The 70,482-nt window shown below is 42.7% G+C and overlaps 4 protein-coding genes across 7 annotated transcripts; 3 read left to right on the top strand and 1 right to left on the bottom strand.

Moving 5' to 3' along the window:
• Positions 1 to 1,449: 1,449 nt before the first annotated feature.
• trim24 (tripartite motif containing 24) lies at positions 1,450 to 14,868 on the bottom strand. Of its 3 annotated transcripts, none has more exons than XM_078282146.1 (19): positions 14,205 to 14,868; positions 13,567 to 13,682; positions 13,269 to 13,416; positions 12,301 to 12,433; positions 11,695 to 11,811; positions 11,343 to 11,457; positions 11,055 to 11,201; positions 10,736 to 10,850; positions 10,394 to 10,566; positions 9,210 to 9,464; positions 8,426 to 8,548; positions 8,132 to 8,258; positions 7,937 to 7,994; positions 7,016 to 7,142; positions 5,810 to 6,111; positions 5,385 to 5,508; positions 4,510 to 4,584; positions 3,933 to 4,094; positions 1,450 to 3,311 (listed from the first exon to the last, which is right to left on the bottom strand). In XM_078282146.1, exons 1-19 carry the CDS (start codon positions 14,452 to 14,454, stop codon positions 2,751 to 2,753), a joined length of 3,228 nt encoding a protein of 1,075 aa, XP_078138272.1. In that variant the 5' UTR covers positions 14,455 to 14,868; the 3' UTR covers positions 1,450 to 2,750. The 3 variants fall into 3 exon arrangements, with proteins under 3 accessions (XP_078138272.1, XP_078138273.1, XP_071780559.2); XM_078282147.1 differs by having other exon boundaries at positions 10,427 to 10,566; positions 13,567 to 13,685; positions 14,181 to 14,868; XM_071924458.2 differs by having other exon boundaries at positions 13,567 to 13,685; positions 14,181 to 14,868.
• Positions 14,869 to 19,817: 4,949 nt separating this feature from the next.
• On the top strand, positions 19,818 to 28,434 carry LOC139931050 (aldo-keto reductase family 1 member D1-like). The gene is made up of 9 exons (XM_071924432.2): positions 19,818 to 20,023; positions 20,179 to 20,346; positions 21,016 to 21,132; positions 21,312 to 21,389; positions 21,728 to 21,850; positions 22,051 to 22,160; positions 22,607 to 22,772; positions 27,978 to 28,060; positions 28,152 to 28,434. Exons 1-9 carry the CDS (start codon positions 19,931 to 19,933, stop codon positions 28,192 to 28,194), a joined length of 981 nt encoding a protein of 326 aa, XP_071780533.2. The 5' UTR covers positions 19,818 to 19,930; the 3' UTR covers positions 28,195 to 28,434.
• A 1,403-nt stretch (positions 28,435 to 29,837) lies between these two features.
• Positions 29,838 to 55,837, top strand: kdm5a (lysine demethylase 5A). Of its 2 annotated transcripts, none has more exons than XM_071924429.2 (29): positions 29,838 to 31,114; positions 31,932 to 32,009; positions 32,402 to 32,524; positions 32,824 to 32,994; positions 33,930 to 34,121; positions 35,096 to 35,174; positions 35,334 to 35,425; positions 35,762 to 35,929; positions 36,460 to 36,579; positions 37,325 to 37,483; positions 38,462 to 38,643; positions 39,956 to 40,118; positions 41,111 to 41,230; positions 42,073 to 42,267; positions 42,635 to 42,816; positions 43,436 to 43,560; positions 43,717 to 43,867; positions 44,074 to 44,194; positions 44,463 to 44,639; positions 44,987 to 45,165; positions 45,500 to 45,638; positions 45,851 to 46,030; positions 46,560 to 47,120; positions 47,274 to 47,432; positions 47,859 to 47,987; positions 48,822 to 48,969; positions 49,275 to 49,495; positions 50,289 to 50,762; positions 54,880 to 55,837. In XM_071924429.2, exons 1-29 carry the CDS (start codon positions 30,968 to 30,970, stop codon positions 55,231 to 55,233), a joined length of 5,289 nt encoding a protein of 1,762 aa, XP_071780530.2. In that variant the 5' UTR covers positions 29,838 to 30,967; the 3' UTR covers positions 55,234 to 55,837. The 2 variants fall into 2 exon arrangements, with proteins under 2 accessions (XP_071780530.2, XP_071780531.2); XM_071924430.2 differs by having other exon boundaries at positions 35,771 to 35,929.
• A 3,781-nt stretch (positions 55,838 to 59,618) lies between these two features.
• On the top strand, positions 59,619 to 70,339 carry LOC139931051 (sodium- and chloride-dependent GABA transporter 2-like). The gene is made up of 14 exons (XM_071924434.2): positions 59,619 to 59,751; positions 61,283 to 61,417; positions 62,008 to 62,148; positions 62,640 to 62,727; positions 62,856 to 62,988; positions 63,188 to 63,322; positions 65,103 to 65,206; positions 66,210 to 66,334; positions 66,533 to 66,645; positions 67,326 to 67,463; positions 68,202 to 68,304; positions 68,470 to 68,570; positions 68,827 to 68,997; positions 70,190 to 70,339. The coding sequence occupies exons 1-14, from the start codon at positions 59,634 to 59,636 to the stop codon at positions 70,337 to 70,339; spliced, it is 1,755 nt and encodes a 584-aa protein (XP_071780535.1). The 5' UTR covers positions 59,619 to 59,633.
• Positions 70,340 to 70,482: the final 143 nt, after the last annotated feature.

Genomic DNA, 70,482 nt, shown 5'->3' on the forward strand with positions numbered 1-70,482 from the left:
GACACACACCAGGGGAGAGAGATAGAGACAGACAGACACACCAGGGGAGAGAGAGAGACACCAGGGGAGAGAGAGAGACACACCAGGGGAGAGAGACACACACACACACACCAGGGAAGACACACCAAGGAAGAGAGAGACACGCACCAGCAGAGAGAGACGAACACCAGGAGAGAGAGAGAGAGAGACACACCAGTGGAGAGAGAGACACGCACCAGGAGAGAGAGAGAGAGAGAGAGAGACACACCAGTGGAGAGAGAGACACGCACCAGCACAGAGAGACGAACACCAGGAGAGAGAGACAAACGCCTCAATAACACTTGTTTGAATTTGCAACTTATAGTTTTCATGTGTCTTATTTTATCATTTGCTATCAGAGGTGGACAGAGTTGTGAGTACTGCTAATTAGTTAAATTTTACTCAAGTCACAGTAAGAGTTCTTCTAGTCTAGAAAATAAGTGAAGGTAAAGGAGTCGGTCACTAGTCTGTCTCCAGCAAATCTGAAAAATTTAGCTGGACTCAGAGTTACACACACACACACACAAGCATAGATAGACACCTGTGAATTTAGGAGCCAGTTTCATGGAACTGGTTTAAGCAAAGTCCTAGACTAAGACGATTGTCTCACTGGAGATTTTGACAGAAAGTAATATTGTAGTCTATTGTAAAGTAATATTGTAGTGTTTCAGTTTTCTCCAATTGCTTTGACTCCGTTTTCACAACAGTGTTTCAAAGTGCAGAACTCTTAACGCAAAGTTTGATGCTTGTAATTGTAGTCTCAAAATCACATATTGCATGCAAAATGCATCACAATTAGGTTTAAAATGATGCTCAAAACAGAGTATGAAATGGTCAATTTGTAATATTTAGATTATCAAGACAGAGATGAGCAAAAGCTTTTCAACCTCAGAAATAACCATTTCAGCATATTTCAGAAGCTGAGGTTCACTTTGTTGCCTGGTACAGGCAGCGTTGCCCACCTATACTGCCTCGAAAATTGCCTGATATGTAGTTTTTCACAATTGCTTTGGCCCACTTTTCTCAATGTCCAAAATTCTTAATGCAGCATAAAGCTGTTAGAAAGCCTGTATGACTGTTTCTGACAACATGCAGCAAGTCAATACAGCTGGATTGAAAGCTTACATTAACTTAACTATTGATACTATATTTTATAACATATCTTATATTATACTATATGTGTATATGTACCTGCCAATAAATCTGATTATGATATTCTGATTCTGATTCTGGTCACGGTTCCTGTAACATAGTAATTTTGGTTACTATTATTGTACTATTTTTACTTTTGGTTTCTTTAGGTTACTGTTAATGAAGCATAGCCTGTGAAGCTGTTCAGGCAGACAACTTGCGGTAGATACAGCCCTTTACACTTATTATTTTTGATCTTTAATAATAGCACCACCAGCTGGTCGACTGAGGTGACTTGTGGGCCTCAAGTGCAAAGTTTCATGTCTATAGCCTTTACCATCTCATGGGACATTGAGGCGATGGAGAATATTCATTACTCTATATTTCATATACAAGTGATTATAATATGTGTTTTCAGATAGCTAACTGAATCCACAGAATTTATAAAACAAGATGACAATTTGAAAGTTTAAAAAAATGTTTAACACTCATCAGATACTGTGTGTAATTGCGCGCATTCCACATTATCTCCGGTCAGGGAAAACTTGTGATAGATAGGTCGGTAATCAATAAGGCTTTGGCCCGAGCGTGGAAAAGAGTAATCATAATACAGACAGGGAGAGGAAACCACAACAGTTCAGTAGAAATAATGTAGTTAGGGGCTGGTGGTGACAAACTGATTATCATGTGTCTCGGTATTATCTGTTCCGATAACGGCAATGATGTTTTGTTAAGGTCTGGAAGAAATGTTGCCATGATGAAACAGCAAGCCTACCGGGATAAAATGTTGTTCAGATATTGGGAGACTAAAGACCGAGAGTAAAATTCACAACACAGAGACAGGAACAGGACAGAGGCGATCATTTCTGTTCTCTTACTGAATGTCACATTTGAGCAGGGCCATTTTTCATAACTGTGAGATTGTTTAAATCAATGTAGAATTGATAGATATGGCACTTCATTCTATACACAAACTACAGTATGTACAGTTGCTCTATTTGTTACATAGCATTCAACTAAAATGACACAATTGCAATAAAACATAAATATAACAGTCTGTTTATAACCCAAATAGATAGTACAGGTGAGCTAAATTCTATAAACACAATAGAACGGAGGCATGATTAATTATATTATTTAGGTTTCTTGCATGCAGTAACTAATGAATGTCAGTTATTTTCATGATTTAAATGCTGCACTTGTGCCTTCAGTACATGGCAATGCTATGTACAAGTCAACTCATAAGTAAGGTAATTGATAATAACTTACAGGGCTTCCTATCCACAAACAATATCACTTGTGTGCTTTTCAGTGTCATCACAGAAAATAATCTCCTATGTTACAGTACAATTGTAACGTCTGTCCAGCCAAAACAACACAAAAAGAGTTTGTATACTGCTTTCAATGTGCATCTACAGCATGACCACCACTAAATAAGTCAATTTAGTATAGCAGTATCCTTTTTTCCTACTGCAAATTACAAAGTACAAAACAAAGTGTCTGATTGCAGCAAATAATGGGTCCCTGCTGGGGCCACTTCTGTGGAAGACTGAAATCATCCATCTTTTCTACAGTTTCTCTCCCTCTCTTTTTTGATCCGTCTATGCCTCCTGCTCTTTGGCTGTGTTTGCAGCAGCTGGCTCCTCCTGGGTTTCAGGAGGCTCTGGCTCAGCAGCGTCCGTAGGGAGCTGAGGAAGCTCCTCTTTCGGGGAGCTGGAGGGTGCTGGCTCTCCCTGTTCACCCTCAGCGGCTGGACTGTCTTTCACAGGAGTCGTCTCCTCCTGCTTTACTTCTTCTGCGGGAGGCGTGCCTCCCTCCGCGGCTACTGCCTTTTCATCCGTCCCTTCCTCGCTTGTAAGAATCACCTTCTCCTCCGTGTTTTCCTTCTCTTCTTCCACTGGGGCTTTCCCCTCTTCCGGAGGAGCCAAGTCCTCCTCCACAGGTGGGATTCCTTTTCCTGTGGGACTCGCCGGTGCGTCATCCTCGATGGGAGCCATACCTCCCTCCATCATCTCTTCCTCTTCATCTATCTCGTCCTCCAAGGGAGGAATCATCCGTTCTTCCCTCCCTCCGGGGAAGATCTTGTCTGGGTAAAGGAGCTTCAGCTGTTCCTCAAAGTAGTCCTCTAGGTACAAGCCAGCGCTCCCCACTTCAGAGGTTGCCTGGTAAAAATTTCAGTGCACAGAAATGTCAGTGAATATTAAAATGTTTGTACCTGCAAACAATGTAAACAATGGCTCTTCAGTAATACTCAATCTAACATTCAAGAAAACAACAGCTATTAATAAATGCTAATAAATGTGAGGCAACTAGCAGTTTGGTTTGCTTTTATGTCACATATCAAGGAAGTTTACAAAATGCTAATTTTTATCCAATTACCAGCTATGAACTGTGTCAGATAATGATAGCGATCGTTTGACAGATTGATACTTCATTAATTCCAGGGACAATTTGGGGGTGCTGTCAGCAGCAAAGTAACATGAACAGAAAGCAATAACAAGCAATAGAAAACAATGAAGTTATGGATAAAGAATTAAGATCAAAATAAGACAAAGATTGGTAGAAAAAAACAATGAAGATGCAAAAATGAGACATGAGTGCAAAAAACAAGGTTTAAAAATTATACAGATAATAAAAAAAATACTAAAATTATAAAATGGCAATAAGAAGCAATAAAAATGCTATATTGGTATTGTTATTTACAGATTTACAGATCATTGGAAGATTTTCCACAAATAAATATAGTTTTCCAGACGGTATGTTGTATGGAAACCAGGTCTTACTTTGTAGTACTTTGCGCAGTTCAAGAATATAAGCCTGACGTCTGCCACAAACCCCTCGGGATTGACATAGCGTTCATCGTCCTTCGACTTTGTCTCCAGCTTCCTCTTCACCATCGACAGGTCCATCGGAGTCTTAATCAGCTCTTTGTACCTCCGTGTCTCCTACGGCAGAAACACAACAAGGGGGTGCAACTGTATTAGGAGCCGGACGGGACACTTGGGTTTTCTGTCCAACAGCCCTGATGACTGGTACCTCTCCAAAATCACCAGCCACTTTCACTATTTCACCAGCCAACTCGATTTTTAGAATAAAATGCAACTACTACTAGTACTTCTACTACTACTCATGATAATATAAGTGAAATTCAAGCTGATGAAAATTAACTTGACGGCGTGTCTTCAAAGATGCGGATTGACTCATCATTATTACCTATTTATTTGGATACTTGCCAAAGTGGCTGGTACAGTTGACTAACTTATCAGCCACAGCCAGAATTTACCAGAATTTGGCTGAATAATAATATGTGAAGTAAAATGTGGGGAAAAAACAGACATTGGTACAGTGTTATTTCCTTACCGATGGAGAAGCAGCCTGCTGGAAGTCGGTGCTGAAGTCGTTACAGAACATGCGCAGCAGCAGCCTCTCGCACTTCTACATGTTCAAAGAAGAAAAAGAGGAAAAATTAGATTATTTCAGACATTTAATTGATGCTCTTATCCAGAACAACTTCCATTGAGTGAGCAGGTAGGGGTTCAGTGTCTTGATTGAAGACTCTTCCGACATGAAATTTGATTGCTGGGAGACACCGACCGAGTCAAACCTATGACTTTCTAGCAGGTTCCCACACCTTTTCACTGATGATGGTCCAAAACTATTCAGTGACTTCATTTTCATTCAGTGACCCCTTTTGAAATGGCCATGGCCAAATTTTAATGAGACTAAATTAAATTATAACCATCAATTTAAGCATTAAGTTGTTTTTTTTTCCCACTTTGAAATATTATTTTAAAAACCACAGGTTTAGACTGTTTCAGAGCCAGTCACAGCTTTTTATGACATTTGACAGTAATATTCAAGAAAAAAAACATCATTACTTTCACAAATAAAATTTCATGGCTTTTCCCAAAACTTTTCTCCCTTTTATCTATCTTTTATTTTTCATAACTTCTCCAGGCCTGGAAAATACCATTTTAAATTTCCCTGATTTTTCCAGGTTTTCTCAAACCACTAATTCACCCTTCTGTCCCGGCAAGATGTGTGTAAAGCTGAAATGTGTGTTGCTGTACAGCATTGATCAGATTTGAAAATATCTAAATCTGGATGGCAAGGAAAGGCACATTTGAGCAGAACCTTCTTCTCAAACGTGAATTATGACGCGAAGAGGACAGGCTGCTTTAGATGCCGAAGAATATCATGCACAGAAAAAGCAAATGATGATGGAGTGACTGTACCCTTCTATCAACAGGTGGGAATCTCTCGGAGTCGGGCTCGTCCTTTGCGGGCTCCTTGTCGTCACAGTCGTACTGCATCTCAGGAGAGGCGAGGTCACGGCAGAACGAACAGAACCACTCGCCGCTGAGGAGAGACGCATCAGTTAGGGAAGATGTACACACTTCACATTTTACTGAACCAATGTTGCTGTTCCACACTGATTTTCAAGATTTACAGAGTTAACGGGGCTGGAGCCTAACACAGATAGACAGATCACTCACACTCTCATTCATAGTCATTCACAGTGAGTTTAGAGTCTCCAATCCACCTGACTTGCATGTCTTTGGACTGTGGGAGGAAACCAGGCGAACACGGGGAGAACGTGCAAACTCAGACTGTTCAAACACAGAAAGGAATGTTTGATATGTGAGTATTTGAGTCTCACCTGGGGGACTCATTCAGCGTGGGGATGTGGCAGGACAGATGGAAAACTTTGGGACACTTGTCGCAGCAGAGCAGCTCCCCTCCGTTCTGACAGACGGCGCACCAGTCCTCGTTGGGATCTTCCTCTGGCTCCGCTCTCTTCTCCGGCTGCGGCTGCGCTGGGGGCTGAGGCTGCTGCTCCGGCCCAGGGTTGGAGTCCGATCCTGGGGCCGGGGCTGGGGGAGACTCCCTCTGCTGCTGCCGGGGCTTGGACTGCGCCCCGGTGCTGCTGTCCGGCAGGCTTGCCCCTACGCTGGACTGCACCTGGAGCCAGAGAGCAAGCGGGACAGATGCAGTTAGATATAGGTATGACAATGGACTCAAAGCAGCAACATACAGACAAGACATTAAAGCCATTGGAAAGTGAGTTTTTTTTGTTTATTCATGTTCCATTTATCAGTTGAGAAATATAAATCCTGATATTTCCCTGAAACGTCCTCAAAATGATTCACTGGGTTTTGGATGAGAGGTTTAATGAAGATGTGGCGAAGGACGCTTCCAGTCACCATTACATGAATTTATCTGGTTTTAATTTAACTGTTTGAATTCCACCAAATCATACCATCAATGTTTTACACGGCTTTGTTGAATACTCGATTCTGATTGGTCAATTACGGCATACTACGGTCTGTTATTTCTGAATAGCAGACCGCTGCTATCAGTTGTGATCATAGACTCTGGAGGACCACGTCCAATCATATCAATCTGCAGAAAGAAGTCCGGTAAATTTAGATTTAACAACGTCAGCATTCATTCGCGACACCCTGTTGCTAACAATTGTGTTTCCAGGTGTGTGGGACCCCTGTCGGGGTTTATTTCGCAATAATGACCCGCTCGCTGTACATTATCCCTTACATAACATCTGAATGGCAGAGCTGGTACTAATCTGTTAATCACTTTACATGACTGTTGCCACACCCACTCAGTCCCAAATGTCTGAATTTGGTCTATAAATAAAAAAAAAAGAATACGCCTATAACTTAAATTCAGTCATTTTGAGGGAGAACTTAAAACATGAATAAATAAACTTTCTTACAAACACAACAATGGCAAGCAAGCCTCATTCTGCACCGACAGCCAATCGCCTACTTGCTCTAGTTGCGGGAAAAAAATGACAACTGCACCAAAGCGAAAATTCCAAGTTTTTTAATCAAAGTCATTGTCTTACAAAGTGAACTTCATCCTCATCCTCTGGCTCGTCCTTGATGACGATGATGGGGCCGGGCGACGACCGTCTTCGTCGCTTGGCTGGCGGGGCGGCCGGCGGCTCGGAGCTCTGCTTCCAGGAGGTCGTCCTTCAACACACAGCCACACGGATAAGACTGTGACCATGACACACTTAAAAAGGAGAAGTTGCATTTCTTACAGTTATTGGGTTTTGAGGGTTATCGAGAGTTTGTTTTTATCTTCAGAGTCGTTTGAAGGACACTTGTTGCATATAGTGAAAAATACAACTTAGTGAACGGATGACAATGAACAAAGGCATGGATACGGCAGCAACTAACGATTATTTTCATTATTAATCAATCATTATTCATAAATAATCAAAAAAATTTCAATAATGACAAATGCCAACTTACCAGAGCCCAAAGTAAAATTGCTTTCTTAGTCTGACCAGTAACAAGTATTAATTTTATTATGATAAGAAACAGAGAAAAGCAAGTAGCATTTGTGAAGCTGCAACCAGCAAATGTTGGGTATTTTTACTTATATGACTAAAACGATTAATACTCGTATCAATAATCGTATATCAAAATTATAATAAGAATAGATTAATTTTCTGTCAATTGACTAATCAATTAATTGACTAATCATGTCAGCACTCAGCATGGCCTGAAGCATCACAGAGGAATATCTATTACTATTAATAGTTTCAAGTTAGTTATTTCATAGTGTAGTGAGAAGGGATTTTTAAGGATTCAAAACAAAAAAAAGCATTACAGCCAAATATCTGATGCAAAAAAGTGTTGTTGAAAAAAGTGGTACTTGGTGGGCACAGAGGGTGAATCCTTCAACACTCAGCCATGCAGATGAACCATGGGAGGAGGGAGGAACTGTGACAGACTTTAGGATCAGTGCCTCTACTCACCCTGTGCTTCTTTCTGAAGAGGACGGTTTGGCCATTGGGGAATTCTGTCTTCCTTGTGCTTCAGAGAGAGGAGAAAGATGATTGGATGTCACGTTAAAAAGCTTATTCTAACATTGATTCTCACATAGGAATGGATTTTCAGGGCTGTTGATTAATCGGAGCAGGGGTAATGGTCTATCATGTGGTTACGCCTACTTGTTTTGTCTGCAGTGGCTGAAGCTAGACTCGGAGCAAAGCTGGGTTTGGGGATAGAGATGGTAATGGAGGGGACAGAACTGCCAGCCTCACTCCTCTTCAGGAAGGAGGACTCCATTAGGCCCCGCTGAAGGAAAACAAAAACAAAACACGGTGCCATTAATACATCCTCACAATTATACAAAACAGACCCAAGCAGCACTCCCGCTCTTTGCCATACAATGCCATACAAAAAGGTGCTCAGGTGAGATTAAAGAACTCCTTGATCCTTTTCCGTTCTCGTCTTCTACCGACCTGGTGTAGTGATGTTTGTGTGGCTGCTCCAGCGGAGAGAGGGTGCGGGTAGCGGGACGCACCCTGCAACACTTCCATGGGTTTAGGAGGGAAGCTGGAGCTATGGATCAGCTCTCTCAGAGACTACATGTAGAAAAGAAAAAAAAGTTTAAAAAAGTTAAAATACTAGCTCAGGTTTTTAAGAAGCCGTTTTGTCATCAACTGGGGGTTATTTCAGCCCACTGAAAAAGCCAATTGCTCCTCTGTTTTGGTTATTGAGGTACTGGAAATTGTTAGTGATGCAAGACATAGCATACAGCACATTCTAAACTTCTAAGCTTTAAAATGTTTTCACTATTTACTATTTACTGTATTGTAGGACTTGCATTTCTAATGAAGTGAAAACAAATGCCTAAAATTTCTGCTTCAATCACTGCTGGAATTTCTCAAAAACCCCCTGGTACAAGTGATTTCTCAAGGAGCTGAAAGTGAAAGATAATTGAGGCTTATCAGAGCACTTAAAAACCACATTTATGTAACTGAAACCAGATGTGATAAAAAAGCAGGCTGCAGAGAACCACAGTGCTAGGAACATGATCATCACATTATTGTTTTTAAATGTTGTTTCCATAACGTTTTGTATTGTTTTTAGTTTTACCAGGACAGTAAAAACTGGCTGTCATTTTTATCAGAATGGAAAAAACTGCCTTTCGGCTTTTCACAACACTAAACACTGCCTTTTTGTTCTCATTGATAAACAACATCTAAAAAACTTCCTATGTGACAAACAATTCAGAACACTTACCTGAGCAGGAGGGAACCCCGTGTTGTGAAGCATGGAGGAGGTGGGGCTTCTAGTGTTGGGGTGGGAGCTCCCATACCTGCGGCCCGGCTGTCCCAAGCTGGGGGGGCCTTGGGAGGGGGACGACCCCCCCTGGATGGGCCTGGTCGGGGGCGGGGGGCCGGGGGGGCCGGGCGGGCCTGGGAGTCTGACGTTCTGGTACCAGGACCAGTGGTTGGGAGGGGGCTGCCTGTTGGGCTGCTGGGCAAGCTTCTCCACCTGGGACAGAAGAGGTTGAGGCGTGAATCAAGGGATCAGATTTGGGGAAGTAGCTTCAAAGTTATTAAAAAAACTTTCTCCATGCTGCACTTCAGTGTCACATCCATATTCTGTATCTGCTCGTTCCAACGCTTCATTGAAGCTATAGCTGCTTATACTGAGTGAAATATTCATACCCAAGACACTGCTCCATTACATCAAATGGAAAAATCTAGATGTTGTTGCGGATCATTTTATACACATTTCTCTGTAATTCAGCATGACATGTTTGGTGTCTTTGGAAACCTTGGGATCTTGACTAGAATTTAAAATAAAATAAAGTTCTGTGGGCTTGAACGAAGCTTGGCTGCACAACGTGTTTGTAATGATGAACCCACATGTGGGACCGGCGGTTATAAGTGGATTTATTAAGAAGTGGCTGTTCTTAAAAGGTTTCTTATGTCCAATCCATCAAACAAACTGAAAAATAATAATGCTCAGTATTTGTGACTCTTAACAGCATCAATGAAGCGAGTGAAAAGAAGACAGTAAAGGCCCATTCATATATGTAGCGATAACTATAAAGATAGCTATAAACTATAATGATACATTGTTCTTCAAGTATTCACACTACAACAACAATCTGTGATAAGTTCCTCAGCAAACGAAGCATCACTGCTGTGAGCTACTGAATTCTTCGCCCACTTCTTTCTTCAAAACATGAATTTGATTGAGAGATAAAACCAAAAATATAGTTATTGTTTTGGATGTTTTTACAGACATTCTACTTACGTGGAACAATTTTAATCTTTTCATACTCATGGTCCTCTTTATAGTTATCGTTCTAAATGTGAATGGGCCTTAAGAGTGGAGATTTGATAAATACGACAGGAGCGTCGTTCTGGTTCTTGTGCTGCGGTGTCTCAAGATAAGCTAACTTGTCTGCGTACCAAAGCTCCTGACTGTGCCGAACGTCTGTCTACCTGCATCTGCAGCTGGGCCAGGGTGCTCTGCCGCTGCTGGGCCGAGGCCGAGAGGGTCCCAGCAGGCGCCTCTCCCCTGGGACCCGCCTGGTGGTTGGCGAGGGGCTGCCGGCCCGGAGCCCTTTCTACCACCAGAGAACCTGGAACACACAGACATAAACAATGAAAAGCTATACCTACTGTAAATGTAGTTCAGTATGTAATTTCGCTTTTTAAAAAAAATCTAAACCTAAATTGACCAGATCACAAAGTCTTTTCTAGCTCGCACTTGCAGACAGAGACACTAACTAAAGGTGGCGCCAGTCTTACCAAGGTCTACATTCGTGGCCCAGAAACCGGAGCGACACTGGAAGCGAACAGAGCTTTGAGGGACGATGGAGGGACTGCAGCTTGCCCTCATCAGGTAATGGATCTGGAAAAGAATCTAAGAAAGAGAAAGAAGGGGAATTTCAAAAGAGTCACAAAGATTATAGTCATATTCTTGAATTTTGTCAGTCAAGTATTGTAAAAAAAAAAAAAAAAGAAGGTATTTCTACAATGACATACAAATAAATGTGCATCTGCCAAATCTATCATGCAATAGCTCTCTTAAGCAACGCAAATCGCTATGTGGCGTTTTGCCACTCACCAGTCTCTTGCAGTACAGCAGGGCTGTGCCGCTGTGGCTGGCGGTGGCCCATTTGGTGAAGCTGATGACGTGGTCGAGGTGCCGGGTCAGAGAGTTGACGTCCTCCTGCTGCTTTTTCAGCCCCGTCTCATGGTCCTTAGTCAGAGCCTGGGGATGAAGAACACAGATTATCTACGGTATAAAGACAAATACAGTCATGGGATATTATGTATGAAGTGATCTATAGTTTATGGACACATCAACAGATTTACATTTAAGGCAGTTTTATAGAATGCAAGCTAAACGTACTTCAAGCTGGTTGACCAGAATCTTTCCCTTCCTGTTGATTTCCATAATCAAGTTGCAGATGGACTTCTTGATTTCGTTGGTGACAGTCTTACGGTTTTCGTCAACTTGCTGAAGTCTGTGAGAAACAACAAACAGTAGGTTGTAAATCAATTTTATATCTTGCCGCACATTAATCCAGTGTCAATATCAAAACCAAATGATGAAATTTGCTAACAACCAAAGTTATGAAAATACAGGAGCCTCAGCTTTCCATGGGAACCACTTTGTCCAATTATAGCCCATGCAAATCATACCATAACTGAAATGCAAACAAGACAGAAAGTGCCAGCTGCACTGTGGAGGACGGCTTTACCCGGTGCTGATGCAGCTGGAAACCTCCTCGATGGCTTTTCTCTTCTCTTGCAACTGCTGCGTCATGTTCTCCAGATATTGCCTGTGGTTCCTGTAGGCATCCTCCAAAAACTGGTAGCTGGACACAAAGAACAATATGATAAAGAATATGATATGTGTGACTGAATGAATCAAAGCTCATTTTCACGACAATGTTAGACTTTCTTCAGTTTACTTCAGTCATCTTTTGGTAATACCCATTAGCCAATTACCTTTTGAAAAATAAAACTATTATTATTATTATTATTATTATTATATTATATTTTTGTCCTTTTCCAATACTGAACCTGTCTTGACATCAATGCACTGGACCACGTGAAACAGTGCAGCCGTTATCATCAAAAGTCACATCACAAAAATCTCCCTTTTTGCTTAAATTAGTAGCAGGCTTGATCATTAACAATACTCTATTTCTTACAGCAAAGTAATATGTAAAAGCAAAGTTTCCATAAATGTTGCATTACAATTATCAGCCATAAAGGAATGAACAAAACGTATTTCTATTACCAATATTTACGCACACGACAAAGAAACATTACAGTACAATATCTTTATGGTCGCTGCCTACTTGTGGTCTTTGTGTTTGAGCAGCTGACAGTCTCGACAGGTGAGTCGGTCGCACGTCTCACAGAACAGCTTCAGCGGCTCCTGCTTGTGGATTTCACAAAACACGGGCCTCTGCGTGGACATACCTACTGCTTCTGGAATACAGACATACAGAAAAGTAGAATCATGTCATCATGCAAGGTTGTAGGACTGTCACATTAAATATTTGCTTAGCTTTTTGAAATGTCTGCAGTGTCAAGTGTTACGGCTCAAATCTTAGCAATCTTGTCAAATAAACAAAGTTGTTAACTGAATAATTTTTGAGTAACACCAGCATAGAGAGTCGCTGATGAAGATACTTCAACAAGTGGCGCATACAGTTTGCCTTCTCTACTGGCCAACTTTGGCAGATATCAAACCATCATTTGGGGGTCGCCCCACTCATCACTTAGTCACAGCAAGCGATGTGGAGACTGTGCCTTGCTCATCTCCTCAGCCAGTGGTCCATCCTTATTCTCCCTACTTGGTGAAACAGTTAAAAGCAGTGTACTGCAGCCTGGAAGACCTATTGTTGGCATGATTGTCATATTTGGATATTTAACAGTGGTAGAATATTACTTAAGCATGTTGCATGCATAATCACTACAGTGAGGAATACAACATGGAAATTGTTTTGGAATAAATGTAATTGATCCCTTTTTTCAAACATTTAGCTGCCCAGCAAGAGCTACCAACTAATTAGGCCACATTTAACATGTTCAAATACAGTTATCTTTAGTTTGTGGATATGAAGTTCACTAACATAAAACAAAAAGACAAAATGTGCAGCTCTTTCACCAAGCGAGGGCTTGATCATTAGCTGCGGAGATGAGAAAGACACAGTGGCACATGGCTTGTGGTTGGCTAAGTAAAGAATTGGCAGCCATGAAGCAGGCGGCTGCCTTCCAGTCGACACTCAGCTACTTTCCTGCCCCGGCTGACACACAGTACCTGGAGACATCTCCTCCTTCTGCCGTATGGTGTGATCCCTGGTGAACTTCACCCTCTGATGGGCCTCAATACACGTCACACACAGAAACTCCACACACTCCACGCAGTAGCCTGTCGCCTCCGTGTTGTCATCGCAGCTCATGCACACCTAGCAATGAGGAAGAGAAAGAGCAAATAGATGGAAGACTGAGGAAATGAAACATCACCGCTGTGGTTTGAAGAAAGCGTTGTGATAAAACTATCCAAACTGTTGTGAAAACAGAACACGTTCTCTCAGGATAGTCAGGGGAAGACCAACCTGGCTGGTTTTCTCCACTGTGCTGCTCGGCACCTCAGCAGAGTCCTTGACAAAGAAATTATCCAACACGTCCATCTCCCAGCATTCCTGTCTGCATACTGGGCATCGAATGGCACCTACTGGAGCAGAGAGACCACAACAAATATTCAAGGCTTCAGCTACCAACCACCGACTTCACGTTTCATAACGAACACAACGTCCAAAAAGTTGCACCACACTAAGCTGCAACATGGAACAAGTCATTTGTTTGCTGCTGGTTAGTCAAAATACTGCTTCAGCTCTAGCATGGCATTAACCAAAGAGCTTTAATAATGTGAGTTAGCCGGTATTGTCATAAATAGCAGGTGACTGTCATTACAAGCTCAAGTCAAGTCATGTTTATCACACGCATGTCTCAAAGGGCTTTATATTACATCATATACTACATCATATATACATACTAAATATACATCATCATATACCATACTGTACACACACACACACACACACCCACGCCTATGGCCAATTTAGAGTCTTCAATTCACCTGACCTGCATGTCTTTGGACAAGCTAGTGTGGTTTATATCAATCCCTACTTCATCAGTGAGTTTTTATCAATAAAGACACTATTCTCACGTGGCTTGTTGTTGTCAACTTGACCTTGTGGGTCCCGCCTGGGGTCGGCACTCCTGAAGGGGGGAGGCAGACACCTCTTGCAGAAGGAGTGGAGGCAGGGCAGCAGCTTGGGCTCCCTGTTGTGGAAGCTCAACTTGCAGATGGGACAAGTGTCCATGAGCCCGAAGGTGCCTTGTTGCTTCAGTCTCTCTTCTTCGGCAGGCAAACTTTCTGCCTCGTTCTCAACGATAATGACAATGTCATCATTGTCAACGTTTTCGGGACTTTCTTCCATTTTTGTTTCCAGTCAAACAGCCAATCAATATTGCGTTTAGGAACAAAGGCTAGGCTATAATTCCCCTGACTTAGCAAGCCAGATAGGAAATATGAATGCTAATATTATGCATTACAACATTCAAGATAGGACGCTTTCATCTGACAAGCTGGTTTATGTAACTCTATAATAATAGCATTAGTTGAAGGGAAATTCTCCCCGTTTTAGATGCTAAATTAGCAACGTAGCCTACTTTAACTTGCACATCTGCCAGAAGCAATAAATAATCAATTCCCCGGTTTGTGGAAGTTCTTCCTATTAGAAGAGGCGAAAGATAATAGCGCAAGGCTACTTATAAATGAAAAATACGATAAATACATTGTATTATGAACCTCATAAATCCATGGAAAATGCGACCATCTGTGCATTCTTTCTCAAAACACACACCGTAATTACCCAGAAAGCATTGCGGGGCATTTAAAGCTACAGTATCCGGTTGAGGCCAAACTAGATGGCATGGAGGGCGAACGTGAGATAGTTTGACCCCAGCACCTTAAACCTACAACAATGGTTGTATTTGAAAGTATTATACTTTAGGCCTCGGCTGCTTTGTAATACTTTTAATAGCCCTGTAAATAACACATGAATCCCCCCCACCTTATCCTTATAGGCTACATCAAGTAGTCACATTATGCGACTATGCAAATCAACAGAACCTGTCATTGTTTTACCTAAAACGTAAATGTTGATTTAAAGCACTTATTTGTGGTTTCCATAACATTTGGAAATAAGTGTTTATTATCAAGGATGGTAACCAGTCAGTAACTGTGTCCACTTGGACACGAGACACTTTTTTAATAGTTTTATATTGTTTATCTTCATAGTTTTTATAGTGTGTTATATTGATCTATATTGCCTTCATCTTTTCTGCACCATTTTTATTCTTATTTACCTTATTATTTTACTGTATTATATACCTTATTTCCTGTACTTTGTTCTGTCATTGTACTGTACACCCCTGCTGTGACACCCGAATTTCCCCTAGGGGATCAATAAAGTGCAATCTTATCTTATCTTATCTTAGCTGCTGCTAACCATACATAGTTTCATCATCCCCACCTCCACCCCAGCATCCACCTGTAGGCTCTGATTCTAGGTCTCCCCCGGATTGTCACTCCCTGCTCTCTTTGGCTAGCTAGGTGCAGGGAGTAGGGCTGGGTATCGGTACTCAATACCTTTAAGGTATCGACCGAAATAACCCAGTACCAAGTAGTATCGAAACTTCTCCAGTCAAACGATACCTGCATTCGATACTTTTTGTACACAGATCTTTTGCTCGCAGCCAATCACCGCAAGCGTTCTTCGATTTAATGCGACGTGTGATTGGCCCACTACCGCAGCAGCTACAACCCATACAGTCTGTGGTGAAGTCGAGCGCGGTGCATGTGACGGAGTTGGCAGTTCAGCGTGCCGAGATGCCACCAAAACGTTAAAAAAAAAAGGTATCGAATGAAGTACTCTATTGGTATCGGTATCACTTTAAGGGTACTGGTATTGGTACTGGTATCGTAATTTTTTAAACGATACCCAGCCCTAGCAGGGAGTGACAGGATCAGAGCCTAGACGCCATACTAAACTCTGTATATATATTTTCATTCATTCTTAATCATCTGTTTACGTGATTTGGCAGACTGAATTATGTTCAGGGTCAATATGATAGAAAGAAATGCCAGCACTCATAATGTCCTTTCGTCTTTTTAATACATGGGCAGCTAGATAAAAACTCACTGATGAAGTAGGAATTGATATAAACCACACTAGCTTGTGAAAAGACATGCATGTCAGGTGAATTGAGTGTGTGTGTGTGTGTGTGTGTGTGTGTGTGTGCAGTATGGTATATTATGTATGATGTAGTATGATATGTAGTATGTATATGATGGTATGTAAAGCCCTTTGAGACATGCTTGTGATAAAAGGCTATAAAAATAAATATGACTTGAGCTTGTAATGACAATAGACAATTCTATCAATCTATTATCTATTACTTTTTATTGTCTACTATGACTATTGTAAATGTTTGACTTTTTGTTTGTTTTACCTGTGGTCAAACTGACCTTGTCCAAACTTCACCAAGTGCGAGCAGAACTAGGTTAAATAAACCTCATCAGGTGCACGGTCCAAACTGATTGGACTGGACTTTGGACAGGGTCAATGTGACCCCAGGTAAAACAACCAAAAAGTCAAACATTCACAATAGTCAATAAGGAAAATAAATAAATAAATAAATAAAAAGTTATAGATTAATAGAATTGTCTATTGGAATACAGTCCACTCTGGACGAAAGATGTCACTTCAACGTCACACTTTGATTGACATTTTGTTTAGAATAACCGTTTCTACTGATGGTGATAAGAAGAGTTCAAATGCAGATAACATATGCACATTTGCTCTTTAATCTCTCACTCAATGGACCTGTAGACCTCCCTCTGTTTCCTGCCCCTTTTACTGCTCCATACTTACCTAACTCATAAAATGTTGATGCACTAATCAGTGACCTTAATATTGATGTTTCTGATGTTTGATTTGTTTGCTAGAATGCTTAGTTGATGGCTGCCCTTGGTGTGTTGGTTTGAAACCCCAGGTCACAACGGATGTCCTGTATAATTGAGTGTAGGCTATATTTGTCCCTCACAGGGCAAAAGGGGGGAATGTTGAGACAAACCTGTAAATACATATTGCTTTAGCTTATAGTCTGTACTCAGTAGTTTTCCATGTCCACTGTCCATTTACTGTTTTTAGGTATTGCACTATGGCCCCGGGGGCACTATATTTCGTTCCTGCTTTTTGCATAACCTGTAAGGAGAGGAATGACAATAAATTGAACTTGACTTGATCCAGTAATTTTCCATATCCACTGTCTATCCAGTAATTTTCCACTGTTTACTCTGTATTTTGATTCATAGCAACATTCGTTAATTGCCAGTCCCTATCACACAGCTTCTAATTAGCAGTAGCTCACTATCTTATCAGGATCTTCCCAAGGACTGTTCAGCCTACTCAGACAGACTTGTTCTATCTCTGTACGCTGTTCATTATATATACAGTATATATATCTATATAAAATAAAACTTGAATGCTGACCAACACCCAACCACAGCGAGGACAGCTTGTTTTCCTCAACAGCACCTATAACAGCACTTCAGAGTGTTCAGCATAGTATTATGTGTGGGAGTATGGGGTGGTTGGTGCTGTGAGCCTTGTGGTCCCTGTACACTAGAAGCAACAGCTATGTTCACATTAAGTGCATGTGTTCTTGGCATTAGGTGAAGCACATCCAAGGTGGCCGTTGCACTCCGACAAGGGTGCACCTTGCCCCCTCTCCTGTTGATGATATTCATGGCAGGATATCAAGGTGCAGCTGAGGTCTGGAAAGTGTCCAGTTCGGTGACATTAGGGTGGCATTGCTGCTGTTTGCTGTTTGCTTGGACTGTAATTTTCAGTGTGCACTGGAGCGGTTTGCAGCTGACTGTGTTACAGTCTGGATGAGGATCGGCACCTCTGAGTCTGAGGCCATGGTTCTCTTTGAGGGGGGAGCAGCTGCCCCAAGAGGAGGAGTTCAGGTATCTTGGGGTGTTAGTCATGAGTGAGGGTAAGAAGGATCCTGAGATTGACCACCGGTTAGATGCATTGGCTGCAATAATGCTGGTGTTGTATTGAACTGTGGTGGTAAAGAGAGAGCTAAGCCACAAAGCAAAGCTCTTCATTTACCGGTCAGCCTTCGTTCTGACCCTCACCTATGGTCACAATCTTTGGGTAGTGACTGAAAAAACTAGATGAGGTTCCTCTGCATGGTGGCTTGCTTCACTCTGCGTGATACGGTGAGGCGTTCAGCGATCGAAGAGGACCTTGGTATCGAGCCGCTGCTCCTCCACATTGAGAGGAGCCAGTTGAGGTGGTTTGGGCACCTGGTAAGGATGCCACCGCATTATCATCATTTTTTCGAAGGAGATGGTGTAGCCTAGCTAATGTTACTGTTGAAGTTAAAGGTCCCATATTGTGGAAAACGGGATTTCCCTTGCCTCTTTGATTATAAAGGAGTTGGATGTGCTATCTAAACATCGGAAAAGTATCAAAACGCACGATCGCCAACTAAATCCACACAATCCATATTAGGTAACTGAGCGTTTGGACTTCCCTAACTTTGTGGCGTCACAAAGGTTCGCTCATTATCATTTTTGTAAGAAAGGTAGCAGGTCGGGGTCGTCCGCAGTGTTTGTTGTTGTAGATCTCGATGAAAGAATAGTTTCCACCGTAGATCTAATGTCCAGTAAAGTCTGTCTATCATACTGAATCATAGACGCAGTTGTCAGTGAGATAGCGGACATAAACACTAGTAATAACAACAAAAAAATTACAAATTGTGGACGAGCTCTCTGCGTGGCAACCATGTTTGACGGCGCTGGAAGATTCATGTATAAAATGTAAAAATGGATTGAGAAAAATGGTACATGACACCACACAAACAGCTTTTAATGGACCTCAAGACATAAAAAAAACACTGGAAAGTGTAGAATATGGGACCTTTAATGTCACCTCTTCTAACAGCTCATTCCTAGAGAATGTTACTTTGCCTTGAACCCCTCTAAAATGGTTTTGGTGCATTATGTAGCGCTTGGTTTATATGTGGTCCCCATGCTTATTCTTAACTGCCGAGCAATTGGATTGGATGTTGCTACTCTCTTGGTGGTTGAGAGACTACATGAGGCTCAACATCAAGGGACCCATCAGAGGAGGATGCCTCATAATCAGGGTCCTCCATAACATTATCCTCAGTCTCAGACACATTCTCCACTAAATCATTTTCACTTTTGAAGAGCTGTGACAGGACCTCATTGTCAGAAAATCTCCACCTAGTGGTCATTTTCAAAACATTCAGGTCAGACAAAACTAAAAGAGAAATGGTTTAGAGGGCTATATGTGTGTGTGTGTGTGTGTGTGTGTGTGTGTGTGTGTGTGTGTGTGCATACATATCTCATATTACTAGGGCCCTAAAGCATGGGAGTGTTTTGTGAAGATCAAACAATTGCATAGGAAAGTTTCCTCAGTATCAGTCAAACCAAAGGCAAAGAAAATATGTGTAAAACATTTCTATTTTGTCAGGTTCTATAAAGCTACAGTGCTTGCGATCAAAATGACCCCAGACAACACTGTTGTGTGTTACTCAGTAATTCCTACATTTACATTTATGATTTACAATTGTTATGCAAGTTTCCTCATACGTTCTTTTATCCTCTGTCAGTCATCTATCTTTTACAAGGTTTTGTCTGGGAGGCTGTTGCTGCTGTCTGGGAGGAGTCTGGACGGTGGTCAAAGAGCAAAAGGATAAGGTTCATTTAATGTAATGCCGTTGAATGGAGTGACATGTTTAGTCTTGGACTTTAGATGAAGAGCCAACCAACTACACTTTCATTTGAACTAGTTTGACACTTCGTTGAGAATGGACCTGACAGCTGAGAGCCACTCCATCCGTTTGAGTGATGGCAACAAAATACCTTTGATAGGGCTGGGAACTTATGGAGATCCCCGTATGGTAAGACCCATTTTACCCTGTTATCTGCAGACGTTTTAAATGCCTGATTGCTTATCATAGGACACAAATTAAACATTCACTAATATGACACACAAAGAGTAAGTGTGAGAACTTTTTTGTGCTTGCATGAAAAACTCATAGTGTGTTTTCAACAGACCCCTAAAGGAACGGCATGTGAATCAGTGAAAGTGGCTATCGAAGCCGGATACAGACACATTGATGGGGCTTTGGTCTATTTCAACGAACACGAGGTGGGACAGGCTATAAGGGAGAAAATTGCAGATGGAACTGTGAAGAGAGAGGATATCTTTTACTGTGGAAAGGTTTGCAAGAGCTTCTGTGCGCGTGCGTGGGTGTTTTTGTGTCCGTTTTGTGTGCGTGAGAGCCCCCGATGTATTAAACTACTCCGCTCCGCTCAGTTTGCTGCTGAAAATGGATGGAACAGGTCCCGAGAAGAAGAAATACGCTTCCAAATTTCAGTCCACTTGGTGCGAGACCTTCCCCTTTCTAACCGCTAGCCACATCAACAAACTTGTAGATGTACTAGCTATTTAGTAGCTATTTTGTATAAACCAAGTGACATAATCTAGAAATATCGACACTGACTGAATGCTTGCTTATGTGGTATAGAAATGTTTTCTTAGTTACTGAAAAATCGAAATGGAAACTACCATGGTAAACAAACAAACTACTTTGGTAGGGGTCCTATTTGATATTTTAAGTGCTTTTTATTTTTACATTTCATACTGCATTTCATTCTGTTATTTCTAGATTGGATTACATAGGCTATTAATATCTGTGAGAGGTCACAAATGCAAGTATATTGTACAATAATGTACAATAAATGTACAAAACGCACCAAAAATAGTTGTTAAATGCATATCCATCAGTAAGAAAATCTCCCTCTTTTTCACAGCCTAATGTTGGCAGATGACTTATAAACCTGTATTGAGATAACTGACACCTCTTGTTCTGTGCTGATAAATATGCAGCTGTGGAATACATTCCACCCCCCGGAATTGGTGCGGCCAGCTTTGGAGAGAACGCTGAAGACTTTACAGCTTGATTATGTCGACCTGTACATTGTAGAAATGCCCACAGCCTTCAAGGTATATATGTATTTAACCTCACAAAAAAAATATCATTTAAATCTGATGATACAGTGAACACAGCATGGCATTGTTTTTAAATAATATACAATAGTGGCCAATTTTCTGTAAATTAATGCTGATGCCATTTCACCTTGTTTAGTATTAATATGAACAATTTTTATTGTCATTTTCTGAAGCCGGGGGACACATTCTACCCCAAGGATGAGAACGGGAAGTACATTTACCATGAGACAGATCTCTGTGCTACATGGGAGGTGAGGCATGTTGACCTGTATTCCAGATGAGAACAGAGATGGAGCACTGGCATCCCAATTATGAACAACATGGACCACAACTGAACAATTTATGTTGAAAATCAGCATTCCTGGAGACCACAAAGCTTAACATCCACACCCATGTTGGTTCCAGACTTGGTATTTATCTGCAGGTCAAAGCCCTGAAAGATGATAAAGTTCATTTGGCATATTTCCATGAAGCTCAAAGTCTGGATCCTTACATTTAGCAGTATGTTTTTTTTTGTTTTTAGGTTTGAGTGGTTAGATAGAATTCAACATGTTGCTTTCTGACTGTATTCTCTTTCCCTCTTGGAAAGGCTTTGGAAGCTTGCAAAGATGCTGGGCTAACAAAATCTCTCGGAGTATCCAACTTCAACAAGCGACAACTGGAGCTGATCCTAAACAAACCTGGCCTGAAACATAAACCTGTGTCAAATCAGGTAGAGACACGTCAGTAGCATATCCATGTTCTGGAGCAGTGCATTAGAGTAGATGTAAGACTGGCTGAAGGCACTTTATAGACTGTAACTATAGATCAGAGAGGGAAAGGTGGGGCTGACTAGGACACCATGCCCCAGAGGAATAAAAAATGCTTGTGTGTGTGTGTGTGTGTGTGTGTGTGTGTTTGTTTTTAAAACAGGTTGAGTGCCATCCCTATTTCACTCAGCCAAAGCTGCTTGAGTACTGCCTGCAGAAAGACATTGTCATTGTGGGATACAGCCCCATAGGGACTTCCAGAGATGCATCCTGGTATGCTGTAGAAATGCATATTCATTACATTCAGCTCATGTATAACTGATAGAAGACAGGTTTAACACAATGCTCTCAGCTAAAACTGAATATTTTGCATAAAGAAACTATTTTTCCACACAAGAGACTGCAATTATGGAAAGTAGTATACAGCGCAAAATGTCTTTTTATCTGTAAAAAGTGATTTGCTGTGTTGTAGTAAAGTTCCATTCATTTGGGGTGAATTTCTTTCACTAGAGTATCACGTTGAAAGAGCGTTTCATAATCATACTCTGATGAAGCACCGGACTCGTCTGAAACATTAGTGCTGTGTTCAGCAGAATAACTCATGTGGTATTGCAGTAGCGGTGCGCGGATTTGTCTTCACCAAGCAAGTGTGATATTTTTCCTCATGCACCTGCACCTAAGTCTAGCAGATGTGAGACTAACTACCCATTGCACAACAGGGTGAACCTAACATGCCCTCCGTTGTTGGAAGATGAGCTGCTTGGATCCATTGCCAAAAAGTACAACAAGAGCACAGCCCAGGTGGCCCTGCGATTCAATGTGCAGAGAGGGGTGGTGGTCATACCCAAGAGCTTCAACCCTGTTCGCATAAAGGACAACTTCCAGGTTGGTTTGTTCAGTTTTCGCTATTCTACAAAAATGCATCTTGAAAATCAGGAAATACAATGTGAAACTAGGAGTCAGTAGTCATGGACGGGGCCGGCAGATGTAGCGTAAGAGGAAAAAGAGAGTTACATCAAAGAAAGCACATTTACTCAGCATCACCCAGGACCCGAACTCACAACCTTTGACACCAAGGGCAGGTCATGAACTTGTTGAGCTATCTGTTGGTAGTTTGAAGGGAGGAGGTGTCACATTATGACTGAGGCAACCAGCAGGGTGCATGATAAGATCTGTCTATCCATACAAAGGCAGATTTCAAACTAGTGTCAAATATTCAGTTTTCAACATAAAATTCTGGGAATTTGCATACTTTGTCTAAACAACATAGAGATGGCTGTAATTTATTTTTTTTACAAGGCTCCATAAGCAAAAAACTGATGTTTAAAGATAATAATAATAATAATAACCTTTATTTGTATAGCACCTTTCATACACAACATGCAGCTCAAAGTGCTTTACATCAATAAAAGGCAGATAAAAGACAGATTAAAAAGATAAAATTCATATAAAAGAACAAGCAAGATGCATTGCATTAAAAGAATCAAATCAAGTAAAATAGAAAGATAGAAGAACACAACAAATACTCCCACTTTTAGATGCACATTGTGAGTGAACCCATATGTTTTTCTTTAATTTACTTTCCCCCTGTCCTTCCTGATTCTACTCTTGATCCGATATTTACGTCAGATCTCACTGCCTCAGGCAGACCAGAATCATAGATTCTCCTCTTGGTCAAAAACCTCCCCATCCACAGATGGATGAGAATCCATCTGATTCTACTCTTGATCCGATATTTACGTCAGATCTCACTGCCTAAGGCAGACGAGAATCATAGATTCTCCTCTTGGTCAAAAACCTCACCATCCACAGATGGATGAGAATCATACAGGGTAAAGCTCTGTCCCCCCCACATATAGTGTTCACTTGTGCAAGTAAGCATTACCCGGACAAGACCAATGAAAATTTGTACTTGCCCGTGTCAGCTCTGTTGGGATCCTGAACAGAAACAGTTAAAATGAAGGCTACTTAAAAGCTAAGCTGAAAAGATAAGTTTTTAGCAGTCGTTTGAAAATGCTTACAGAGCCCGCCTCTCTAATATTCTTTGGGAGGGTGTTCCACAGTTTAGGAGCATAGTTAAAAAAGGCTGCATCCCCAATCTTCTTTTGAGTGGGGTTTTGTACTTCTAACAAACCAGCAGTAGAAGACCTGAGGGCTCTTGATGGAATGTAGAACAGCAGGGATTCTGTAATGTAGGCTGGTCCTAAGCCATTGAGAGCTTTGTATACAAGTAAAAGAACTTTAAAATCAATTCTAAAGGACACTGGGAGCCAGTGCAATGTAGCTAGAACCGGAGTGATATGCTCTCGCTACCTTGTTTTTGTTAAAAGTCTGGCTGCAGAGTTTTGGATAAGCTGAAGCCTCTCAATAGACTTTTTTGGGAGGCCGGTAAAAAGGGCGTTGCAGTAGTCCAGTCTACTTGTAACAAACGCGTGAGTTAGCTTTTCAGCATCTTTCTGGGTTAGGAAGGGCCGCACCTTGGCAATATTTCTAAGATGAAAGAATGCTGTTCTGGTCACCTTGTTTATATGGGAATTAAAACTTAGATCAGAATCTAAGATAACACCCAGGCTTGTTACTTCTGATTTGATCGAGGGATTCAGGTTCCCAAGTCTTGTGGAGAGTTCTTCTCTTTTGGCTTTGGGGCCGACCAAAAGTATTTCTGTCTTATCTTCATTCAGTTTTAAGAAATTTGTGTTCATCCAATCATTGATAGCCAATAGACAAGTAGTGAGGGAGCTTAAGGCATCTGCATGATTTGGCTCTACAGAAATGTATAGTTGTGTATCATCAGCATAGCTATGGAAATTGACATTATGTTCTCTGATAATATCACCTAATGGAAGCATGTACAGTGAGAAAAGCAGGGGACCAAGACAGCTTCCTTGTGCAACACCAGAAGTTAGATCATGTTTCTCTGATACATGATCTCCAAGACAGATGAAAAATTTTCTCCCTGCAATGTAAGTTCTGAACCAGTTTAGGACACATTCAGAGAGACCAACCCTGTTCTCGAGACGATCTATGAGAATATTGTGGTCGATGGTGTCAAATGCTGCACTCAAGTCCAAAAGAACCAGAACTGACACCCTGTTGGCATTAGTGCTAAGTCGCAAATCATTGACTATTTTGGTGAGAGCAGTTTCTGTGCTGTGGTTGGCTCTGAAACCTGACTGAAACTTCTCCAGAATGTTGTTTTCATTTAAAAAGTTGTTAATTTGGTTAGAAACCACTTTTTCAAGTACCTTACTTAAAAAAGGAAGGTTTGATATGGGCCTGTAGTTACTTAGGACCCCACAGTCCAAATGTGATTTCTTCAACAGCGGTTTCACAACAGCGGAGTTTGAAACACTATTGAAAACCCTCTTAAAAAATGTAGTGGGGACAGGGTCAAGAGAGCAGGTGGAAGATTTACTCTCTATTACCATCTTATTAAGTTCTGCAACAGAAATACTAGAAAATGCCCTCATGGATGTTTGACTTTTACAAGGTTGGTTATTGAAATTACCAGCACCTGAAGCGATACTAGCCCTGATAGTTGTGATTTTGTTTTTAAAAAAGTTAGCAAATTCCTCACATTTTGCATCAGAGGCTTGGCTTAAAATGTCAGAGACAGGGGCAGGATTCAGCAGTTGGTCAATGGTGGAAAACAGTATTCTAGGATCACTCCCGCTCTCTGTAATGATCTTTGAGAAATGGATTTTTCTTGCAGCACGTACAGCATTGTTATATGCAGTTAAGGATTCTTTATAAATGCTATGATGGACCTCAAGTCCAGATTTTCTCCACTTCCTTTCTGCTGCTCTACATGTTCTCTTGAGCTCACGGACAGAGTTATTTATCCATGGTGATATTTTGCCACTTAACCTCTTTTTGACCTTGAGTGGGGCCACTTTGTTCAGTGTATTACTCAGATTGTTATTGAAAGCATCAACCATTTCATGTACTGAGCAGTTTAGATGACATGAGTCCAGTTCTCTTACAAGCTCTGAGAACTCAAGTTCTGCTGTTGCATCTAGGAACCGCTTTTGAGCAACAATTTCTTTCATGTTCCTGGTTACAATCAAATGAGCATCAAAGAACACACAGTAGTGGTCGGAAACAGAGACATTAGACACTGATGCATTGTCAATCGTTACTCCTTTCGTCATGACCAGGTCGAGTGTGTTACCATGTTGGTGTGTAGCCTCAGTGACATGTTGAGTGAGTTCTAAACTGTCCAGTAGGTTGATGAATTCCATAGCCTTCGAATCAGACATATTATTTATGTGAATGTTTAGATCACCATTCAAAATTATTCTATCATATCTGGTGATAATAAGTGATGCCAATTCAGAGAATTCTGGGAGAAAAAATGGTAGTTGCCTAGGTGGCCGATAGAGTGTTAAAATAAGTACTGGAGCTTCAGCCTTGAGGACAAAGGCCAGATATTCAAAAGACGAAAACTCTCCTAGGTCAACCTTTGTACAGTTAAACTGATCTGAGTAGATTGCGGCTATTCCACCCCCTCGTCTGCCCTGTCTAACTGACTGATAGAAGTTGTAATTTGGAGGACATGCTTCAATAAGTGTAGCATTGCTATTTTCATCTAACCAAGTTTCCGTTAAAAACATGAAATCAAGTTTAAAATTAACAATAAGATCATTAATTAAAAATGATTTGTTTGTTAGTGACCTAACATTTAGTAAAGCTAATTTTGAAGTTTTGACAGGGCCTGAACCCGAGTGATGAGGGACACATATCCAATTATCAAGTTGTTTCACACTTATCAAATTTGATAAGTTTGCAGCATGGAGAGGGTACGTCTTGCTTATTCTACTGCTAGTCAAAACAGGAATGGGGAAAGTTACAGGCACTGATGTAAAAACTCTTGGTGGTGGTTGTGATCCAGCAATACGTGTATTGGGTCCCAGCTTGATATGGGAAATTTCATGAGTACCAGCTACAGTGTAGCAGGGACCCCAAGGCCATCAGTTGTTTGCTTCTCCGGTGTTGATATCAGCAATGTTGGTGTGACACAGTGCGCTTGGCGCCTCCAGGATGGATGAAGGTCGACGGGGGCAGGGAGGGGGAGGACGTCTGGGAGTTGAAGAGGGGGGGCATGGGCGAGGGGGACGAGGGGGGAGAATTGAAGAGCGGGGCTGTGGGGGTGGTGGAGCCTGAGGGCTGGCTAGGACGGGGCGGGGAAGCGGTCGAGGGGTGAGTTTAAGTCCAGCATTCACCAGTTCTTCCATCTTATCTGTGAATCCTAATAGAGGGGAGGCGGGGGAGAGGGAGAGGGAGGGGGAGGGGGAGGGTGACCTGGAGGAACAGAGAGCTCCAAGCTGAGGCTGGGACTGGGGCTGCGGTGAGAGTGACTGGTCATCTATGGGTTGCTGTTGAAGTTGGGACTGAAGTGTGTCAGAGTTGAGTGCATCCGGGAGGGGGGCAGATGGGTGATGAAGGGAGTAGAGGAGATTGTCCGTTAGTAGTTTCACTCCGGACCCGTTTAGATGCTCTATTTTCCATTGACTACAATTGTTTCCATAAAGGCAGAATTCAAATAATTGAAAAAAAAAATCAGTTTTTGAGATAGAAGTCTGAAATGTTGTACGTTTCATCTACCAAGACAGGAAAAATATTTTCTGGACATGGAGTAAGCAGCAATTCACCGTGGCTGTGTACAGTACCATTTACAGTCAGACATTTTGATGAGCTGTGGGCTCAATTTTTGATTAAATGAAAAACCCCACAACAGTTTTATTTGGGCAGGTCTAATGATGCTCTCTAGTGATTTTCATGTAATTTAAAAGTATGTGGGACTAGTTAGATTTAATTAGTTTTACAGTTTTTAATAAAAAGAGTGGGGGACTGCATAATTTAGTATAGGTAGCAGTGTATGAAAGTTTTGCCTTGTTTGGGCCGATAAGCTCAGAAAATTACAGAGCTGTAGCATGTATGATTTTTAAACTTTAGACCGCTGCTGTAGCGCCACCATCTGGACTATTGCTGCCGGCATCTAATGACATTTGTTGTTGTGCAGTTGTTATTGTACTCAGACTGCCACGGCTTGTAGTTGCTCTGCCTCACACGTGTTGTCAACTTTTGCAGATATTCGACTTCTCACTTTCTAAGGCTGAGATGAAGGCAGTTGAGGGCTTGAACAAGAACATTCGTTTTGTGGAGCTTCTCATGTGAGTATACTGCAGACTGAGCGCTGTTCTTCCGCTCTAATGAGCCAATATTTAATGTTTATCCTCTTAAAATGGTGCATTGACTCCACAGGTGGAGCGATCATCCCGAGTATCCTTTTCATGATGACTACTAGACGCCTCAGATGTCAGGACATCACTTTTATTTACACAAATACATATACACCCTGTGACCAAGGATGGAAGTAACTAATTACAATTACTCTTGTTACTGTAACTGACTAGCTCTTGTGAGCTTTTTTGATTGTTTTTTTGAGATCAGTGATACTTTTACTTAAGAATGTTTTGACTGAGGTTTTGTACTTCACTACATTTTAAATCAGATCCATGCAAAAAGAAAAGAGTAATCTGGCTTTACTGTATTTTGTTAAAGTTTTTTTTTTTTATCCAATTAAAATAATCTAGTTTGAACTCTGTGCTCTTGGCCTTGCATGGAAAAAAATCACATCTAACAATATTCTGTTTTGTAAAAAGTAACTCATTAACTGAACTACATTTTGTTTTGATGAACTACGTTTTGTTTTACTTTAGTAGATTTTTACGTAATTTTACCTCCATCTTAGTAAAAAAAAAAAATCAGCAAATTAACAATTTAAATTTCTTCTGCTGGAGTAGGATATTTTGTTGCGATTTCCACTCCTGCCCATGACTGTTGTGATGGTTGTGATGTCTTTGCAACTTTTTTTAATGCAATAACTTGAATATCCAGCAGGGGTCCCTATCTATCTATATACACCGTGAACATTATGATCCTCGTATTCTAATTTTATACCACTTCTCTGATGCGTTTCATGGGATGTTTTGTAATACATGCCGTAACACTACAACACTGTAATTTTAATTTGAGTATTATGCGATAAAAAATGTATGATTGTAATAAAGTCATAAATGCCAGACCAGAGTGAAGTCTAATTTGTGGAAAACTAAACAAATGTTTTCGATTTTTACTTTTGAAAACCTGCGTGATGGAAGTTACAAAAATTGAAAACAATGTCTTCAAATTCACATGTTCATTATTAAAGCAACACTGAACTTGTTTGATGGCGATCCAGATTTTCAGACAAGACGGCTCTAGTTTTCGTCTGAGACGGAAGTGGAGGATGGGTACATTGTTATTGTGTGGCTGTAATGTGGTCCTACGAACGTTAGCAAAGGTTAAATCAAACTTTATAATAATAAAATAAGCGCCAGTTAGGAATACGACAGTTTTATGTCTATCTGAAGCAGTAATTGTGGGATCGTTGGAGGTTGTGTAAAGGATCAAGACGGTTTTTTAGCCGGCTAAGCTCGATTCCCGCAACAAACCCTTGGAGAACTAATGCTGCCTTAAAGTGCTGTGGGAAATATTCCAATTGCGACGTAAATGCACATGAATGACCCGAGAGAGTGGTAAATAAAAATTAATAATACCCGAGTTGCCGAGATGTGGCGTTTAGGTAGCGGGGAGCATGGACGCTATGACAACATCCGATAGTAAAAGTGATGTGTACATACAAGTTTGGTTTTAACCTTAATTACACGTCTCATGCTAAGTTTCTCCTCGTCGTTTTGCCGCTGCAGCTCATAATAGCTATGCGCTGCTTGATTTCCAAAATAAAACAACAGCTACCAAAACTGCTTTTGCTACAGCGTCCATTTGTTATTATTTCCTATCAAAAGCACTTTAATGTGCGACCAGGCCTATTTACAACTTGCGAACTCGGAAGTACTCGGAAGCTTACGAGGGGCACTTGAAAGCAACATAACAGCTATCTCGCAACCTTGCTAGTGCTAGCACATTGGCTAATACCTAGCTACTAGCGACGTTAAATCGTACGAAAAGTGGCAAGCTGGGGACGCGAAGCGAAAGGGCTGATGTGCGTTTTCATTTGATTTGTCGCCGAACAAACTACACGAGCCACAGCGGATTGTCCTGCTCAACCGACTTTCTCAGCTAACGTCAATGTTAGCTGCGCAACGACCAGCCCTAGCTAAGCTGATCTTAGCTAGCCAACTTAGCTAACGCTAGTTTGCCAACGTATTTTCCAAATGCTTCAATGAATGGGGTCGCTGCAGTGAGTGAACACATCAGTCAACAATTTACGCCTGCTACTATCAGCGTCTTTGCCACTACTAGCTTCCCTATACTGTTGTGGTCTTGCTGGTACTTATCAGGTGCTTTACTCGAAGAACTTGATGCAAAGACCGGAGTTGATTTGGGGAAGCTCGACGGGCTAACGTGATTAGCCACATAACGCTGGATAATCGTATCACAACTTTGTTTGAAATGCATCATGGTGAAATAATACACTACCCAGGCACTTAGTCACATTACACTGGGACCTACACAATGTTAGCTTGCACATAGCTAACATCGCAGCCAACGTTGGACAATCGAGTGCATTTTGTTTAGCAGGTTGTATTGACAAATATATTTGTACTTCAGTGAGCGTCAATGTGGCGAGCCTTCACTGGAGTGTGTTTATTCTGCGAAGGTGTCGTCTGTCCCCATTTTGAAGGGGAATGATGGCGTTTTGGACTGATCCTGCCCTCCGTCCCAGGTAGCTCTCAGCCCTGCGCAGGGGAGTGGTGGGGAGGACTCCCCGGCCTGGCCCGCAGTTTCCGGATGATGGCAAAGCCTTGGAAATTATTTGGAGCCCAGTTGTTTCCTTTACTTTCAACCGGGATTGTGATACGCCATCGCATCTAGAAGACCAAGAAATGGCCTTGTCACTGAAGTGATTTGTTATTTAAGAGGTTTGAAGGATCATGATGGACACAGAGGAAGTTCCCACAAGAGGAAAATGTGCAGTTATTGGAAGCTAATCATGGACTGATGAACTCAACTCAATACGTTTTTTAACAAATATTTTTTTTTTTTAAAGAGTATTTGACTGGTACAAGTCCAACATGTCTGGATTTGCTGAATTCGTCCCCCCACCTGAATGCCCAGTTTTTGAGCCGAGTTGGGAGGATTTCTCGGATCCATTAGGATTTATCAACAAGATCCGACCCATTGCAGAGAAAACGGGCATCTGCAAGATCCGACCCCCCGAGGTAAACTCAGTAGCATTTTAAGAACGTTGGATTGGAGTCTGCGTGGATTTGCCTGTTTGCTCCTGTTGTTATGTAGTGCAGGGTTATTTTGGGCCTACGTGAATTTTGCGTTAGGCAACGACATTACTAGTTGCCATTACACTAATAGAGGTCAAATTAGGCTTAATTTCTTCGCACTAAACGTATTTATTCTGCATTTGGATGAGATTGGTTTTACTTTATGGTGCAGGAAAAAGTATCTGGATTTGCAAAAGGCGGCATAAATTCAACATTTCCGGCTATCATTTCTTTGTTTTTGTTTTCTTCATAGCTACATCGAAACATGTTAGCTGTGAAGATGCGACATCAGGCCACACATAGGCCGGTCGCTCGTCTCAGACCTTACGCTCATATTTATCATGTTATATAGAAATGCAGTCAACAAATACAGTAAACATTTATTTTTCGGGCTAGGAGTGTTGGGGCGTGTGTCTGTGGCCAGTAGATGCCCATGTATTTGCCATTTTATGACCAGGCAGAATATGAGCCTTATCCACAATTACAGCCTGAAAGAGGCTCTGTTCATGCACAGTAGGGCCTGGCCAAAAATAGGACGAAAATTGGATATTGTAAATAAACTACACTTTTCAAACTAAATGAATAGTGACATTGTGTTGTAAATATTTGTTGCCCCTCATTAAGCCCGTTCTGCTCACATTCTCTCTTCTTGAGAAACAGTGATTTCAGTTCCAAGTTGCAGTGTTGTTGTTGCTGTCATTTCCTCATTGTTTATATTGCTGTGTGAATAGGTTGATATTTGTGTTTTCCTGTCTGTCAGGACTGGCAGCCTCCTTTTGCCTGTGATGTGCGCAACTTCCGCTTCACTCCTCGAGTACAAAGACTCAACGAACTTGAGGTGAGTTTGCCAAGTGTTAGAAAAAGTATCATGTCAGTAATTTTGCGTGAATGTGTGTCTCAAAAGTTTCTATTTTAAGAACAAGATAAACAGCCTAATTTTCAGATTACAACCATTACAATTGCATTCACTTTTGATTGGGTGTCATGGTCCCTTGGGTTATGAAACTTATTTGACACATGGCCATGTCAACTTTCCATGCATGTAAAAATCATAAGCGACACCAGCATCACAGTTATGAGGTTTTTACCTGACCAGAGCAGTACGGTCTTGGAGTTCAGTGCAGCCACTCAAACACAATCTTGCCTGAGGTATTAAATGTGTATAACAGCAGAACATTGTGCTTCTGCATTCAGACTTTGTCCTCTCTCCTCTTTCCCCCGACTCTGCAGGCCCTCACTCGGGTTAAACTCAACTTTCTGGATCAAATCGCCAAGTTCTGGGAGCTGCAGGGCTCCAAAATCCGATTCCCACATGTGGAGAGAAAGGTGCTGGACCTCTATCGGCTCAGCAAGGTAAAACAACATTTTGGATTATTTCTGTGTGCACTGTTTGTGTGTACACTGAATATAACATTGATTGAGTGGGTGAAGAGGGTTACATCTTTGTGTCTCATTACTGGATGCTTAGACAGGTGTGGAAAAAAAAAAAGTTTTGATTATTTCTTTGTTGAACTTGAAAAGTTTGGGATTGGGACAAAAATCTGGCGAATTAGGAGGGGGAGTATTTGCAGACCCACTGTCATTTCACACAAGCAATTTTGCACTCCTTGATGCATGTAAACATACTCATCATCAACACCTGTGTGTTTCAGATTGTATCGTCGGAGGGCGGCTTCGAGACGGTGTGTAAGGAGAAGACGTGGTCCAAGGTGTCCAGCCGGATGGGCTTCCCGCCCGGGAAAGGCACCGGCTCACTCCTGCGCTCCCACTATGAGAGGATCCTCTACCCCTACGAGCTCTTCCAGTCCGGAGCCACGCTAACTGTGAGTGGTGCTGACCCAACAAACAGACGGACACACTGACACAGTTTGACCACGCTACATATGGCTGCAAAATATCAATGAAGATATCAGAACTTTTGTCCTGAATATTGTGATTGTGATATGAGTATATGATTTGTGATATGGAATGCTTAAGATTGGCTCAGTGTGAATTAGACTAAAGAATTTCTGGTCGGGGGGCTGTTTACACCATGGAACGGGACAAAGATGAGGCGTCACTCACATGAAGACGAGGGATCAATCTCTGTCCGATTCTGTCATTCGAAAACATTTTCCTATTCATCCAGAATGGGAAAATGTTCACTGTCAACAGTCACAAAACAGACGTTCTGTCATTTTTTGCTTCATGGTACAGAAACTATAAGTTACATTTACATTACAAATGTATGTGAGTGACGTTATTACAAGGATAATTTAGGAATTTTGTATGGGACTTCTTTCACTTAATTTGTTATTGCATCCTTATGTACATTGCTTTTTGTATTTATTCCTCCAAACAAAATCGAGCTTGTAATCAGCGTTGAAATTGCCTAGTGTGACGTAGGCTCTACGAAGCTGAAGCTGTTGGCAATTCCACTAGACACAAGCACACAGACACATTCATGGGTTAGGTTTGGTTATGATTGGTTATGACTGAGGTTAAATTTGTTTGTGTACTGCCAAGCCACAATCTTGAGCTACAAGGATGTAGTTGTCTTGTAGCACAGATTTTGTGCCACTGAAACACTTTCGCAAAAGCCTAGCAGCCACCGAAAAGATCCTGTGGTTCTTTCTGCCCCTTTCGGTAGACTGTGGCTTTGCAAGCGCTCCATATGTCATCGTTATAAGATCACTGTTTCTCCATAGCCTAGAATAGACCGACCTCTAGACTTTTCACGAATCTAATTTCCTCTTACCCCGCTCCCCTCTCCCCTCAGGGCATCCAGCGGCTGTACGAGGAGGGAGACGATGGAGAAGAACTAGACGAGGGAGTAGGGGAGGAGGCGACGGAGGAAGAGGAGCAGGAGGAGGAGGAAGATAAGGAGAGAGACAGGGAGGGCCACGGTGATGTAACGCAGACCAAAGACCGACCCCTGCCCGAGAGACGCTCCCGGCGCCTCAGGTCTGAGGTAAAGGAAATTTTGGTTGAAAAAGTGAATCTCAGGCGAAAAACGACTCCAAGAAAGTTTTGTGGAAAAAGGTGTCAAAGTGGTAATAGTTGGATAGGCCAGGAAAGTTGCTTTTTAAGCCAAGCTGCTCTTATACATTTGTAATAAGCTGTCGTTACTTTTTTTCTTCACATAATGTCATAGATTAAATTGTAATGATTCTGTATTGATTTCTTTGTGCATTCTAACCCTGAATGGAAAGAAATGGCCAACCTACTTAACATTTTTAATTAAACCAAAACAACACTGACGATAGGCCCAATCTCGTGGTAGAAATAAGATAAATCTGTAAATGTGCATACAACACTGGATGTGACTACACATTCTGAATTCAGTTAACAGTGTGCTAAGTTTTGCATGTGAAACAATGCCTTGGTGTCCTTCCTGAATAAAACAACAATGAATTAAATCATTACACCCACAACACAATCTGTAATTAAGCCTATTATGCGTAGATCATAGAAGTACGCTCTCGGAGTAAAGTGAGTAAACGTTTTTGTAAATATCGTCTTTGATGACCTTACTGTTGTGCAAGTAGGTCGAAATTTCACCTTTGTGTGCCTAGTTTTTAATGTGCCCCAGTAAGCTAGCACTTTGGAGATGATGCTAACCTAATTTGCACGATCCACTGAACATGCAGTGTGATAATGCATTAACTTAAACTGTAGGAAACAAAATAAATACTGGGCATAAATACTGGATGCATGTTATTTAATCAAAGCGCTTATCTGACATAAAGGTAATTCATTCCTTTAACATCCACTCCTCTGCTCCAGCATGTCTTTCCCTGCCTGATCCCAGACTCCCAGCTGCGGCAGGCACGCTCCCCAGGGGTCGGTCTGATATTTGGCATTTTAGCAGGATCGGAGCGTTTCCTGGACATGTCCTCAGTGCGGTGTCACGATCTGCTGTTGTTGTCGCTGTTTTTTCTGTAGAGGGAAAACAAGGAGCCAAAAGGCTTGAAGATCTTTGGCACAAGCACCAAGATGGTGGGCTTGGAGATTGTACCAGCTGGTAAGGATTACTCCAGTTCTACCTGTATTTGTACACACAACAGATGGTGAGCAACAAATCACCAGTAGTCATCTGAGTTTGACAGCTCTGTCTCTAAATAAAAATGGACACCGCCGGGTTTCTCTTTTCTTACAATGGTACTTCACCCCTTCTAAATAGATGATGGATTCAACAAGAAGCAGCGTCACCTCAAGGCCCAGGCCTTTGCCATCAAAATGCGGCCGCGCAAGGAGACCCTGGAGGTCAACTTTGTGAGTACCAGTTCATTGTCTGGCTTGGGCATATTGCTATGAAATCACACAGGACAGGAAGCTCACTTCTTCTTCTCCTGGCCTCGGTAACCAATGGATCCCAGAATTCACAAGCCACTTTGACTATTTTATATATGTATTTCTTTAGAATAGCAGGCAAACAGCTATCATCATAGTTATTTTCTAAAGTGGCTGGTAGAGTAGACGATCTTAGTAGCCACAGACAGAATTTAGTAGCGTTTGAATTTTTCGGGATCTACTTTATTAATTCCTACCATGATAATTGTATCGTGTAACTCTGGACTTAACCATCCCTATGTATGTTCTGTGGTATTGATCCCCCAGATCGACCTCTACCTCTGCCTGATGTGCGGGCGGGGCGACGAGGAGGACCGCCTCCTGCTGTGTGACGGCTGTGACGACAGCTACCACACCTTCTGCCTCATCCCGCCCCTACAGGATGTGCCCAAGGGGGACTGGCGCTGCCCCAAGTGTGTTGCTGAGGTGAGACTAGAGTGCTATCTGACCAGTCTAACTGCAAGATCTTAGTAGTCCCAACACAATACTCTGAAAAGTCCTGAAGTGAAGTGTGAAAAATGAATTAGATAATTTCCAGGTCTTCAGAAGTTTGAAAACTTTCATGTAGATACAGGCCCACTGTCATTTCACATCGGGGTATTTTTATTGTTTATTAAAGATAATCTTCATCTTTGGAGTGATGTGGGCTTGTTTGTAGTCATATACCCCAGCTAATATCAGTACATAGAGATTATATTGAACACCAACCAAAACCATCACACTGTCAAGAAATTGATGTCTGGAAGAAGTATGGAATGATGAAATGGAAAATGTGTAGGAGCCCTGCTATAAGAATCTGTTGGAAGGTGCAAGTAGTTCATAAGTTATTTTGATTTTAGGAGTGATTCGATTCATTTCTTCCTCTTTCAGTTACAGAACTACCCTTTTTAGATACTTGAGGTAAATGTCTGTAGTCTACAAGCTAAGAATCTACTGTCCATCCCCCCCCCCCACAGGAGTGCAGTAAGCCAAGGGAGGCGTTTGGCTTTGAGCAGGCCGTGAGGGAGTACAGTCTCCAGAGCTTCGGAGAGATGGCCGACCACTTCAAGTCTGACTACTTCAACATGCCCGTCCATGTATGTAAAACGCAGTCACTGTGCTAGAATATGTAAACTGTTGAGTGGATGGCACTCTTTCGTCTTTGCTGTCACACTTCCTGCTCCTGCTGGTTTTCATCCTTGGCTCATGCTGTGCTCTTGCACCAACTCTCATGTTGCCTTAACTGTCCACTGTTGCATGGCAACAGAGTTCAGGTGGACTGCCCACACTGTCACATTGCAAGATATGTATATTTTCTACCCTCCAGTTATCCGGGAAAGGTTTGCTGAGCACACATGTCCCTTTTCAGAATTGCCCTGCTTCACGTGCACACACACACACACACACACACACACACACACACTTTTCTCATCTTCTACTGCTGGCCACTGAGTAAACTACTGAGCCGGTGTGGGGGTTTGAACTGGCAACCATCTGGTCACAAACCTGCTTCACAAACCTTCAGGCTGCTGCCACTTCCAACAAATTTCTCACTCAAGTTAAGAACAAAGTTTGCCATCCCAACACATTTTTAAGATCATAGTGGTTAAATATAGTTTTCTTTGAAAGAGTTCCACCGTGATCTTCTAAAATCATGTGGAATGGCAAAATCTGGTCAAAATCATACAATACTGTTTTGTTTTATTATTTATTGTCCTTAGGGAGTTTCCGTTTGCAAGGCCTGTACAGAAAATGGTGCACATCATAACTAACTAGGTCGAACTAGAAAAAAGAGATCAGGTTCCTGGTCCTCCATGGCTGAGCCTCTTCTCTCTCCCCCAGATGGTTCCCACAGAGCTGGTGGAGAAGGAGTTCTGGCGCCTGGTCAGCAGCATTGAGGAGGATGTGATTGTGGAGTATGGAGCCGACATCAGCTCCAAGGACGTGGGCAGCGGTTTTCCTGTCAGGGACGGCAAGAGGAGGCTACTGGGAGACGAGGAGGTGAGAAGACCTGTGTATATTTACATTAGCTGATTAGGTGTTTCGCTTATGCCTTTATGCAAAGTGACTTACAATGAGTCAGACACAGAACGCTTTTCCGCTCAACGATATTTTGACAGGGCGCATGACAGTTGATGGACACATATCAATTAAATTTGTCAAAGACACATCCATTGGAGAGTAGCATGCTGTAGTGTTCATGCAGTGCAGTCCAATCAGAAGACAATAATAAGAAGCAGAGTTGAACAGGCAGAGATGAGAATATGTGGTATCAGGTAGCAAGAGAGGAAGAAGCTATGCAATGGAAAACGTTGCAGCTGGATTATTCAGTGTTCAAGTTTGAATGCTTCAGTCACATAGGGTAAATAAACTTTGAAACATGGACCTAGTAATCTAAATAATTTCAGTTACAAGTTCAGTTATAATTTCAGTGTTGTTTTGCCTGTTTTTGTTACCCATTTCCCAGTTAGCTATAAAATTTATGGAAAATTTATGGAACAAAAAGACGGCCAAGGGAAGTGAGACAATTCTCTATCTAGTTTGGGTGAGGCGGGTTTTTGCCTATTCACATTATTAAAGATGCAAACTAAGTAGTATGACTACACTGACTACACTGCTTGTTTTGTAGAGAAGCACTTTTATTGGCCTTTATTGATAGGACAGTAGACATTGAGAGAAAAGACGGGCCGTATTCTTACCCGTGCCGCTGCGATTAGGACTTCCCTATAATGGTACACGCTCTACTGGTCCGCCGTGCCCCAGAGAAGCACTTTTAATGTAGGGGAAACTCTGTATTTTAATGGGGATTCCCTTGTGTCCTAGAAACGAGCCTGGAGACATTTCATTCATTAGCTTTCCATCTAACCCCGTCCCTAAAAGCTTTTTTCTTTTTGGAGCTGGCTACAGTTAGTAGAAACCTGACCTCTGCCATGAAGTGAATGAAAAGGATTTTTTTCTCTCATCTTACTCTATTCCTAGGAGTATGCCAACTCAGGCTGGAACCTGAACAACATGCCGGTGCTGGAGCAGTCGGTGCTCACCCACATCAACGTGGACATCTCGGGCATGAAAGTGCCCTGGCTCTACGTGGGCATGTGCTTCTCCTCCTTCTGCTGGCACATCGAGGACCACTGGAGCTACTCCATCAATTTCCTGCACTGGTGAGATTACAGGGACATGATTTATTATTAGCTGTGACCAGCAGCTCTATAGCTCGCTCTGTCAGTCGGTCGGTTGGTTGGTCCACAGAAATTTCCCCACCTTCTGGCGGCCACAGTTTTCGCCCTAGGAGGCTGAAATTTGGCATGGAGGTCAAGTGTGTGTGTGTGAAGGTGTGTGTTTGTGTTCATGCCAATTGGCTAAAAGGGGGCGTGGCAATGGGAGTGGCCTATCGCAAAAAGGCGCATAACTTCCAAATGGATTCACAGACTTGCACAAGATTTTGTGGAAAGGTTGGGCATGAGCCAAAGGACAGCTGATTAACTGTTCATGCCAATTGGCAAAAAGGGGGTGTGGTAGTGGGAGTGGCCTATAACAAAAAGGTGCATAACTGTGGCTGCCAAAGGGTGGGGAAATTTTTATGTATGTGGTCGCAGCTATTGCGAATTCACGCTTGTTTTATTGTAAATTAATTGATTGAAATTGTACGTAATTAGTTGTTTGTTAATATACTGTATTTATATAGATCTGTCTAGATCTGCCTCTCTCTCGGGATTTCTGTTTTTTTTACATAAAATTACTGTTCATTTCCTATAGTGATTATAAAGTTTTTGTGCATGTTGTCCTGGTTCTTCATTATATCTCTGACACATGCATGCTGGTGCAGAGTATAAAAATACACTCTATTACATACAAAATTATTGCTGTTGGTTTTTTTTTGTTGCAGCCCTGTAACCATCTATCATGTATAAGTCGTACAAGTTAGAGCATTGTTTTTTTTTATTTATTTTTTTTTTTTTAACCTTAATTTTACCAGGCAGGTTACTTAAGAACAAATTCTTATTTACATGGTTGCCAGCCTCTTGCGGGTGGAAAGTGGAGGGGATAAAATATGATGAAAACTTCATTTATGTTTAAGTCAATAGAGCTTATTTTTATGAGGGCTCTCGCACTCTTGAAATTTGATTTGAACATTTGAATATTGACGTGCGTATTCAGAGATGTTTATATTCCTATTGACATGTTCATTGATATCACTCTAGCACTTGGTTGACATTTCACTTACCCATTGATATTCCAGCAGCACTTCTCTATCATTCATAATCAGTGTATGCACACAACAATATCTACTCCATTTTCTTGGCAGGCTGTGGCCTTGCCCCTTGTCCTCCTCACTGTTGGTTGCATGAAGTGTTCCTGCTCATGAAATTTAAGCTTATTCTACTGTTACACTTGCTCTGGATAAGAGATTCCGCTAAACCTCAAATATAAAAGTATTTCACCTGCTCCTTCCTCTCCCTCTGTCTCCTCCAGGGGCGAGCCGAAGACGTGGTACGGAGTGCCGGCCTCGGCGGCAGAGCAGCTGGAGGCGGTGATGAAGAAGTTGGCTCCGGAGTTGTTCGACTCGCAGCCCGACCTCCTGCACCAGCTGGTCACCATCATGAACCCCAACGTCCTCATGGAGCACGGAGTCCCTGTACGTAGACTGGGCCTGGGTGTTTTTGTCGAGCCGTTGTTGGCCTTTTATTAAATATCGGATATCAGCCAGTCATTTCGTCCACCGCTGATGTGATGGAGGTTCCCCCATGACCACAGCTACTAGGATTGTGCGATCCCCAGCATTTTCACATCGTCACATCGCCCAATCAAACATTTCTGATAGCCGATGACATCGGGAGCAGCAGGGAGCCCGAGGGACCTCTTCCCTCAGTAAGGCCTGAGGGAGTAGTAGCTAAAGTTTTGGAATAGTGCCAATAATCATGATTTCTTCTTAACAATAGTTGTTGTATCCCAAACTACAGTGATTTCACATAAGCACACACACACTTAAGTGCTGTTTTGTCACTGCTAAAATATTTATAAAACGGGGAGACTTCTGGCCTTGTAGGAGGAGGCTGCCTGACAGGCCTGAGCGAGAGAGCAAACACCCCTCGGGCGCAGGACTGGTCTGTCCGCAGACCGGTCCTAACTCACTAATGCAAGTTTCATCCTCCATTTTCAGATGAACATTTTTCACCTATAACTGCGCTTATAAACACAGACTTAACTAGCCTTGCCACACTTTTTACTGACTGAAAACAAGTAGAGAATTGAGGAGAACGCTGCCTCTTTGGAACGGTGTGTGTGAGTTGTTGGGCTCTGTGTGTGTGTGTGTGTGTGTGTGTGTGTGTGTTTGTGTGTGTGTTGTTTTGGCTGATAGCTACATTGTAAAAGCAAAATGTTATTTTTAAAATATTGTACTGATGGGGAAAAAACCCTCAACATCACCACTTGGAAAAGTCACATCGCCCCTGACAGCCCATCATCAATGGCCGATGACATCATACATCGGCACAACCCTAACAGCTGCATAAAACAGTTTTATTTTGCCCTTGCTCCCTCTTTGTATGAGTTGGTGCTTTCTTTCATGTGTAATTTCCATGTTATTTAATAGCGTCACGTACGGTGTGTGTGTGTTTTTCCATCCAGGTGTACAGGACCAATCAGTGTGCGGGAGAGTTTGTGGTGACCTTCCCCAGAGCCTACCACAGCGGCTTCAACCAGGGCTACAACTTCGCGGAGGCCGTCAACTTCTGCACCGCCGACTGGGTGAGGGCAAAACATCATTCTTTTTCTGTTTTATGCATTTCACACGGAAGCAGGAGGCACCCAAATAAAACCAATGAAAGATCAGCTGAGGTGGAAAAGGGCATGAAAACTCGAAATGACTGGAAAAATAGACGGAACTTTAGAAAATGAATTAACTGTGTCTGCTTTGAACAGGCAGAATAAACATGTTTCGGCTATGCAGACCTCCTCAGCACCCGGTCATAGTGACTGTTGAATAAAGGCACATTTCATTGAGTTGTTTAGAGTGCTGGCTATTTTAACTGTTTATGCTTGTGTTATTTATGTGGTAAAGAAGTTTCTTTTTCCTTGTGGATTCTAGGCTTTCCATTCCATTACTCCATTTATTTCAAAGGAAGATATCCCGTTTTCCTGCTTTCCCCTGCTATTTTCTGCTTTTTGCGTTGTCCCAAGAAGGCACTTAATTTGTATCCTGTCACTGAAGATTAAAGTCCCCATGAAATGACCTCCCATTACTTTTACTCCCTGTAAAACAGAGTATCTTTAATGGTGACCTCATGCTGCACCAGTAGGCGTAAATATAAATTCCAACCACTGAAACAACACAGATTTTTTAACATTCCCACCTCTCCCATCAAATAAAGCCCTTCTCTCCCTGACTGATATTCCATTGGTTTAGGCTTTGAATGATCCCTCACTGCGTTATGTCCCGCCTCAGGACAGGAAATCCGTCAAATCAAGAAAGTGAAGATGCCGTTTCATGGGGTCTTTAAATTGAATCGAACCTCACCACTCAGGATGAACCTTTCTTATGTTCTTTCTCTAAATTTGTCTGTCCATCCTTCATTCGTGCCCTTCCTCAGTTACCTATGGGCCGTCAGTGCGTGGCCCACTACCGCCGCCTCCACCGCTACTGCGTCTTCTCCCACGAGGAGCTGCTGTGCAAGATGGCCGCCGATCCAGAGAGCCTGGACGTGGAGCTGGCTGCTGCCGTCTTCAAGGAGATGGGCGAGACGATGGAGGAGGAGACGCGCCTCAGACAAGCCGTCCAAGAAATGGTGAGAGGAAGTTCTTTTTTTTTTTTTTTTTATCATTTCATGTTTAAAGATACCAGTGATCAGAAGAAATACCTTTTAGTTCAGCTTTGACATTCATGGATCACACATGGATTTAGCCTCACCTTGGACTACAAAACTTCTAGAGATATCCATTGAAAGATACATGTTAGTTTTTGACACGTTGTAATCTGTCTTTTAACCTGACTGTGACCTGTAATCTAATATACCTATCCTATACACATCCTTTACTAGTACTTAATCTTTCAAATCCCTTTCAAATGGCAAGCCACATATATTTCACAGTATGTGTAGATGTTATGGCATGAAAGAAATTAGTTATTCATCAGTTCTTCTTCCTTACCTACAGGGGGTGCTGTCCTCGGAGCAGGAAGTGTTTGAGTTGGTCCCCGACGACGAGCGCCAGTGTCACAAGTGTAAGACGACCTGTTTCCTGTCTGCACTCACCTGTTCCTGCAGCCCTGACCGGCTGGTCTGTCTCCACCACGCAGCGGATCTCTGTGACTGTCCGCTGGGCAACAAGTGTCTCCGGTGAGAAGCCTTGTTTTTGGGCACTGTCCATAATTCTTTTAGAATATGGTGCTTTCACTGGTAGGCCGCTGTATTATGAGTGAACTTTCCACTTGGGTTGCATTAAAGTACATCTAATCCAACAAAGTGCATCTAATTCACTCTGATTTTCACATTTTTAACAGCAGAATGGCTTGATGGTCATTAAAGATAGTCTGATCATATCAAACGGATTTGTTTTGCTCTTCCATAAAATGGGAAGCATTTCTAAATGGGTCTCTGCAACTTAAGCTCATAATGTGGCATAGACCCGTCTGCTGTAATGCATAGCCTATGTGAAACCAGTGTAACCCATGATAGATGCAGATCTTGGCGTCGAGCGTTCTGGCTACAAGTATCAAAATGCTGTATTACTTACGTAAAGGTACCTTTTATTTATTTTTATCTATTTTTTGTTACTTCCTTCTTTAGATGTAATCCCCCTTTTTTGACACAAATGCTCTCATTTGTACCAAATAAAAATCATCCCAAACTTACCAGTTTCTCCTGATGCTCTGCATTCACTTGATCACACCTCTGTACATATCTCAGGTCAACATAAACCGTATTCTGATGTAGATCTTTCCATGGTATGTTCCAGGTACCGCTATGATCTGGAGGAGTTCCCGTCCATGCTGTACGGGGTCAAGACACGGGCTCAGTCCTACGACACCTGGGCCAAGAGGGTCACCGAGGCCTTGGCTGCAGACCAGAAGAACAAGAAAGGCAGGCGATGATTACTATTTATGTAACACTTTAGCAACAATACAAAATATTTAAACTATGTACATCAACTTTGCTGGTTTGGTTCTGTGGTGGTGTATTGCTGAGATTCCTGCGATTCTCTCCTTCATTGTTGCTCTGTGTGTGTCTCTCTCACAGACCTGATTGAGCTGAAGGTTTTGCTGGAGGATGCCGAGGACAGGAAGTATCCGGAGAACACTCTGTTCCGGCGCCTCAGGGAGATGGTCAAAGAGGCCGAGACCTGCTCCTCTGTAGCCCAGCTGCTGCTCAGCCGCAAGCAGAGGCACAGGTCAGTGGACATGGATACACACATTCAAATGAATCCAATTGAAAAGCAATGTACTGATTGATCACACACACAAACGAGCAGGCACAATCAATCAATTGCCCACCCAGCGTAGACACACCCCTGAAAACATTTGTTCGTCAATATTCTGACTGCTCGGGTTCAAAGGTGAACTAAATCCCCAGTGTTTTTCCCTGTGCGTTTTCCAGCAGCCGACTGCGTTCGGAGAGCAGCCGGAGCCGTAACAAGCTGACGGTGGACGAGCTCAAGGCCTTCGTGGAGCAGCTCTTCAGGCTGCCATGCATCATCAGCCAGGCCCGACAAGTCAAGGTCAGTCCCCTCTAATACCTGCATGCTCACCCGGTCACCCAGATATTTAGCTGTCAAACCAAGTCTTGGGTGTAATAATTTCAAGCCTGATGCAGTTCATGGCAGTGACCTGTCGATTCTAATTTATTTTTCTTTCTCTCCACCCTCTTCATTTCTCTCTCCCCCTCTCCCTCCATCTATATTGATAAACGACTTCTTCCACCGCACCCCTTCCTCCCTCTTCTCTTCCTCCCCCTCTCTTTCTCGCTGTTCTCTCCCGTGTCTCCAGGAGTTACTGGAGAATGTGGAGGACTTCCATGAGCGAGCCCAGGTGGCGCTGGCAGACGAGATGCCGGACTCCTCCAAGCTGCAGGCCCTGTTGGACCTGGGCAGCGGTCTGGACGTGGAGCTGCCTGAGCTGCCCCGACTCAAACAGGAGCTCCAGCAGGCCCGCTGGCTCGACGAGGTGGGACCCTACTAGACTTTGCAGTCAGTGTGTGTGTTTGTGGTTTGGTGAGTTGTTGTAGTTGTGGCCTCTTGTAACAACTCCCCGGGGTTTGAGCCTCACACTGTTATCCTGGTGATGGGGTGATTTTGATTCTGAGACCCAATTTTTTTTGTTTTTGCAGAGCTATAAGGCTACATGAGTTGTTATTGTTTTTACATATTTCTAGCTGTGGAGGACCACAGCTGAATGAATGTAAAGAGGAAATAGAGGAATTGAGATGATGATTACCAAAGGGATCGCACAGTACAGAAAGTTTCAAGTAGTGTTTTAAGAAATGTGACTATTCCGTCCTCGTCACATCCAAGGTGCGCGTCACCCTGGCCGAGCCCCACCGCGTCACCCTGGAGCTGATGAAGAGGCTGATAGACTCTGGGGTGGGCCTGGCCCCCCACCACGCTGTGGAGAAGGCCATGGCCGAACTGCAGGAGATCCTCACTGTCTCAGAGAGATGGGAGGACAAGGCCCGCGCCTGCCTGCAGGCCAGGTGAGGTTACACACATACACACATGAAATCACACAGAGCAGATAGGGATGTTTACACCACCTTACAGTGCAAAAATCCCAAATATAGAGAACAGGCCTCAAATGGCTAACAAAATATGAAAGAATGGAAGGAAAAGCTTACTTGCATTTCAAAGGAACAGATGTGAAAAAGATCAATAAATATGGTTCATCATTGAAGGAACCGCATTAGACACTGTAGTCTTTTATATCCAACACATTTCAACCTCAACAGGTGCTACTGCCTAAAGAGAAGATGAAAGTCTTTATTAATTGAATCCTTCTGTATCATCCCATTCCTGTCTGTCCCCCTCCAGGCCTCGCCACAGCATGGTGACCTTGGAGAGCATTGTGTTGGAGGCCAGGAACATCCCAGCCTACCTACCCAACGTCCTGGCCCTCAGAGAGGCCCTGCACAAGGCCAAGGAGTGGACCGCCAAGGTGGAGGCCATCCAGGTACTGACTACAGTTGTATGTGTGTAAGAGCATAAAGCAATCAGTATGCACATTGCGAATACAGCAAGGTGGCTTAGTGGTTAAGGAGGCCTTCTAACCAGAATAACCAGACTCTGAACCTGTACCTGCTCCCTCATTGTACATTGCTCTGGATAAGGTCATCAGCTAAAATGTCTCTAACGACTCTCCCTCTGTGTTTCCATCCCACACAGAATGGCAGTAGCTACGCTTATCTGGAGCAGCTGGAGAGCCTGCTGGCCCGGGGTCGCTCCATCCCCGTCCGGCTAGACCCGCTGGCCCAGGTGGAGTCTCAGGTGGCCTCGGCCCGAGCCTGGAGGGAGAGGACCGCCCGCACCTTCCTCAAGAAGAACTCCACGTATACACTGCTCCAGGTGGGACTTCATGTCTAGACTGTCAAGTAGTTGGAGGTGATTTGATGCTGTGCAAATTTTTCTGTTTCCAGTGCAGACTTTATTGTCTTGTGAGGGGAAATTTGATTTGCAGACCGGGTTTAAAATAAACACACAAAATGAAAAAGCCCAAAAACACACATAACAAATAGCCACTACATACAGTATACCATATGGACAAACATCAGTTGGTAAGACCAGACAGACAGCGACAAGGAGTCAGTGGCTCGCTAGAGTGCAATAAAAGACTGTTCATCAGTGAAAATTCAAACTTCTTGTATAGGCCTAAGACGCTCCATCTTGTACAAATTATGTAATCTAATTGCAGTGGACTCCCTCGATCACACATGGTCTCTAGACCACTGGTTTCAAGCAAGGTCGGGTGATTCAGTCATGTACAGACGGGGCAGATTAATACTTGCCTGGAGGCAGGATGAATATTTTTGACTTTTCATATCCTTTTTTATAATCTGTATTGTAACCTGTAATGTGTGCTGTGTCTCTCCCTCAGGTTCTCAGTCCACGCGTCGACATCGGGGTCTACGGCAACAGCAAGAGCAAGCGGAAGCGCGTCAAGGAGCTCCTGGAGAAGGAGAGGGGAGGCTTCGACCCCGACACCCTGAGCGACCTGGACGAGAGCCTGGAGGAGGTGCGAGAGCCCGCCACCGTCGTGGCGGCCTTCAAAGCCAAGGAGCAGAAAGAGGTGGAGGCCATCCACTCGCTCCGTGCCGCCAACTTAGCCAAGATGGCCATGGCCGACCGCATTGAGGAGGTCAAGTTCTGCCTGTGTCGCAAGACGGCCAGCGGCTTCATGCTGCAGTGCGAGCTGTGTAAAGACTGGTTCCACGGAGCCTGCGTGCCGCTGCCGAAGACGGGCTCTCAGAAGAAGGTGGGCGTGGGCTGGCAGAGCAACAGCAAAGATTCCAAGTTCCTGTGTCCGCTGTGCCAGCGCTCGAGGCGGCCGAGACTAGAGACCATCCTGTCGCTGCTGGTGTCGCTGCAGAAGCTGCCGGTGCGTCTGCCAGAAGGAGAGGCCCTCCAGTGTCTGACAGAGAGAGCCATGGGCTGGCAGGTACGCATGGATATAATATTAATCATTATGACGCCTCAAATCATCTTTAGACACCCAAAAGTATAAAAAGGCTTCTAGGTTCAGCACTTCTCTTGATTTTCATGGTTTGCTTTTGATGTATTCAACCTTCCACCGGTCTGTCTGTCTTACCAGGACCGAGCGCGGCAGGCCCTGGCCACTGAGGAGCTTTCTTCAGCCCTGGCCAAGCTGTCTGTGCTGAGCCAGCGCATGGTAGAGCAGGCTGCTAGGGAGAAAACCGAGAAGATCATCAACGCAGAGCTACAGAAAGCTGCCGCCAACCCTGACCTGCAGGTACTATGGACCACCATCTTTAATGATCTTATGCTGTTCCTTGTTATTCTAAGACTGAATAGCATTAGTAAGAACTTGGGAATCAAAGACTGGAAGACTCAGCTGGCTTTGAGTTATTGGTTTTTGTCTTGTAAAAGTTTGACAACGTTACAATGGGACCTTTGTAAGAGCACTTTATTATCCATGAGATTCAGTGTCAGCTGATATGATATATAGAATTGTGTTGTAATTGTATTTTTTTTGGGAGGTGGACTGAGCAAAAAAGCCAGGAGATTAATTTTTATTCTGTGTATATTTTTCTAGCAATGGGCCCAGTTTTACAACAGTTACGAGGCCAGACTGGAGCTAAATAAATGTTAAGGAAACACTGAATGTGTGTGCTTGTGTGTGTGTGTGTGTGTGTGTGTGTGTGTGTCTCCTCCTCAGGGTCACATCCAGACGTTCCAGCAGTCAGGTTTCAGCAGGGCTACATCGCCTCGGCAGTCGTTGGACTACGACGACGAGGAGACGGACTCAGACGAGGACATCAGGGAGACGTATGGCTACGACATGAAGGTACGTGAGACAAAGGTCTGATTTAAATTGGTGATGCAGTTCAAGCCCCTTGTCAGCATGCATGCATGCTGCTGAAGTGTCTTTGAGCTAGCTGCAGGGGCGCTGTAGCTCACCCTTGGCTTTGAGAATTTATACATTCAAGGGGTTTGGTGGTATAGTTCAGACATTGTGTGCATGTTTGAGATGGCCAAAAAGAGGAGAAAAGGGAGAGAAGGTGAACATTTCTCAAAACCACTAAAGTTACTTAATGATTGAATGATCGATTTTATTTGCCTGTCTTAAAAACTGACCATAATGTTCCATAAACTACCCCTTATGTAAACTATCCATATGCAACAAGTTGCATTATGGTTCATGAAAGTCTACTGTGCAAGCATACTGTAATTTCTTCCTCTTGGCCAGTAACATTCACTTGTTGCTGGCTGCACCATGTGGCCAGTAAAGTTGAGCTCTGCTGTAAGAGAATAATAGATTGATAGATTGATTTGTTTTATTTCAAATATGGAAAAGAGGACTGAAATGAAATGAAGTGCATGCACAATGAGATCTTCTCCCCATAAAACATTAATGGTCACGGCTATTTTACAAAAAGCAGAGGTTGACTTTACCTGATAAAAAAAAAAAAAAGATATTTTTTTCCCTGCCATGGCGCTATAACATAGCCTTTCTTACTGAAATGAACCATAATGCAATACTACAGTGTTCTCTGTCCCACCTCAACTTCACACAGACATACGTTGAGTCAAGATATCATGATTAAAAGAAAGATTTTTTTCAAGAACAACTGGAATTAATCTGTGTTGTCATGTGTCTGTGTGTGTCTTTTTTTCCCAGGACCCAGGTGAGGTGAAGCCCTACCTGTTCTGTGATGAGGAGATCCCCGTTAAGTCCGAGGAGGTGGTCAGTCACATGTGGCCGGCCGCCACGCCGTCCTTCTGCGCCGAGCACGCCTACTCCTCCGCCTCCAAGTCCTGCGTCCAGAGTAAGACCTCACACACTATTCTTGTCCACTTATACACTTTTACCATCTCTCTCTTTTCTCCTCCTTTGTTGAGTCAGTTGAATTTGTTGACGCCTATGCTAGCTATTATCCCTTGATCTTTATTATGCTGTGTCATCTGACCATCCCAGCACAAATTATTCAGGAATGGAATTTGCATCTTCAACTCTTATGAGAGATTACAATTATTTTCTTTTTTTTTGTCCTTTTTTGCATTCCTGATCTCATTCCCAGTCATTACATTTGTCACCTGTCTTTCTCTAAATATTTAAATATTGATATTTCAGACCTAGGCACCCCCAGGAAGCAGCCCAGGAAGACCCCCCTGGTCCCTCGCAGCCTGGAACCCCCGGTGCTTGAGCTGTCCCCCCAGGCCAAGGCCCAGCTGGAGGAGCTGATGATGGTGGGGGACCTGCTGGAGGTGTCCCTGGATGAGACCCAGCACATCTGGAGGATCCTGCAGGCCACGCACCCCCCCTCCGAGGAGAGATTCCTGCAGGTCATGGAGGTAGGGAGGCCGTCCATTACGCAACCCGATCGCGCAGCTGGACCCCGTAGCAAATGTTGGGACAGCGACTGAATGTTGGGTTTGGGTTTGAATAAGTCGTTCTAGTTGACTCCGGTGACAGAGGCAGGTCAAACAGGAGAAAACACACCTGTGAGGTATTAGATCATCCCCAGCTCTTCCAAACCATGTGTTTTTTAGATTGGCGGTCAGCCAAATGTAAACATAAATTTTGTGTTTTTAGTCTGTCATGATCTACGTTATGTTGACGTATTATGTAGACTGTCAAATGGTCAGAACTGATAACTTTGCAGTGTTAACAGGCATAAAGAGAGATTGATAGCATCACTAGCCAGTTAGCTGTACCTGGTCCAGTCAAGTTTATTTGTCTAGTCTTTAATCACTGTTACAGTCTCAAAGGGCTTCACAATGCCCACATTATGAAAACAGTCAATGAAAACCCGCTAAACCCTCAACTGTGGACAAGGGGAAAACCGAAATCTGTGTATTTTTGTTTAATATACACTTGTCTAATCTGGAATATGCTGTAAGGGTGGCAGGGTGGCCTAGTATTCCGAGAGACCGTCCTGTAACTAGAATATCCCAAGTTCAGTCCTCACAACAGCCAATGTTATATCCATCGACAGCCATTTGTCCTCGAGAAGCTGCTCACTCACTGTAAGTTGCTCTGGACAAGAGTGTCAACTAAATGCCCAAATTGTTTTTAATACTCTTCCTTATTTTCTTTCCTCCCTCTCTCTCATTCCCTCTCCCTCTTGCCCTCCTGCCCCCCCAGCCTGATGACTCTCTAATGGAGAAGCCTCTGAAGATCAAGCTGAAGGACTCGGAGAAGAAGAGGAAGAGGAAGTTGGAGCGAGCCGAGCACCACCACATGCTGATGGCCGCCGCCGCCGCCGGTGGGGCCGCGGGGATGGGAGACATTCGACCGGCCAAGTCCAAAGAACTGAAGAGGGTCGGCCTGGAGCTGGGCCTGGGGGGCAAACCCAAGAAGAAGAAGCTCAAACTCAACCTGGACAAGAGCCGTGAGATGAAGCAGCTGGCCAAAAGGCTGGCCAAGGAGGAGAAGGAGAGGAAGAGGAAGGAGAAGGCGGCAGCCAAGGCAGAGGCCATCAGGGAGGGGCTGGAGAAGAGGAAGGAGAAGAAGATTCTGGACATCCCCTCCAAGTACGACTGGTCCGGGGCCGAGGACTCCAACGATGAGAACGCCGTGTGTGCAGCCAAGAACTGCCAGAGACCCTGCAAGGACAAGGTGAGGACTTGGCTGTAGGCCTCCACAATATCAACAAAAAATTATATTGTGATTCTTTTGATGAATATTGCGATTGTGAAATTAATTGCGATATGTGGGCACAGCTTTTTTCCCCCAAATACAATTTTGATATTAAGCACTTTAGACTTAAAAATTAGACTTGACTTCATTTGTTTTATTTAAATAGAATTATTTTCACAAACTTTGAACTTGATTTGTAGACAAAGGGAATCTGCACAACATAAAATATTGCTTATAGCACCTTGCAATTGGGAAACTGTAGCAGTCAATATTGCAATTTTGGCTGTTTTTCAATTAATATTTCAGCCCTACTTGACCATGGTCAAAGCTGTCATGTCCATTTCTGTTTTAATTGAGGACAATTATATCCAAAATTTGATTTCCAGAAATTAGGATAAATGGATTCTGGTCATCTATTTCTGGATAGTAAAGACTTTTTACTTGTGAAGTAGAAACACACTACATAAGATTATATTGTAGTTTTTTTTTTAAATATTTGGCGTATGAACATGAACATAAGGCAACTCATTTTTTCAAAATGGACATACAGTGTTTTGAATAAAAGCCTTAATATGTATGTGAGGGTTTATATTCACAAGGACAGATACAGGCTCAGTGATGTGTTGCAAGCAACTGTGAGTTATCTTTCATAGCATTTAGCTAATAATAACTAGTGTTCAATACCTGTAATTGGAGCAGTTTGGTACAGATATACATGGGGTTTAAGTCAGCAGGGGGTGTAGTGAGTAGGGAGAACCGGAGGGTCAGGGTTCAAGCTCCCATGACAGCAAGCATCTGCCCTACTGAAGTGTCTTTGAGCAAGACTGAATCCCTACCAGCAGTTGATGACTGTAGCCCCCCTCAGGGTGCCTCCCCAACTAACCTGCCACCCACATGAGCCTTTCCTGGATAAGAGGCGATAATGGGGATATAATGTCTGGCTCAATGTCTGATTGCAGGCCATAATGAGCCTTTGCCTTTGCCAGCAGAGGGCAGGATTATGTTCTGCAGCTTCACCCTCAACACTTGCTGGAGAGGTCAAGGATAGCACGTCTTCATTAAATGGATGTAAAAAAAAAAGATAGAGTAGACTGTCATCCGAAGGAGCTAGAGATGGTAAAATGACACCAGTGCTGTGTTTTAGCTAGTTGAATTTTTTCAGTAGGCATGTGTCACACTTCATTTGTAGCTTCCCATGATAATGCTGTGTTCTCCTCCTCCTACTCCTCTAAAACTGGGGATCGCTCTGATACTTTGCCATCAGCCAACTCCTTTGGCTGCGGCTGGTAATGTTGTCTACTCTACTCGCCACTTGGCAGGTAGCCAACCATCGTTTGGAGGTGCTATTCTAAATTAAAAATCTAGCTGGCTGGTAAAATAGTGGTAAGTAGCTGGTTAATTATGGGATATACCAGTCACTGTGGCAGTTCACTCCCAGACTAGTGGAAAAAACAGGAAATATGCAGGTTGACCATTGGTGTGAAAGGGTCAACCTGGGCAAGTTGACTCTGCAGAATGACCCGGGTCAAACTGTGCTCCGCCTTGTTTGAAACTTCAGTGCTTAACCCTTGTTGCACGCTCTTCCGGCACTACTACAAGGTGCACTATACATTAGTTAGTGTTAAGAAAGTTGAGACGTTGCATTGGCGACAACAGAGAAGCTGATGATACCTACTGTAACATAAATATAATCAACTTTGAGTTCACAGAACAATTTCTGGAGCCTCATGTCACCTGCCAACACTGAATATCAGCACATATGCTTTTGAAGTGACAGCAGATAGAGAAGTGATGATTAAGGAAGCACACTTGCGTACGCGGGTCTGTCCCAGATCGGATGTGAATGGTAGCGACACGGGACGTTTCCCTGTACGAAGCTTGGTATGAATTTTCTCCTACATGGGAGGGACCCAGATCAGCATATAGTAATATTCAAAGCCTTTACTGTTCAGTAGAAATAACAGATCAAAATGGTGTTCTGAATCGCCTGATACATAAAGTTTACTGCTCAAAATCTGCATCAAGGGAAAAAAAGTGTTGTTGTTGCACCCCTAGCCGTAATGGAGCTGATTCCAATGATCATTGAAAGCCCATAGTCCCACATAGAGGCCTGTGTTGTCAAGAGGTTGTGCTGCAGCAGAAGAGACATGACAGGTGACCCATAGATGATTGATAGACACAGCTACGGTTTAGTCATTAACACAGGTCAAAGGTGGTCTTTGACCTTTGACCTGTCTTTGACCTAGTGGCTGCGCACCCTTTTAAAACTCAATCTTCTATGTTTTACACGTTTCAAAATATGATTTCAAACTTTATATATATCAAAACTGGGATACTGGAGTAGGGCCTGTCGGAGGTTCAGATGTCTCGCATCAAGCAGATGAAAATACATTGATTTGATGCTCATCCATACTAGTCCGCTGTGTGCTCATGATCCATATATCATGCATCAGAGCTCGTCGTCTTGTACTTTTGTGTTAGCAGTAGCAAGTTCTTAAAAACATAAATTCTCTTAATGCTCATTCCTCAGTTGCTTTGTATTTAATTAAAGTAAGAGAGCATAAAAACAACAACATGTCTCTGCTCACATGATTTTAGGCTGCGGATAGATTTTTACTTACATTTTTTATTATTTCTCCTGTTTTCACTCTCTTGCACCGTCATAGTAATGCGTATTAATTTGTTCGTCATAGAAAGTCATACTGGCTTCATCTGGATTGTGCAGAGCCCTGATGTGGTTCCATTCTGAATTGTGAAATCCCCTGGCACATACAGTAACATATTAGTTGCACCTCGCAGCTGGTTGTTGGGCTCGGTGCCATGCTGCGTAAGGAGGGAGCACCATGATGTCTTCAGACTAACCTGTCACTCAGACAGCTCTTGACCTCCTCAGTATCTTCCTGCCACATTGAGAGAAAGAAGCGCCAAGTTCCGGTTTATATTCTCATCACAGAAAGTTGCAATCCAGGCCTTGGAGTGCAAAATACCTGGGCCTCTCCCTGTGAGTGACACAGAGCTTTTTCTTTGCTGAGTACAGAGTTAATAACGAACACTTTTTGAAATGAACATCATGGAACTTTATTGAATATCAACAGCTGATAACAGCACTGGAACACCTTAAAGAGAGTTACACATAACATATTAACAGGGCTGGCCGATGTGGCCCTTTTTGGAGACGGCACTGTGAGTTAACCAGTGGCCAGTCTCCTTCCCCGACATATCCGCCGGGCAGCCAATGAGAGCCGTGGAACTGGTAGGCTTGCAACAATGTGGGTGGAGTACAGATGGTGAAATGATGAAAAATGCACACTGACTTATTATCACAATCCCCTTGTGTCATTGTTGTTTTTAACATGGAATATGCCATTTGAAAGATGCTTTCATATAAAGCACCCTATGACACTGTGAGCAGACCTGCCGATATGTATGCATTTTGCACAACAGCTCTGCAAAGTACACTGATACGAGCTGCTACTATAAAATATACCAAAAGAGACTTGTGGTTTTTTTTTTGTTTAAGCCTGTCAGAAAAAATTATAGCCAAGGCATGAAGCTGGGTTGATTAACAATTGTGTGATGTCTGTGAGACATTATTTGTCTGCTCCTCCCTCCTCACATCCAGTCCTCCTTTCACTCTGTGTCATTGGCTGGTTTTTCCCAATGCTGAGCTTGAACTCCTGTGCTAAGGTAAATGTGAGATGTGGAAAGCCAAGATTTTTAAGTTAACATATGAAAAAAAACATAACACGGTCTGATCCGTTAAGTGCTTAATCAATGACAAGTCATAGTAGTTAGCATAACGTTAGTTTGTGTGATGATGTCTACAGTCACTATACACTGAATGTACAAAATATTAGTAAGTAATTACTTAATACTTCAAAACTTAATCCAAGGTTGGCAAGTCTGCATGAGTGCATAATTAGTCTGGGTGGAACTGATCCTCTTAGCGATGTAGTTTTTCAGAAAGTTAAGTTTTATTACTGTTTTCCTGACTTCAGCGTTGCCCTGATCATGTTTAATCCTCACTCACGTGTCTGCGTTTGTGTTTGTGTGTGTGTGTGTGTGTGTGTGTGTGCGCATGTGCCTGCCTCCCTAGGTGGACTGGGTGCAGTGCGACGGCGGCTGCGACGAGTGGTTCCACCAGGTGTGCGTGGGCGTGTCGTGCGAAATGGCGGAGAACGAGGACTACATCTGCCTGGACTGCTCTCGCAAGGCCGCCGGGGGGAGCGCGGGAGGCGGGGGGATGGCGGCGGAGGTCAAGGTGGAGGAGGTGGCAGAGGAGAACATCGTGGTGCTGGCGGCGTCGATGTGTGGCGGGGGTGTGCCGGGTCTTCCCTCGGTGTTGCACGTGGCTCCAGCGCCGCATGCGTCCTCCGTCCCTCACCTAAACCCAGTAACTTCACACCACCAGCAGCAGCAGCAGCAGCAGGAGCCTCAGCAGGGCAGCTAGCAGCTAAGAAAGGCCTAGGACTGAGAATGAACACACACAGGCATACGACTGTACCTCACGCAATGAACATAACACAAACCCCCAGTATCCGCACACTGGATATCTCCAGGATAGCGTTTAACCTCTCAACCCCGGGAGACTGGAGAGCGTCTAACTGAGGGAAAGATTCCCGCTTTACGGATGAGCTTGGCAGAGGAGGGACGAACCAGAGGCACTTCTGCAAAACGCCTGGATTACACAGCACATGAAAAAAGATGATTTACAGTAGGAGAGCAGAGGGGGAGAGCAACGTCCTGCCTCCACAGACTAAAACAAAATGATTTTCACCGTGTGGCTCCAGGATGTTTCGTGGGCCCATACGCCACAGAGCAGGCATGTTCTCTCTCCCCTCTGCGTGATGTGACTGTTGAGGATTTTACTGTTACCGCTGCACAGCCGAGACTTAGTGCTTCTCCTGAGTTTTAGGTCTAGAAACATCAACCAGCTACTTCCCGGTCCTCCTCTTACAATAACAAGTCATTGGTACATTTGCAGCCAGACACACACCCACTCACCCCAGCTGTTGTATTCAGTGCAAATAGGCAAATAAACAAATATGTTTCCAGTTGTGTCACTCTTTTTACTCGGCCCATCCTAGGTTTACAGGCCATGTTGAACCGCTCCCCGTCTGCCCGGCCCTTCAGACAGTAACATCTCAATATGTAGGACTCAAGACTAGGAAAAACAAATGGTTGTAATGTAGTGGAATTATTTATAATGTATATAGGTTTTAAGCAATTAAACAAATGGATTGTGGCTTTTTTTGTTTTCTCACCTTTAATAAACTATTCCTAGTCAAATGAGTTAGAATTATGTGATTTTTTTTTTTCTTTCGTATTCAATGAATTGATTAATGTTTGATTGCTGAAATGGTGTCACAGTGTAAATGTCAATGCCTCACCCTCTGGATTGTCTTAACTCTTTTAGGGTCATTTTATGCCTATCTATCTATCAATCTATCTATCTATCTATCCTGACATCATCACGGCTAATAATTTCCAAACCTCACCATTGATCGCAACAACAGTGGGACGCTGACCCAGCTGGCTTGAAACGGCCCGCTCAGCAGTTCAGAAACAGAACTGTATCAATAATCATAGCTCGCTCAGCCTGTTGTAATTAATGGATAAAACCGGGGTGTTTATTTTATAGATTTTTCAAGCCGTTCTGTCTGGGTTATTGAGAGGTTGATTGATTTTCAAGTTGCAAGTTAAGCTTCGCATTTCCTGTGTTACTCATTACTTCCATTAGGAGAGAGACATGGTAGCAAGCTGGGGATTTCTGGCATGTGGATTCAAATGGTTTTTAATCCATTTTACCAGCTCAATACCAGAGTGTGAATGTCCCCCGCCCCCATTATCAGGAGTCCTTGTCTTTTTGCACAAAATATACACATTCATTAACAACAGAGGGCCTTGTTTTCTTTCAGACATTTTCCAAAAAGCATTTATATTTTAACGCAGTCTTTCCCATCACACTCACTATACGTCATATACCTCACTGTTTACGGGAAACAACAGCAATAATTTGAGAGGATTCACGGATTGACTTTCTGTTGAATCTCTCTAGGAGAAAGTCGGCTGTATGCATAGTTTAATATAGGAATGTGTTGGCAATATACGGAGCATCACTCAACAATTGATACCCACTGGGATTCACATTAAATAAAATATTGCCGCAGGAATTGGAAGATGCTCTTTGGCAATGTGGGTTTTCAATGGAATCCAAAAAACGTATATATATATTTTTTTTGTTTCACTTGATATCCGTTATTCAATCTGCTGTGCTGCCTACAGGAGGGGGGTGGGGGGTGGGTTTGGGTGTGGGGGGTTAGCGGCGATGACCACTTTAACGCAGCCGAGTCAAATCCGGTGTGAACTGACCTCAGCTGCTTTGCCTCCATCTGAGCCACTCACCTCTGTCACTGTGCTGACAGGGAGAGCCAGGCAGGAGCATGCAGTCACAAGGGCACAAGGGGGTGGGAGGGAGGGGGGCAGGGGGGGTATCACGGATCCTGACTGTATCATTAACAAAGAGGAACTGTAATACCGATTGTGTAATTTCTGCCCTTGTAGCATTGGTTTGCACATGCCATGACATCTTTGGCACCTGCTGCTTGTTGTGTCTGCTCTCTCCTCTTCATCCACTGTGGAATTTATGACCCAAACTGTTAATTTAGTAGCACAAAACATCATAATAATCATAATAATCTGAAGCACTCTATTCCAGATTGTAGCACCACTTGCATTAGTTTTCTTGGAATTTCTTCTATCTCAAGACATTTACAGTAACACACACACACACACACACTCTGTTTCCTGCCCCCCATCCCCATCACGCAGCAGTTTTCCTTCGTCAGACCTCAGTATGTATACAGTTTATCCTTCCACAGGATGGAAGGTATGTCAATGTTTACACCGGCCTGACCTAGCTCTAAAATTCACTCTGACATTGTTCAGTTTGAATTTTGTTTCAGGTGGGTTTCTTTTTATCTGCCTTCCATACACCATGTCTCTTCAGATATATTTTATTGAGCATTTGTGGTACAATTACAAGAATTCGTTGAATATATGCACATTTTTGTTTAAGAAAAGTAAAGACACGGTATTAACATTGAAATGTACCACCATGAAATGCAACAAAACTGCAGTATAGTGAAATATATTAATGTTTCATACACCATGTCAACAAAACATTTGGACCTGCTCTTTCCATGAAATTGCCTGATCAGGTGAAGCCGGGTGAACGCTTTGATCCCACAATGATTTCAACTCAAATCAATGAGATTCAGTTGAAGTTCAGTCATGAAATGGGGATGTAGTTGAAGACAGATGAAAGGATTTTTAAGCCTTGACACAAATGAGATATGGATTGTGCAAAAGGGGATGGAACTCAATATTAGAAAGATGCTCCTGATATTGATGTTATTCATAATTATATAAATGAAAATATTATTATCAATGCCTCACAAACTTTTTTTTTTTAGGTTATTTCTTTGCAGGCTTGGGACACTAAATCTACCGTTATTTGGATACTTCATTATGATAAAAGCACCAACTCTAAATGTTGGCATTATATCTGTTGATGCTTTGTGGGTTTATTTCAAGACAGTCTTGCATTGGGATTCATTATTATCACTTTTTATTTGACATTTTCTCCAGCAGAGGTGGCAGTTTTCTTGCTAGTGGCCCAACACAGCTGAATGAGACCAGAGGACACATTGGTCCAGTGAGTGTCATCCTATTGGACTCTACTCTGCACCTTATTTTAGCCCTGAAGTCATGGTAGGTACTGTACTTTGCTCTGAAGGGGGCAGATGGAGGGAAAGAAAGTGGAGGCCGGCCTAAGTTTAGCATTACAAACCCCCGCCCCTAACTCCAGTCATGTTAAATACTAAAACTTGAGCGTTTACAGCATCTACATCTTCAGCCATAGCTGCAGCCTTGAGACGAGAGTTGTGCACAGCAGAGCAAGTGACACTGCAATGAATGGTAAGACATGTCACTGTAATTTCTTTTCATCTGGACTGAGTGTGCTGCTTTCGTGTCATGATTTTGGCCTGACGAAAATTTGCTATCATTTTCAGTGCAATTTGAATTGATTATAATTCACTAAAATCCGATTTTGCATTTAATTGGATTATCGTATTGATTGTTTGGACCAGTTTGTATAGAAGAGAAAAAAAATGCATTGCACTTGGTAGCAAAAGGCTGCAGTAGTCTCACCCATTTCTTGATTAATATGACAATATGAAATCAGTTTTGGATAGATCTTCATTGGTCAAATTAAGTAGTATGTCTACATTCAATGCAATTTCCAACTGTGTGAATATGATCTGTCATATATGACTCCAAAGAATAAAATATCTCAACAATGTCAGTTTACTCAAATGGTGACTGATGTGTTTTTGACATGTTTTAGTGCACTTTCATATACAAAATTTATTTGTTTTTGATGTATGTTCCATCTTTTGTAGATAAGAGTTAGAAGAGATAAACAACTTGTGCAGGGAAGTTGACTGAGCACACACACTCTTTTACTTTAACGCTCTGCTTCACATTCATACAGTTACACACATTCACACTGGGAGCTTCCCAGTATAACCACAGTCTTCCACTGCCTCCCACTGAGCAGCTCCGCTGGAACAGTCGGGGGTTTGGGTGCCTTGCTCAAGGACACACAGAGGGAGGGGAGAGCGTTTCCAGTCCAGGATTCCAACCAGCAACCTTCTACTCTAACCTCAAGGCTACTGCAAATTCCCACTTTCTTCATGTGTGTGTTGTGCAGGAGACGCTGGCAAAGCAGGCCTCTCCAATGGCACCAGCCGAGCCAAGGAGCTGCTGCCCCCCTCCGAGGAGAAGATGGAGGAGAGGGGCCAGTGGAGCAACAAGGTGGAGTTTATCCTGTCAGTGGCCGGCTCCATCATCGGACTGGGCAACATGTGGCGCTTCCCTTACCTCTGCTACAAGAACGGAGGAGGTGAGTGGGAGACAAGTGAATGAATGAATGAAAGCTCGTCTCCTCCCCTATTTCCTTCCCATGAATGAATAAATGAATGTCGGCGATAGAAAGTGAACCTAGTACATAAAAGAGTTTTATTGAGTATGTATGGCAGATTTGTGCTTGAAGATTTCCTCCAATATATCTACTATTCATCAAGCTGTTTCGTAATATTTTCCACAGCATACATTTTCCATAAATGTTTCTGTCAGCGATGGCAAAAAGTCCACTAATTACTTTTTAGGAGAAATTATACTGGAGCAGTGCATTTACCATGAGCTGGTATGCATTGGTTTTGGATCTACATGGATGGCTAGATGAGTAGGAGATAGAGTGATGACTGCTGACTTGAAACTGGGGAGATTTTGCATCACAGCATGCGAAAATCACACATCAGAGTACTTGTGGACTGGTTTCACGGGCAAATTCAACCTTCAATTTTGACTATTTACTCTTTTCAACTGAGATCTCCCATGAAAAAAACAAGAAAACAGATTTCTACAAGGACTCTGCGTAATCCATGTCTGCAAATCTGACCCTAACCCCCCAGTCGAGGAGCTCTTGGACCCGGCGTTGTGTGGGGGCATGCTTGTGTAGCTGCTAAATCAGACGCCCCTCTCTCTTTGTCTCTGTGGGGTGGCTGGGGGTCGGAGGTCAGGGGTCAGCGGGGTCAGACAGCTGTTGTTGCTTCTTGCTCGCAGGCCTTCAGCGGCTGTCCCTGCAGAGAGGCGGAAATCTGAGCACTCCAAACATCCTCGGCCGCCCGAAGGGACGTCGACACAAGAGCTGAGAGAGAGAGTGGCAGCGGCTCGGGTTAAAGTTTAACACATTTACAAAGAGCATGAATGAGAGATGATCGTTTTCTGCTAATTTTTAATTAAAATTGTCTAAATCGATTCAATCAGGGTTATATTACAACTTAAAACTGAATTCAGTTCATGTTCAGACACTTATTCATCCATGTAGACAGTAAAATGATCAATTCTTGAACATGAAATGATATATCACCTTCATACGTCTCAGATTTCACTATCATCAAAAGGTGGAGGTCTTTCATTTTTATCTAATTTCTTTTTATCCAGGTTAGTCCTGTTCAATTCAAACATCTTTTTTTTAAGGGAGCAGACAGCAGCAGCACATTTACAGACAACAAACATGTTTCATAAGTGATAGGTAATCTCAGAAAGAGAGAGAGGGAGAAGGGAGGAGAGAGAGAGAGGAAAAAAAGTTTCACATAGTCCTAAAGCAATCAACTAGTGAGTCTATCCATTTGTGAGTAATATAAATATACAAATAGTAGAGAATCTGTCCCAGTATAGCCTTGTAAATAAATGCATACTAGTGACTGATCACGGACCACATGGACAGAGATGGTTAACCAGCTTCTTACTGTACATTTGACCTCATTTTTCAGTCCTCTGCTGTTGAATAACCCCATCGGACAGCACCTCAAACACAGTTTCACCAACAGAGCGCTCACTCCTCTGCCTCTTCCCTCGTCCCTCTTCAGGTGCGTTCCTCATCCCCTACCTGATCTTCCTGTTCACCTGTGGCGTCCCCGTCTTCTTCCTGGAGACGGCTCTGGGCCAGTACACCAGCCAGGGAGGCATCACCTGCTGGAGGAAAATCAGCCCTTTGTTTGAAGGTAGGGAGGATGTGCTGTATCACCTCAGCTCAATGCGGCTACAACCTGCGAAAAGAAATCAACTCTTTGTTTTTTCTGAGTTTTTCCTGGAACAACTCTTGGTAACTGAATGTACAAAATATTAGGGACACTTCCTCTTTTCATAAAGTACACTGATGAGGTGAATCCAGGTTAAAGTCATTATCCCTTATTGATTTCCCTTATTAAATCTAAACCAATCGCAAAGGAGGAGATGTAGATAAAGAGAAGGAGATGAGTTACGGAAGGATTTTTAAGCTTTGAGATGTGGATTTTGCAACTCAATATCAGGAAGATGTCCCCAATATTTTGTACATTCAGTGCATATTGTCAGTGTCATGTGAAAAAGTCTCCATCTTCAAGCAGCCAACCTTTCAGAATGGGAGAAAAACTGGCTTATTTTCACATAGACAAAGATATATTGTTATTTTTGAAACTTGACCTGGGGATTTGATTAAATAGTCCCTCTGTAATAAAAACCAAATCTCTATACATGAAGGTTTACTCTATACATTAGGTGTACCGATGAATCATTGATGTGGTATGATCCATATAAAATGTCTTCTCTGCAGGTCTGGGTTACGGCACCCAGGTGATAGTGACTCTGCTGAACTTCTACTACATCATTGTTTTGGCCTGGGGGATTTTCTACCTGTCTTTCTCCTTCTCCTGGGACCTGGCCTGGTCGTCCTGCAACAACACCTGGAACACAGGTAAACAGCACACGCAAAGTGCCATGAATACTGCCAGGGTTAGGGGTTTGATTCCCACTGGGGCCACCCATGCTAAAAATGTATATTCTCCTTATAATGTAAGGCAGTTTGGATACAAATAGCCGCCAAACACATGAGGCCGGTTACCCATATCTTCTGTGTACCATTTTGGAGTTAAATCCTTCAAGTCTCTACCTTAGAGCTGCAAAGTATCAATTCAGAAAATAGATATTCTCAAATAGAGGACGGACCATTAAGAATCACTTTTAAGATGATTTACTTCAGTTGTTTAAGAGATTAGGCAAGTTAAGCAAACAGTAAATAGGTCCTTTGGCCATGAGCATTTTGGAAAAGCAAGTCCAGTCTTTGATAAATACGTTTTAAATAGAGTGAGGCAAGAAAATGAAAGGAAATGACTACATAAGATTAAGCTGCCTGAGGCATTTAATGATTTCTGAATTCTGTTTTTGTTTGTTTTTGTTTTTTCTCAGAAAACTGTGTGGAGTTTCAGAGGAGAAACACTTCGGTCAACAATACAATCAACCTAAACAACACCTCTCCTGTCATTGAGTTCTGGGAGTGAGTTTTCATCCCGCCTAACCTTCCCCTAACGATAAATTACTGATATGATTGTAACAATGAAGTGTTACATTTGTGTATTAATTCCCTCTGTGTGTCTCTCTCTCTCTCTCTCTCTGTCTCTATAGGAGAAGAGCGCTGAGGATTTCCCCGGGTTTAGACCACATGGGCTCTCTGAACTGGGACCTGGCCCTCTGTCTGTTCATCGCCTGGGTCATGTGTTACTTCTGCATCTGGAAGGGGGTCAAATCCACGGGAAAGGTGGGTGGGGGAATTCAGAAATTAATCCTAATCTGCAAGTGAAAATATAATCCTCCGTGTTTAAGAAATGGACCCTTTCCCTGCTTTTCCTACATTTCTGGAACACCAACATTGTATTTCAGCATGACGGCTGGTATTAACCTATATAGCTATCTTTTCTTTGCCTATTTAACATTGCTGTATGTGTGTGTCCATGCAGGTGGTCTACTTCACTGCCACCTTCCCGTACCTGATGCTGATTGTGCTGCTGATCAGAGGGCTCACCCTGCCTGGTGCCGGGATAGGCATCCAGTTCTACCTTTACCCCGACCTGGGGCGACTGGCGGACCCACAGGTGCCATGATCACACACACACAGACACACACACGTTTTCATAGGCGCTTGTTAATGGATACACACCCCTTCCAGAAATTATAGAAACCCTATTGACTGATGTCTACCACATGTATCTATCATGGTAGTGTGATTTCAGCTATATTACCTTCAGCCAGGGTTGGAGCCATTCATGAATTGAATTGAGAATGCATGGTAAATTCCAATTCAATTCCTGGAGTTGGAATTAGAATGTCACCCAGCTCTAAGGAAACAGAATTGGAATTCAACTGGAATGACAGGAAACAGAATTGAATTCCATAGAATTCCATGAAATTCTACTTCTAAAGAGAGTTTGTCTTGACTCTCTAAACATTATAAATCAAACATTATGAATCAAATAAAAGACAGTTCAACAAATCAAATACAGTCAATCATAATGTATGTATTACGATTACGTGTTCTGCATCAAATACCACCTGAAAGGAACCTTTACTGTTTTGTGATATTCAGTATTGATAATATACAACACTATGTGTAATGTGGTAAGAAAAAACAAAACAAAACAAAACATGGAATTTAACAGAATTTTGATGAATTAAATTCAACTTCCTGAAATTCCAATCAAATTCCTTATTTGCTGTAGGTGTTTTCAAATTCCAATTCCATTTCCTCAGTTGAATTGGAATGGATGAGTTAATTCATGAATCGACCAGGCAATTCATAGCACTATCTCAAGACGATCCAAAAAGCCGCTCACCTCATCACAGCATTACAAACACCCAGTGAGGACCTTTATTTGGATGCTGTGCTCCCCGCGGCTGGGGGCGCACCAGGTGCAGGTATCCCATGGTTCTCTGCTGGGGAGCCTAGTTTCTGCTGGGTCCATCTGCGCTCCATGAAAGAGGCAGGGACCGCGGGGTTCACATGCAGGGCCAGGACACCGTCGGGACTGTAAACAAAAGCTCTACCAGGACCGAGCCGCAGACAGTCGGCTAACTGGGCTTCCCCCCTCGTCCCCCCTCTGGGAGGACGGGGGGACGTTAACTGGCTCGGCCCGGCTCAGACCGGCCACACAGGTCCAATCAGTAGGGGGGTAGGGGCCTTGGATGACTCAAAACATTTCATGCGTTTCCCTTGTTTTGTTGTCATTTTGTCTCTGTTATCCAGTTTAGTTGTGTCCTAGTTTGCCAGTCTCTTTCTTAATTTTTTTTGTTTACGTTGAAATTTTTTTGGGCCTTTTTTGGGCTTTCTTTCTTCTTCTTCCTTTAAACATTTATATGTGCAACTACAACTAAACCTAACCGAAATTATAATAAGAAATTCTTCCTTAACATGGCCAATCAGAGGAGGTCATAATTTTCCTATGACTGGCACCTGATTACTGCTAGCTCTTCATTCCTTTTGCAGTTTTATGGTCAATGATTTGTCCATTTTAAATCTGACTAAGGTTTACTAAAACAACCTTTCCATAGATTCCCTCGCTTGATGTTGTGTATCACCCAAAACATCTGATTTTCCTGGTTGTGGCTTGTTAATCAATGCTGAGACCACAAGACACATAACAGACTAGTTTACTGTTGTGTTCCTGCGTTAGTCAATGATTATGTATGAACTTAAGTGAAAAATAAAAATACTTAGCACGTGAATTCTTCTGCATTCTCCAAACAGTGCATGGCACGTTTTTTGTGTGTACATCAACCTGAGCCTGTGAACGTCATTATCCTGTAACTTTCATAATTTACCACTGGATTGGTTCCGCTGCCTTATTACTCTTTAAATGTTTCCTGTGTGTGTGTTAGGTGTGGATGGATGCCGGCACCCAGATCTTCTTCTCCTACGCCATCTGTTTAGGCTCGCTCACCGCTCTGGGCAGCTACAACAAATACAACAACAACTGCTACAGGTAATGCAAGCAACGCTCTACTTACATGATTACCTACTTATGTAGTTAATTTCCAAAACACTACATATTCATTTTGGGGGAAAAAACATTACCTGATCATTCAATTGCTTTAAGATATAGATGATCCACTCTATAAAATTGTAATCATTTTGTCAACCAAAGACTCAAGTTACCTCCTGTACTTTAAAAAGTACTATAAAAAAGTATCTTATTTTGTCATTTTTATTATTATTATTAAACCTTTATTTAGACAGGTAATCTCCTTGAGACATGGGGTCTCATTCACAAGAGAGACCTGGTCGGGCAACAGCAGCAGTACAACACAAAGTTACAGACAGACAGGACATTCAATACAGAGACAAGATAGAACACAATCATAAAAGTGATAAGTGCCAAAGTGCCAAAGTGGTAGCCAGATTTTAGGCACTATGTACAAGAGCAAACCCCCACAGACGCTCTCTCCATATTTCTTAGAAGTAGTTTAAAATCCCCTAGGGGAATCAAGCTGGACAGCTTCAGTTCCTGCTGTAGCGTGTTCCAGGTTGAGGGGGCAGAGTAGGAGAAGGCCTTTTTACCAAATTCAGTACGGACTGAGGGGATGAAGAGAGTGATGAAGCCCTGGGAGCATAGGCTATAGCAGCACTGTAATAGTAGTAATAGTAGTCGTAATAGTAGTCGTAGTAGTAGCAGTAATAGTAGTCGTTAAATGGTTGGTGTCACATTTTGAAAGGAAATTCTTAAATTGGTGCATGACATTTGAATCAAAACCCTTATCATGACCATCATCATCATCATCATCATCATCATCATCATCATCACCATCATCATCATCATCATCATCAGGTGTGATCATGTGTAACTATGTGAATCTGAAGCATGATGTTGCTGGCAGAGTCAGCCTTCCCTGGATAAATAAATGTTTTTTAAAAAATCATCAAACTATCAGTTACTTCTTCTGTGGTTTACATGAGTTAATGTGTTAATAATCTACTATCTATTGCAGAGATTGCCTGTCGCTGTGCTTCCTGAACAGCGGGACCAGCTTTATGGCAGGCTTCGCCATCTTCTCCATCCTGGGTTTCATGTCTTACGAACAGAACGTCCCCATCTCAGAAGTGGCAGAATCCGGTGAGTCTTGCAGAATTACGGCAAACCTCGAGGGAAAGAAAAAAAAATACTGCATCACAGGGGAACCAGAATGGGGATAATGGCAGATCATGTTTATTTTACTCTCAAAATGTGCTGATGCTCTCAGAATAGCAATATTAATGTGATTTTGCCCTGGAGCTAGAATCAATGTTTGGGTTTTCTGCTGTGTCTGTGCAGGTCCTGGCCTGGCCTTCATCGCTTACCCCCGCGCTGTGAGCATGATGCCCTTCTCTCCTCTGTGGGCCGCTCTCTTCTTCATCATGATCGTCTTTCTGGGGCTGGACAGCCAGGTATAAAGTCCTGTACTACGTTAAGTTAATGAATGCTGCTTTTGGTCCTTTTCAATAATGAAACTAACTACTGAGCAAAAAACACTGTCTTGAAACAAGCTGACTTTTTAAAATCTTTGAAAACTGTCTTTTATAAGCTTCTTTTAACTGATAACTTGTTTTTGCTCTCATTATGCTGTAGCAGACTTCGTAATTTGTTGCAGTATATATGCGTGCAATATGGTTTCTAAATTTCAATTCAATCACCCTATGGGTGTTAATGGAGCCAGCAGTGCAAGTCTTCTCTTTATTATAGCTGACTGCTGATATTTTGCTCCTTTTACTTTATAGCCTTTTGAACTTTGATAAAAAAGTCTGTTATACAAATGAAGAGTTTCATTCCAGAATGAGATATCCACCATTTGAAAACATTGACACCTCCTCTAATAATGGCTGGTATTAAAATAAAGTCTATTATGGAAAACTTAGAAGTCATCTTAAGACCTTTACTTACAAACCAGTTATGTTTTCGAGGATAGAATCATCTGTGATTCTTAAATACCGAACATTTAAGAAGAAAAATCTATAGCGTTTTGGAATGAAACCCTTCAAATATAATAGTGATTGCTATTATTACGTTGGGGTTTCAAAGGATTGTCTGTGTTTACCTCTCTGTGTTTCTCTTCCCTCCTCCCCACCAGTTTGTGTGTGTGGAGAGCCTGGTGACGGCGATAGTCGACATGTACCCCGCCGTGTTCCGCCGTAAAAACCGCAGGGAGCTCTTCCTGTTAGCTGTGGCCCTCTTCTCCTTCTTCGTGGGCCTCATCATGCTGATGGAGGTGGGGGTCGTGCACTGGGGCCACACACACACACACAGATGCATGCACACACCTGCAGGCCTAAACTAGGGTTCAACTGATATGGGTTTTTGAAGGCAGACACCAGTAGTTTTGCATTGACGTGTTTCCCCATTAGGATTTTATTCTTGTCAGGGTGGAAAGGCCTCTGAAACAGCATTTAGACCATCATGGGACACTAAAACTCTCCATTGAAACCCATAATAATAAAATTCATTTAGGGTTATCAGCTCTTTAAGGAAACTCTGGGATAGATTACGACTTTTAATTGAAGAATTTATTTGCAAAAAAAACATTAGTGAACAATTAAATGAATAAATAAAAATGTGAAAAGAAAATAAAGTTTCTTTGCAGGTTTTACAAACTGATTTTATCTAGCTGTGTTCAGGGAGGAACCTCCATCATATCGACAGTAGATGACACTAACTGGCCAATATGTATTTTTAACAACATCTACAGAAGCTGTCTTGAACATTTAGGGAGATTTAAATTCTCTGCCTCTTTTCATTTTTCCATCTTGGTAGGCTATGTGTGTGGGTGGGGGCAGGTGTTTGTGTGTGCCAGGAGCAGAAAATACACATCATCTACATTTCTATTTAATTCTGTTTAAAGAATCTGATTTTTCCATTATCCATTCTTAAATGTGAAAACAAATGTAGGTCTGACAGGTAAATTATCATCATATAATTTAGATTCAATGCTTTATGTGTCTCTCTGTAGGGGGGGATGTACGTCTTCCAGCTCTTTGATTACTACGCTGCCAGTGGCATGTGTCTTCTCTTCATGTCCATCTTTGAGACGGTCTGCATTGCATGGGTCTATGGTAAGTTGGACTCTCTATATCTTATCAAACCATAAAAAACTCTTATCGGTTGATTATGGTGGAAAAAATGTGTTTCAGGAGTGTGTGATAGTCGACGGTCATTCTTATTCAGCACTGATTTTTAAGCCCCGGCATGAAAAGATGCGTCTTTCTCTGTTTTTCCAGGTGCGGATCGCTTTTACGATAACATTGAGGACATGATTGGCTACCGCCCAGGACCTTACATCAAGTACTGTTGGTTGTTCTTCACCCCAGCCACATGCATTGTGAGTATCAACAAACTAATTAAGTGCTATCACGGCTTTCCAAAAATGACAGAGAGAGAGAGAGAGAGATAGAGAGAGAGAGAGAGAGAAGACACATTCTCTCTTCTCTTCTCTCCTCTCTTCTCCTCTTCTCTTCTCTTCTCTTCTCTTCTCTCCTCTCCTCTCCTCTCCTCTCCTCTTCTCTTCTCTTCTCTTCTCTTCTCTTCTCTTCTGTGTTATGTACCTCACTAATAACATACTACCTACTTTTCTCCAGGGTACCTTTGCCTTCTCCCTCATCAAATACACTCCTCTGAAGTACAACAACGAGTATGTGTACCCATGGTGGGGATACTTCATCGGCTGGCTGCTCGCTCTCTCCTCCATGGTCTGCATCCCCCTCTGGATGATCTACAAGATCAGCACCACCCAGGGGACGTTCAGAGAGGTGACTGTCGACCCTTAAAGGACCATGACACAGAGTTTTTGGGGTTTAGTCCATTGGTCACGTAAACCGTAATACCTGACGAGAGGATTGGCACCAAAATCATCTCTGTGTACCCGGTAGATAGGTCCGGTGTGCATGCTAACGCTTTAGCATAGCCTACAGTATGTTAAGTAATCGTAGGCGATTAGCATTATCCAAAATATGAAGATAAACCCTTTAGTAATCCAGTGTTGGAGTTGTTTTTTATTCCATGGCCTGTAGATTCATAACTTATGAAAACAAAACATCAATCTTCATCATTAGTGAAGTCCATTATGAATCAACAGCGCAAAAAACTCTAGCTGTCTGGCTAAAGGTTTGCTCACTTCTTGTTTAAACAAAACAAGTTACGCTTGAAGTCTCGCAGGAAGACAGATCTTCTGCTATTGAAATTGTATTGTTTTTGTCAAATTTTACGTCTATTTTACTATTGAATCCCCAAAACAAACCTGCCAGTCATTAAATTATCTAACCATCCAGTCTGAAAGCTGCTACAAGTTCTCATTTTCTTACTTTGAGGATAATGCTAGTCACCAATGATTAACAGAGATGATTTTGGTGCCAATCTTCTCATCACGTATTGGGTAAGGTGAGCAATGGGCCAAAGTCAGAGTAGTCCTTTAAAATTCAAGTCATTTTCAACACACACACATTTAATAAGGGAGTGCACATAATGCATTCCTTTTCAATACCAAACTAAAGCAGTACAGTGGCCAGTGTGTGTGTGTGTAATCCTTTTTCCCCCTACAACTACTTTCCTTAGACTTTCTTTACGTCTTGACAAGTCTTGACAACTTTTTTTCATTTTTTATATTTTTGGAAAAGCAGGAAAAAGTCAAGTCAACATCCAATAGTGGCTGAGAAGTCTGAGTCAAAATAGGCACGAGACCAAGACAAGTCGTCAGTTTAAAGGATTTCACCTGTAGAAACTGTGTATGTAATGGGCCTCAAACTTCTATGTATTAATTAGTCGATTCCTATGCATTGATTAGTTGTAAATTAAAGGGTAAAGGACAGAGCAGATTATTTTGGTCTTGGTCTTGATTTGGTCTGGTCTCGATCTTGACTTTGTCTCGACCCCCTCTGAACCCGTTCTTGAAATTCAACTGGATCTGGTCTTAGAATTGAGTTCTACTGTTTTATCTCTCTACAGCGCATCCAGCTGCTCATCAGACCCTCCGATGACTTACCCAAAACCAAGAGGGAGCAGGAGAGGTTACTGGCCATCTTTGCTCCTGAGGGCGACGCCACCGTGAGCAAAAATGGCTACTTTCCTGTTTCAGAGAGGGACTCCAACTTATGAGGACCCAGTGACGAGGAAACAGATGTGGGTTTTGGTTCCATCTCAAACGTCCATCCTTGACTTGTTGCACCCTTGCCTCCTTCCCAAACATCACAGCGGGAAAAGGTCCAACAACAAACCATTGCATCCTCTCCTTTAATGCA

The sequence above is a fragment of the Centroberyx gerrardi genome, chromosome 24, assembly GCF_048128805.1.
Source record: "Centroberyx gerrardi isolate f3 chromosome 24, fCenGer3.hap1.cur.20231027, whole genome shotgun sequence".
In the NCBI taxonomy this organism is placed as follows: domain Eukaryota; kingdom Metazoa; phylum Chordata; class Actinopteri; order Beryciformes; family Berycidae; genus Centroberyx; species Centroberyx gerrardi.

Bases quoted from the DNA above. Each gene is read 5' to 3' on its own strand.
- trim24 (XM_071924458.2), bottom strand. From the start codon at position 14,454: ATGGAAGAAAGTCCCGAAAACGTTGACAATGATGACATTGTCATTATC. The intron at 11,202-11,342 runs GTACGTTTAGCT...CTTCATCCCCAG, and splicing joins TTCTGGTCAACCAGCTTGAA to GCTCTGACTAAGGACCATGA. The intron at 5,509-5,809 runs GTGAGACTCAAA...GTCTCTCCTCAG, and splicing joins ACGCTGAATGAGTCCCCCAG to CGGCGAGTGGTTCTGTTCGT.
- LOC139931050 (XM_071924432.2), top strand. From the start codon at position 19,931: ATGGACCTGACAGCTGAGAGCCACTCCATCCGTTTGAGTGATGGCAAC. The intron at 21,851-22,050 runs GTAGAGACACGT...TTTTTAAAACAG, and splicing joins ATAAACCTGTGTCAAATCAG to GTTGAGTGCCATCCCTATTT. The intron at 22,161-22,606 runs GTATGCTGTAGA...ATTGCACAACAG, and splicing joins ACTTCCAGAGATGCATCCTG to GGTGAACCTAACATGCCCTC.
- kdm5a (XM_071924429.2), top strand. From the start codon at position 30,968: ATGTCTGGATTTGCTGAATTCGTCCCCCCACCTGAATGCCCAGTTTTT. The intron at 46,031-46,559 runs GTGGGACTTCAT...TCTCTCCCTCAG, and splicing joins CCACGTATACACTGCTCCAG to GTTCTCAGTCCACGCGTCGA. The intron at 47,121-47,273 runs GTACGCATGGAT...CTGTCTTACCAG, and splicing joins AGAGAGCCATGGGCTGGCAG to GACCGAGCGCGGCAGGCCCT.
- LOC139931051 (XM_071924434.2), top strand. From the start codon at position 59,634: ATGGAGGAGAGGGGCCAGTGGAGCAACAAGGTGGAGTTTATCCTGTCA. The intron at 62,728-62,855 runs GTGAGTTTTCAT...CTGTCTCTATAG, and splicing joins CCTGTCATTGAGTTCTGGGA to GAGAAGAGCGCTGAGGATTT. The intron at 63,323-65,102 runs GTGCCATGATCA...TGTGTGTGTTAG, and splicing joins GGCGACTGGCGGACCCACAG to GTGTGGATGGATGCCGGCAC.